This window comes from Prionailurus bengalensis, chromosome B2, assembly GCF_016509475.1.
Source record: "Prionailurus bengalensis isolate Pbe53 chromosome B2, Fcat_Pben_1.1_paternal_pri, whole genome shotgun sequence".
Lineage (NCBI taxonomy): Eukaryota > Metazoa > Chordata > Mammalia > Carnivora > Felidae > Prionailurus > Prionailurus bengalensis.
The window spans coordinates 40956338-41009015 of NC_057349.1; the positions used below are offsets into that span (position 1 = coordinate 40956338).

At 48.9% G+C, this 52678-nt stretch overlaps 2 protein-coding genes across 6 annotated transcripts; one reads left to right on the forward strand and one right to left on the reverse strand.

The window, feature by feature from the left end:
* Positions 1–15920: 15920 nt before the first annotated feature.
* ABCC10 (ATP binding cassette subfamily C member 10) lies at positions 15921–36341 on the forward strand. Of its 5 annotated transcripts, none has more exons than XM_043591481.1 (22): positions 15921–16049; positions 16412–16583; positions 19005–20223; positions 21554–21781; positions 22408–22564; positions 22848–22957; positions 24578–24657; positions 25309–25480; positions 26849–26947; positions 27343–27532; positions 28312–28389; positions 28549–28743; positions 29145–29298; positions 29484–29673; positions 31632–31975; positions 32263–32432; positions 32938–33098; positions 33429–33682; positions 34861–35006; positions 35102–35199; positions 35438–35550; positions 35854–36341. In XM_043591481.1, the coding sequence occupies exons 2-22, from the start codon at positions 16423–16425 to the stop codon at positions 36005–36007; spliced, it is 4473 nt and encodes a 1490-aa protein (XP_043447416.1). In that variant the 5' UTR covers positions 15921–16049; positions 16412–16422; the 3' UTR covers positions 36008–36341. The 5 variants fall into 5 exon arrangements, 4 of the variants coding, with proteins under 4 accessions (XP_043447416.1, XP_043447417.1, XP_043447418.1 ...); XM_043591482.1 differs by having other exon boundaries at positions 15937–16108; XM_043591483.1 differs by lacking the exon at positions 15921–16049 and adding an exon at positions 16236–16289.
* On the reverse strand, positions 36266–40891 carry DLK2 (delta like non-canonical Notch ligand 2). The gene is made up of 6 exons (XM_043591486.1): positions 40664–40891; positions 40036–40165; positions 39703–39766; positions 38585–38715; positions 37989–38133; positions 36266–37187 (listed from the first exon to the last, which is right to left on the reverse strand). Exons 2-6 carry the CDS (start codon positions 40109–40111, stop codon positions 36452–36454), a joined length of 1152 nt encoding a protein of 383 aa, XP_043447421.1. The 5' UTR covers positions 40112–40165; positions 40664–40891; the 3' UTR covers positions 36266–36451.
* Positions 40892–52678: the final 11787 nt, after the last annotated feature.

The window sequence follows — 52678 nt, forward strand, 5'->3', positions numbered from 1 at the left end:
TAAGGACAAATACAACTCAATAGCAAAAAATGATTTGATTAAAAAATGGGCAGAGAAACTAAATAGACATTTTTCCAAAGAAGACAAATAAATGGTTAACAGGAACATGAAAAGGTGCTCAGTATCACTAATCATCTGGGAAATGCAAATCAAAATTACAACAAGGGGCAGCAGGGTGCTTCAGTCAGTTAAGCATCTGACTCTTGATTTGGGGCTCAGGCCATGATCTCATGGTTTGAGAGTTTGAGCCCCAAGTCAGGCTCCACGCTGACAGTGCAAAGCCTGCTTGGGATTCTCTTTCTCTGCACCTCCCTCCCTGCACGTGGGCACAGGTGCACATGCTCTCCCTCACAAAATAAACAAATAAATAAACTTAAAAAAAATCACAATGAGATCCCACCTCACACCTATTAAAATGGCTATCATCAAAAAAGACAAGAGATCACAAGTGTTGAGAATGTGGAGAAAATGGAATTCTTGTCCGCTGTTGGTAGGAATGTAAACTAGTGCAGCTGATGGGGTTGGGAATGATGGTGGGGGTCGGAACCAAAGGCCAAGAAAGAATTCTTGAAGATGTCTTTGGTGCAGAAAGGTGATTTTATTAAAGCACAGGGACAGGACCCATGGGCAGGAAGAGCTGCACTGGGGTTGTGACAGGTAACTGATTATATACCCTCAGGTTGGGAGGGGGTGAGGGACAGTTTAAGTCCCTAAGGTATTTTGGAAGCAAGGTTTCCAGGACCTGGAGAGGCTAGCTGTTGTTAGGAAAATCACCATTTATTACCGTTTAATAAAACCTCAGTCATGAGACCCTTCAGATGTATATTAGGGGGCCATAAGCTTGGAGTATGATTGCCAGCATATATCTTGGGGCAGTTGAGATAAAGGAAGTTTCCAAAGGAATTTTTATATGTTAAACTAAACTTACAGGATCCTGGGGAGGTCAGGATGACGTTAAGTCAAGATTCCCTTTTGCCCCTAGCAAAGTGTCATCATACAGATAGCTGAGCTCCTAGAGGAGGGTCACTCTGCCTGTTTCAAGGACTCGTCAATGGGCTGTAGGCGTAAGGGAATTTAATTTTTCATTTGCCTTTGTTTCCTACATCATCATCATGGCAAGCACTTAATCCCCCTTACATCTTGATGAGGGTGATATTAGGGCTCCAGGAAATGGAGTCTATAGGTTTCTGGAGATTAGGCTATGGATAAGATTGCCTTTTTCTTGCAGTTTACTAAGTTATCTGTAAACTGAAGGAGACTCCTGTCCTGCATGCCTATGATTTCTATCAGTCAACCATTTGCTTTCTTTCCTTTCCCCTGCTCTTGAGCAGCCAGGAGTGTCGGAGGAATATCCCACATATCCCACTTGGGGGTGGGGGGAGGTGCTGTTAGCCCGTACTTTGCCCTCAGCTTGCCCCATGCTCCCTCATCACAGCCACTATGGAAAACAGCATGAAGTGTCCTCCAAAAATTAAAAATAGAACTACCATATGATCCAGCAATCTTACATCTGGGTATATATCCAAAGGAAATGAAAACAGAGTATCAAAGAGGTATCTGCACCCCCACGTTCACTGCAGCATTATTCACAGTAGCCAGGATATAGAAACCACCTAAGAGTCCATCCATGGATGAATAAAGAAGATGTGATTATGTATATATGGAATATTCAGCCATGAGAAAAAAAGGAAGTCCTGCCACTTGCAGCAATATGGATATACTGTGAGGGCATTATGCTAAGTGAAACAAACCAGAGAAAGAGAAATACTGCACAGTGTCACTTATGTGTGTGTGTGTGTGTGAGGGGGAATCAAAATTATAGAGACAGAGTAAAAAAGTGGTGGCCAGAGGCAGGGGTGGGGTGAGGAGGGTGGGGGCAGAAGATAAGGAGAGTTAGTAAAAAGGTACAAACTTCCAGTTATAAAATGAGTTAAGTTCCGAGGGTCTGATATAAAACACGGTGACTACAGTTTATAATACTATATTGTGTCATTGAAATTTGTTGGGGGGGGCCTGGTTGGCTCGGTCGGTAGAGCATGTGGCTCTCGATTTCAGGGTTGTGAGTTTGAGCCCTACGTTGGGTGGAGAGCTTACTAAAAACTAAAAATAAATAAATAATCTCCTTTTAAAAAAGGAATCTGCTGAGAGTAAAACTTGAATGTTGTCACACACACAAAAATGATAAATGTGGGAGATGATGGATGTGTTAATTACTAGATGGGGAGGATTCCTTCACAACACATACATTTATCAAAACACCACGACTTACACTTGGGATGTCTTACAATTTTTTTTGTCAATTATACCTTAGTGAAACTAAAATTTAAAAAAAGAAATAAATGCAATCAATGTACTTACAGAAGAATCATACTTATGTTTGAAAGCATAAATGTATTTCATTAAAATAAGTGTAAAATTATAATGCATTATCTTGTATTTGATTTCCTTTGTTTGCAACATGTTGACAAAAATAAATTTAAATGAAATTGTCACCAGCTTCTTCTCAAGACCTGATCTTTACTGCTCACCTGCTTGTACTCACCAACCTTTGTCCCATATTTTTTCCTTTTCTTTCCAGTTTATCTCTTAACTCGGGCAAAGGGAAAGCAAAACCACCCCTGGAGGAAGAGTGACTGCCCTGACAAGACCTCCAGCTGTTCCAGACCAGTTTGAACTTAACCCCTGACTCTTACCTGCACAGATGGACCCTGGAATGAGGGAGCCAAAGACAAACTGAGAGCAAAGCATAAGCTAACACCCCACGACAACCCCCCACCCCCAGGTGGGATCTGTGTGACATTCCTCAGGCACTCTAAACTGCCCAAGAACAAAAGAAAGGGAAAAACAAATAGTTCTGAAGGACATGAGTCTCCATCAGTTTGCAACCATCTTTAATGATATGCAAGAAAAAACACAATCTCCAGAAACCTATAGACTCAATTTCCTGGAGTCCTGATGTCACGCTCCCCTCCATAGAATAGAAAATCTTATATAATCAGTCATTCCTCAATTGCAACTCTTTCTGCCCATGGGTCCTGTCCCCGTGCTTTAATAAAACCACCTCTTTTGCACTTAAGATGTCTCAAGAATTCTTTCTTGGCCGTCAGTTCTGAACCCCAACACTTCAAACCTTATCAGAATGACCTCTAGAGTGATCAACAACTACCTTTATCTCATTATAATACTAAAATCTCTGGGGGTACCTAGGTGGTTCAGTTGGTTAAATGTCCAACTCTTAATTTTGGCTCAGGTCATGATCTTGTGGTTCGTGGGTTAGAGCCCTCCACTTTCAGTGTGGAGCCTACTTAGGATTGATGAAGTTTTGGGGTGATGGGGGGGACCAGAGCCGACAGCCAAGAATGAATTCTTGAAGACATCTTTGGTGCAAAAAGGTGACTTTATTAAAGCACAGGGACAGGACCCCTTGGCAGAAAGAGCTGCCCTGGGGTCTTGACAGGTAACTCATTATATACCCTCAGGTTGGAGGGGGTCAGGGATAGTGTAAGTCTCTAAGGCATTTTGGAAGCAAGGTTTCCAGGACCTTGAGGGGCTAGCTCTTGCTAGGGAAACACCATTTATTACCGTTTAATAAAATCTCAGTCATGAGACCCTTCAGATGGGTATCAGGGAGCCATAAGCTTGGAGTATGATTGCCAGCATATATCTTGGGGGCAGTTGAGATAACTTACAGGATCCTTGAGGCTGGGATAATGTTAAACTAAGGTTCTCTTTTGCCCCCAACAAAGTATCATCCTTGAGGCAGCTGAGTTCCTAGAGGGAGGTCACTCTACTGGTCTCAAGGATTTGTCAATGGGCTGTAGGCAGTAAGGGAATTTAATTTTTCATTTGCCTTAGCTTCCCATATTACCATGGCCAGCACTTAAACCCCTTTCCTTTCCTTTGTTCTTGGATAGCCAGGAGTGTCCAAGGAATATCACACATATTCCACCTGGGGAGGGGGTGCTGTTAGCCTGTATTTTGCCCTCAACTTGCCCCACCTCCCTCATCATATCCCCCTTGAACAGTTTTGACCCTTAAATCTTTAAGGTTGCTGAAAGTGGAAGATATCGTCTTCTGTAATTTCTTCCTGCTGAGTTGGGGTGGAGTTGTCCCTACCTATATGGGTCAATATAAATCAGGTGGGGAACACATGGAGGAGTTATGAAAAGCAGAGGCAGCTGAATCCAACATGGACAGTAGGTGGTATCTCCGTGGGTAAGGATCATTTGTCGTGGAGAAGTCATTGTAGTGATGGAGTCCTGGCACCAAGCAAAACGACGTGGGAGAAAACAGCAAAGCACAAGTAGAATAACTAAGAAGATCAGCCCAAATGAAAGTTCTTTGGTAGTTGACAAGAATCCTCCAGTCCAGGAGTTTAACCAATCATTGAAAAAGAGAGAGGAATTTTGTAAAGCCTCAATTTGGGTATTCATATCTTTTAAGAACACTGAGATGTTTTTATGATAGTCCAGGATATACACAACATTCTGTTTTAATAATAGTGCATGTGTCACCTTGGGCTACTGATAAAACATCTAGAGCCATTCTATTTTTTTTTTAATGTTTATTTATTTTTGAGAAAGAAGGCGGGGAGAGGCAGAGAGCAAGGAGACAACAGAATCTGAAGCAGGTTCCAGGCTCTGAGCTGTCAGCACAGAGCCTGACGTGGAGCTCAAACTCACAAACTGTGAGATCATTATCTGGGCCAAAGTCTGATGCTTAACCAACTGAGCCACCCAGGCGCTCCCAGCCATTCTATTTTGTAGAACCGTTTTGCACATCTGTGTGAAATCAAGTTGCCAGTCCTCTCCTAGATATGATCCACGCCTTTGGACTGGTTTTTTTTTTTTTTTTAATTTTTTTTTTTAATTTTTTTTTTCAACGTTTATTTATTTTTGGGAGAGAGAGAGAGACAGAGCATGAACGGGGGAGGGGCAGAGAGAGAGGGAGACACAGAATCGGAAACAGGCTCCAGGCTCTGAGCCATCAGCCCAGAGCCCGACGCGGGGCTCGAACTCGCGGACCGCGAGATTGTGACCTGGCTGAAGTCGGACGCTTAACCGACTGCGCCACCCAGGCGCCCCTGGACTGGTTTTAAAAGTGGTGGGAGGCTGACTGCGCCCTCTAGATTTATCTGTGCACAAATAATACGGTATTGGCAGACCTGTTTTATTGTAGCTGTTAAATTTTCTCCATCAAATACATTACTGATTAAATGTCTAAGAGCATCTTTGCCCAAATGGGTACCTTGGTGTAAACCTATATTACCTTCCATTGACTATTTTTGGGTATAAAGGTTTTTCCCTCATTATTAACAAACCAGTCCTGCGCATTTTTAGTGTAGCTTCGTTCCTGGGCAATGTGGATCTCCTGGTCTGAATAGACTGGAGTTATGTACTCCACTGGGGTTAAGACTGATATTAGACTTAGTTGCTACTTATTCTGTGCTGCCAATTTGGCTGCATGATGTGATAAATTGTTTCCATTAGATTCTAAGGTCATATCCTTTTGATGCCCTTTGAAGTGAATCACGGCTGCCTCCTTAGGTAGGTGTACAACCTCAAGAAGAGCAAGAATGTCAGGTCCGTATTTGACTGGGGAGTTATGGCTTGATAACAGTCCGCTTTCCTTCCAAATTGCTCTATGGGCTGTCCTGGTCACTTAGGTGGCTGTCCCATGCCCAAGACAGACAACTTTGTATAAGGACAGGAATAAAGAGAGGGCATCAAGTTTCTGGGTCTTAATACCATTCTGGCCAGGGTACTAACTTCCAACCAAGAAGCAGGCTTTCTCCTCCCCGTTAGAGCAGCCACAGGCTAGAGGACTGTAGCCTGAGCAATTGACATGAAAATGTTCCAATAAGACCATACTTCTCAAGAAGTCCCTGAAATGAGAGTAAAGGAGGAAAAGAGAAAGTATACTCACCAAATTTGTGCTGGGTCAGAGTCCAGATGAAAAGACTCTAAGCCCCACGTTGGGCGCCAAATGATGAAGTTTTGGGGTGATGGTGGGGGGTCCAGAGCCGACAGCCAAGAATGAATTCTTGCATCTTTGGTGCAAAAAGGTGACTTTATTAAAGCACAGGGACAGGACCCATTGGCAGAAAGAGCTGCCCTGGGGTCTTGACAGGTAACTCATTATATACCCTCAGGTTGGAGGGGGTCAGGGATAGTGTAAGTCTCTAAGGCATTTTGGAAGCAAGGTTTCCAGGACCTTGAGGGGCTAGCTCTTGCTAGGGAAACACCATTTATTACAATTTAATAAAATCTCAGTCATGAGACCCTTCAGGTGGGTATCAGGGAGCCATAAGCTTGGAGTATGATTGCCAGCATATATCTTGGGGGCAGTTGAGATAACTTACAGGATCCTTGAGGCTGGGATAATGTTAAACTAAGGTTCTCTTTTGCCCCCAACAAAGTATCATCCTTGAGGCAGCTGAGTTCCTAGAGGGAGGTCACTCTGCTGGTCTCAAGGATTTGTCAATGGGCTGTAGGCAGTAAGGGAATTTAATTTTTCATTTGCCTTAGCTTCCCATATTACCATGGCCAGCACTTAAACCCCTTTCCTTTCCTTTGTTCTTGGATAGCCAGGAGTGTCCAAGGACTATCATACATATTCCACCTGGCAGAAAGGGGTATTATTAGCCTGTATTTTGCCCTCAACTTGCCCCACAATCCCTCATCAGGGAGTCTCTCTCTCCCTCTCTCTCTGCCCCCCCACCCAGCTCTCTCAAAATAAACTTTAAAATAAGTTAATTAAATAAATAAAATCTCTGCCCAATGAGGAGCACAAGCCTCATTTACATAACATACAATGTTAGGTAAATACAATATAGTCATGTTTCCTTAAGGTGCATGCATGACCTTATGCCCACCTCTACATATCATGGCAAGGCTCCCTTATCATATATTCATCCTAACCCTAAATAAAAGAAACCCATCCACCCTTGCTCCCAGAGTCCTGGCTTTGGAAGCTATTCCCAGTGATCTCCCTATGTGCTGCAAATAAAGTTTACTTTGTGTGACAACTCAACCTGGTGGAGTTTCTGACTCACCAAGGAGTGAACTCACATTGGTTTGTACCAAAAAAAGAGAAGAAAGAAAGAAATATATATATTTAGTGTTTTGTACCAAAGAAGGAAAGAAAGACATGTATGTATTTAGTGTTTGTCCCCAGTTTCTGGCACCCAGAACTTCTAAAACCCTTGTAATCATCTTAGTGTTTAGAGTATCTTTTGTATGTTAATGAGATGACTAGTGCCTGGGAGACTGTAAATGGCTTGGGGGGAAGGGTTTGGTTGCTGGTAAGACTAAGGCTTCATTGGAGGGTTGGAACGTTCAGTCCCATCCTCCACTCCCCACCTCCAGGAAGGGGAGAGAAGCTGGAGATCGAGTTTAATTCCCAATGGTCAATGATTTAATCAATCATGCTTAAATAATGGAACCCCTAACTGATGGGGCTGGGAAAGCTTCCAGATTGGTAAACATACCAAAGTGCTGGGAGGGTAGCATGCCAAGAGGAAGTTCCATGGTCCTTCCCCCCATATCTTGTCCTATGTGTCTCTTCCATTTGGCTGACCTTGAGTTGCATCCCTTACAATAAGCCAGTAATAGTAAAGTGTTTTCTTGAGTTCTGTGAGCCATTCTAGCAAATTATTGAATCTGAGGTGGGAGTTGTGAGAACCCTCACAAGTTATAGCCAATTGGTCAGAAGTGCTGGTGGCAACCTGGAACTTTTCAGTGGATGTTTGAAGGAAGGGCAGTTTTGGGAGATTAAGTTCTTAAAGTTATGGAGTCTGACGCTTACCCCAAGTAGTTAGTGTCAGAAATTAATTGAATTGTAAGACACTCAGTTGATGCCTGCAGAAAGTTGCTTGGTATGGAAAAAAAAACTCACCCTTGATTGAAAGAGCGGACCTATGCCGGCCGACTCCATCTTGTTCTGTGTCCTCCACCTTGAGTGACTATGTCCCCGACATGCCCCCTTTCTGGGAAAATCTCAGAAACCTCAGACCATGCCTCCTCCCCTTGAGTAACCTCACCCGTTCAAACTTCCCCGATCAAAACACGCCCGGTGGCTTGCGTAACAGGACTCCGACCCTTCCCCAGCCAATCGGCTGAGGCCACAGCCATTACCTCACCAACTGCCCCAAGACCCCTATAAAACCTTTGTGCTTTTGAAACTCGCTCTCTCTCTCCCCAGCATCTCACCGCTGCCTCGGTGCAGGTAGGGGATTGAGCTCGAGAGCTAGCTCGAATAAAGGCTCTTTGCTTTTGCATTGGACTCGGCTCCCTGGTGGCCTTTGGGGATCACGAATTCTGGGCATAACATCGATGTCACAAGTATTGTGAGTAAAAAACAGATCATACAGCCCTAGCAAACTAATACAATACAGAATGTCTTCACAATCTTGGGGTAGACTGAGATTTCTTAGACATGATGTAAAAGGCATTGGTCATAAAAGAAAAAACAAAAAAGACAAATTGGACTTCATTAAAATTAAAAAACTTCTGCTGGAAAACTGAAAACAATCCAAATTTCCATCAACAGATGAAAGGATAAACAAATTATGGTATTTTTGCAGTGGAATATTACTTAGGACAAACTTATATACACAATAGCATGGACTAATCTCAAAAATGGGATGTTAAGGAAAAGAAGCCAGACACAAAAGAATCCACACTGTTCATATAAAGTGCTGGAACCAGGGGCGCCTGGGTGGCTCAGTCGGTTAAGTGCCCGACTTTGGCTCAGGTTGTGATCTCGCAGTCCGTGAGTTCGAGCCCCACGTTGGGCTCTGTGCTGACAGCTCAGAGCCTGGAGCCTGTTTCAGATTCTGTGTCTCCCTCTCTATGACCCTCCCCCATTCATGCTCTGTCTCCCTCTGTCTCAAAAATAAATAAAGGTTAAAAAATTAAAAAAAAAATAAAGTGCTGGAACCAGCAAAATTCATCCATGGTGATACAAACCAGAACTTTGGTTGCCTCTGTGGGGGCCAGGAATTGACAAGAAAGGGTTGGGAGGAACTTTCTGGAGTGATGAAAATGTTCTAGAATTTGATTAGGGTGATGATAGTATGTATTTGTTATAACTTCTCAAACTTTTTTGAGATCTGTGCATACATACGTGAATGTAAATTATAACTCAGTGAACAAAAAGGATTAAGACGTTATATGAGATACTATGTATAGCCACCAAGTTTTTGGGTTTTTTTAAATGTTTATTTATTTTTGAGAGAGAAAGAGTACACAAATGAGGGAGGGACACAGAGAGAGGGACACAGAGAATTCAAAGCAGGCTCTGAGTTGTCAGCACAAAGCCTGACATGGGGATTGAGTTCATGAATCATGAAATCATTACCTGAGCCAAAGTAGGATGCTCAACCAGCTGAGACACTCAGGCGCCCCTAGACACCAGTTTCTTTTTTTTTTTTTTTCAAAGTTTATTTTTATTTTTGGGACAGAAAGAGACAGAGCATGAACGGGGGAGGGGCAGAGAGAGAGGGAGACACAGAATCAGAAACAGGCTCCAGGCTCTGAGCCATCAGCCCAGAGCCCGACGCGGGGCTCGAACTCACGGACCGCGAGATCGTGACCTGGCTGAAGTCGGACGCTTAACCGACTGCGCCACCCAGGCGCCCCTAGCCACCAGTTTCTTAAAAATTATTAAGTCTCATAATGCCAGGTGTCAGAAAATATATATGAAATTCTCATCCACTCCTAATGGGAGTGTAATTTGGTTCAACTACTTGGCAAAACAACTTATAACACCATCTTGTGAATTTGAACACTTGTGAACCAATGACCTAGCAATTCCACTCAAGAAACACTTGCACTTGTGTTAACTGACAGGCCATGAGGAATAAAGAAGATTCAGATAAAATAATAAAAATACTGGAGGAAAGTCATGGCAAACATTTGTATAACTTTACGATAAGGGCAACCTTCTGAAGCAAAAAAGGAAAAGACACACTTAACATAAGGTTTAAAATTGAATAGCAAAGGACACTATAAAGGAACCACAAAGACAATAAACTGAGAATAAATATTTGCAACATGTAGGACAGGTACAGGCTCACACCTGTAATCAATGAAAAGCACCTGCAATTCCTTGGGGAAAAAAACACCTCTATAGAAAAATAAGCAAAATATATGAATGGGCGGGCAATTCACAAAAGAGGAATACAAGTGTCCAAAGAACAACAACAACAACAAAACACTGAAAGATGATCATCTTCATGAGTAATCAAAACACACTGTGCTTTTGCGATGATTAACAGAGGGAAACATTATCAATATTTTTGATACTAGATTCCTCCTCATCTTTATCCTCATTTTCTCTCCAATTCTCTATAATTGGATTTGACCTCAACATTCGACTGAAATTGCCCTTGGTGAGGTCTTCCAAACACAAAGAGCACTCCTAGCCTTTCTAGAATTCTCCAAGGCACTCGGAGAATCATTCCCACCATCCTAGACCACTTCTCGATCTCTTGACAGACCATTCCCTTTCCTTCTGCCCTCTAGGTTTGGCCAACTGTAGGTGGACATTTCTTTTTTGAGGGGTGTGGGTGGAGGCTACCTAGCATCTGAGAATTTCCCACCTTATGAATCTTTTATGCAGACCCCACTTGTCACTTTAGAAGCTGCAAATATCAGGTATTTGCTTTCCCAGCCCCGTTTTGCAGCTGGTGCTGGCACTGACATAGGCTGGGCTGATCAGATGCAAGTATCTTAGACTTTGACTCTGGAATTAACTGGTGGAAAGAAGCAGAATCAATGGAAGAGTGTTCCTGGCAGCACCAACTTCCAGTTTCCTTGGCAGTCAGTGGAGCTCAGTTCTCAGCCTGATGATGTAGGTGGTGTGAGGAGTGACATCTAGTGGACAGCGGTGTTCTCACCAGACACTGATTATGGAGTGATTTTGGCTGTGATTTTAGCTGTTAAGCCTCTGAGCCTGGTTCTCCAGCTTTCTCAGTGATTCTGTGAGCCGTTTATAGCTTAACTTAAAAAATCAGAATCTATTTCCATTGCTTGTTCCTGAGAATTCTAAGACAGCTGTCCTCAGTTCTGTTTCTCTATGCCACCCAAAAGCACACTTACCTCTCCACCTTCTAAACTTCTATTATATTATTAAAGAATCCATGAAACTTAGCACATTATCATTTGCTACCACATACTTTAATTTTTCATTTTCTCTCTCTCTTTTTTTTAAGCAGGCTCCACACTGGGCATGGAGCCCAACGCAGGGCTTGAACTCACAACCCTGAGATCAAGACCTGAGCTGAGATCAAGACCTGAGCTGAGCTCAAGAGTTGGATACTTAACTGACTGAGCCACTTAGGTGCCCCTAATTTTTCATTTTGATATGTTTATTCACAGGCCCTGTTGTGCCTATAAATTATGTCTCTCCAACAAAACCATGGACCATGAGAACAATTGCAGTGGAAGATCACATGGCTTTATATATTTGCTGATGGAGATGATGGGAACAGGACAAACAGAGGGCTAGCTACATGGCTGGCAGGTGTGGTGTCCCTGAATAGTTGAGAAGAGAAGAGATCCAATACCCAAGTCAAGGAGTTGGCCTTGGGAGCAGAGACAGTATAGCCATAGCAGGAGGAGAGCAGAGTGTCAGTGGTAGGCGTGGTGGCAAGTGCCTTAATTTTCTCCTTGGATTAGTAAGCAGTGTCAAACAAACAAATGAAACAACCCAAATTTCCATCAACAAGTGAAAGGATAAAAGGAACTTTCACCTACTAACTTCCCCTCTTCTGCTCTTTGGCTAGTGTCAAAGCTCCTCCTGAGGAAGGGTCCTGTGAGAACAAAGCAAAGAGAATGTAGGTAAGAAATACAGCAGATAGGAGTTCCTGGGGGACTCAGTCAGTCGGGTGTCTGACTTTGGCTCATGTCATGATCTCACCGTTCCTGTGTTTGAGCTCTGCATTGGGCTCTCTGTTGTCAGCACAGAGACCGCTTCAGATCCTCGTTCTCCCTTCTCTCTGCCCCTCCCCCGCTCTCTCTCTCTCTCAAAAATAAATAAACATTAAAAAAAAAGTACAGCAGATAAGGTCACTTTATTTCCTTCAAAGATAAATTCATGGCAAGATGCCATATCTTCTTAGTCTATTTAGCATAAACTTCAGAGTGAGATATTGTTGTTATTACAGGGTCATTCTTAACCTGTTTATTTCAATTGGAAGATGACGTATTTGAGGACAGACTTTGTCAGTACATTTATATGGCAGACATTTTCCATACATTTAATGAGTTAAAAATATACAGCTCAGAGATTTTGACAAAAAAAATATTTAAAATATGTTATAAGATAAACATGTTGTATTGTAAATACTTAAAATTTTTTCTGTATGACATTTTAACATGTTAAAAAACCTTTCTGGCTGGGGAGAGACTGCCTCTCCCAGGCTAGCCTATAAGCATGCCTTTCACATGCAAACCAACCCATCCAGAGTTTATACTCCCAAATACCTTCTGATCTAACTCTCACACACTAAGCCAATATAGTTGACCCTTGAACTACATGGGTTTGAACTGAAAGTCTACTTATACCTGGATTTTTTTCAATGAATATACAATATTACATATTCAATTTATATATTCAATGAATATATAAATGTACAATCTCTGCCTTATATTTTTCTTAATGACATTTTCTTTTCTCTAGCTTACTTTATTATACGAATACAGTATGTAAAATACATAACATACAAAATATGTGTTAATTGACTATTCACATTAGCAGTAAGGCTTCCAGGCATCAGTGGACCATTAGTAAAGTTTTGGGGGAGTCAAAAGTTATGTGCAGAGTTTTGACTATGCACAGGGTGGGGGATAGGGTGTGTCAGTGACTCTAACCCACACATTGCTCAAGGGTAAACTGTATTTCCCTCACCCTAAATCATGCCAGTTCCCAGTACCAGGTTACTGGGACCAGCTTACAGCTGACCAAAATTATTTCAAACTAGCCAATCCTAAACTGTTCCTTCTGCCTTGCCTTGCCTTTTCCGTGGAAAGCCCAATAAAGGCCATGAACTGTGCTCTGCCTCCTGACCAATGCTGGTGCTTGCTCTGTGGCCCTGCATAGTGTATGGTGACCTCTCTAGGATATGTGAGTATTAAGGTTTGTTTATTTGTCTGTTTATTTTAAGTGTAAATTTGGCCATCCTTCCACTCTACAGATTGTGAATTAACTAGTGACCACTGAGTTCCTCCTCTCCCTCTCCACCTCATATTTGCACCTGGCTGTCACTCCACTTACTAACAACTCCCCCAAAGTGGAAGGAAGCAGACAGACTTGTACCCTTGGCCTCGTTTTTTAGAAACTATGGGATAAAATTTCTCTGGGAATCTAGGTGAAACTATAGGGCCAAATTATACGGACTGGAGAAATAATTTGTTTCAAATCATTTTTCCTCCTCTGTGTTCTGGGGAAAATGTAAATTATTTGGTTGTTTGTGACAGTCAGAAATTATCCTGCTAGAGCGGTGACTCCTTTGCCCAGCTTTCAATGGAAAATTAGGGCACTGGAGTGTTATGAAAGTGAGGGAGCCACATCCTGCACCACCTTCTTCAGATGGTCAGTGGAAACTTGGGCCCCTGCAGTGTGCCTGAGCACCTAGTTGACCATGGATTAGAGTGGAAGATGGCAAAGGAAGAGTAATCTTTAACAGAAGCATTAACTACCCCTCTTACCCTCTTTTCAGAAGTGGCCTTTCTAAAGAGTCCTCTTGGTGTGCCTGGGTGACTCAGTTGGTGAAGCATCCACCTTGATCTCGGCTCAGGTCATGATCTCATGGTTCGTGAGTTGGCAGTGCAGTCTGCTTGGAATCCTCTCTCCCTGTCTCTCTCTGCTCCTCCCCCACTCATTCTCTCTCAAAATAAACATTTTTTTTAATTAAAAAAAAAAGAGTCCTCTTGTCTTCTGGCTCTTAGATCCCCACACTTAACTTCACCCCATCCTGCTTTGTACACAGGCAATGAAATACACTTTAGCTCAGGCGTCTGTATAGAATGATGTATTTATTTACAGTGGCTAACATAAACTTGTGAACATCTGCCTACTTGCAGATACCTCTGTTGTGCTGCTTAACTGTCTTCTATATTTCCTGCCAGTAGATAATCAGATGTAGTGACTTGATCAGATTCGAGTTAGATTTTTTGACAAGAATATTTTATTTTTCATAAGGAAGCATACAATGTCTGGTTGTCCCTCTTTTTGTGGGTTAGCAGCCATTGGTGATCATTGCCTAAATGATTCATTAATTATTAGTGGTTGTGAAATGCAAATCTACATTTCTTAACTTGCAAAAATAGGAACACTAATTTCCGACATTAGAGATATGAGGCATCTTACTGAGATTAAATGGGGTAATCATAGTTATTTGTTGAGCTATTTTTTAACTTTATTTACTTACTTAAAAGTTTATTAAAAATTTTTAAATGTTTATTTTTTTTTAATGTTTATTTTTGAGAGAGAGAGCACATGTTAGTGGAAGAGGGGCAGAGAAAGAGAGACAGAGGATCCAAAGTGGGCTCCAAGCTGACAGCAGAGAGCCCAATGTGGGGCTGGAACTCACAAACCACAAGATCATGACCTGAGCTGAAGTTCACTGCCCAACCGACTGAGCCACCCAGGCGCCCCAGAAGCTTATTTATTTATTTTGAGAGAGAGTGTGAGTGAGCGGGGGAGGCGAAGAAGTACAGAGAGAGAATCCTAAGCAGACTCTAAGCTGTCGGTGTAGAGCCCTATGTGGGGCTAGATTTCATCAACCATGAGATCACGACCTGAGCCGAAATCAAGAGCTGGACACTTAACTGACTGAGCCACCCAGGTGTCCCTGCTGTGTGGGGTACCAGTGTCCCTTTTGTAAGGTTCCAGTACCATGCCCAATAAACAGATATAAAACTAATATGAAGCAATAACTTGTCCAAGGCAGACAGCCTTTCCTTTGCTGTCCTGCTTGCCACTCCCTTGCAGTGTATTCAACAAACTTCTATCTCCCTAAAAAAAAAAGGAAAAGGAAAAAGAAAAAAGAAGTAACTTGCCTGAGATCACACTACTAAATATTGGTGGAGTCAGGATTTAAATCCAGGTCCATCTAACTACAAAGTTTATGTTCTTCCCACTGCTTTTCTTTTTTTTTTTTTTAATTTTTTTATGTTTATTTATTTTTGAGAGAGAGGAAGAGAGAGAGTGAGCAGGGGAGGGGCAGAGAGAGAGGGAGACACAGAATCGGAAACAGGCTCCAGGCTCTGAGCTGTCAGCACAGAGCCCGACGCGGTGCTCGAACTCACAAACCGCGAGATCATGCCCTGAGCCGAAGTGGGACGCTCAACCGTCTGAGCCACCCAGGCGCCCCCCCCCCCCCACTGCTTTTCTAAAATGTATTTATTTATTGTGGGACTACTCTCAGCAAGGCACTTGCCCTAAACACTTTATTCAACTCTCTCAGCAGTACCTTGGCATTGGTATTGTTGCCCACTTTGTACAGGCAAAAATAAATAAAAAACAAAACAAAAAAACCCTTAAGTTCAAAGAGGTCAGTAACTTCCTCAAGGTTATGCAGCCTTGGAGTAAAGAAGTAAATGGCCTAAGAGTCCCTAAGTGGCATTATACGTCCGTGTACCTCGCACGTTGGGCTTCTCAGTTCTGTAAGCTTTAAGAATTAGTGCAATGCACGTGCCTGCTAGTAAACAGGAGACAGATGGGAGCTAGTACTCTACCTGAGCGTGAATAAATGACGTCGCAGTAGAGCTGACATCAGTTCCTATGCAAATAAGGTAGCGTAAACCCGCGGCAGGGTGGGACTGCCGCGCCAGCACGCCGGCTCAATGACACCTTCGGCGGCAGAGAGAAGTGCGCACGCGCGCAAAAGCCTGGCAAATGGGCGGGGCAAACGGTGCCAGAGAGGTCATCCCGCCTATAGGGGGTGCCAAGCGAGCCAGGCTAGCACCCTAACCCAGCAGCAGACTCTTTTGCATTCACCAGTGCTCGGGATCTTGGAATCCGGTGGCAAGTAGCTTCTCCAGGTCAGAAGTTCCGGATCTCTGGGGGCAGAGACACAAGAGAGGGGGAAAAGCGAGGTCGGGTATGTAACCAGCCCAGAAATCCGCCCGCTCGGGGAGCCGGACTATTTCCCTTTGAGGTAACGCGAGAATGGGCGGGGTCTGGCCTCCGCGCCAAAGCGAGGGGAGGTCCCGGTTCGGGGGCGGGGTTAGAGGCTGGCAGACCCGGCTGTCAGAGCCCTCTGACACCACTCCGGCTTCTTGGTTAGCGCCCCCACTACGTCTCCCAGGGTGTCGGCTCCCTGCCTGGACTTCGCCGTTGGGAACACGGATTCCCCTCTGTCTGGGAGGAACCTTTCCTCCCTCCACCTCGGCTTTCTCCACAGGTGAAGCCTCCATGGAGCGGCTCCTGGCCCAGCTGTGCGAGACCAGCGTGTTGCAGCCGCTCCCGGTGTGGGAGGGGGACACCACGGGCCACTGCTTCACCCAGCTGGTGCTCAGCGCCCTGCCCCACGCGCTCCTCGCCGTGCTGAGTGCCTGCCACTGGGGCACCCCGAGGTGGGTAGAAACAGGTGCAAGACATCTGTCCGTGTGTGCCTGCAGACCTCACCTGAAACCCGCATATCCGAGGCAGTTTAACCAGAATAGTGAGGTCTCCGGAGTCGGGCAAAAATAGAATAGGATCTGGGCATTAGCACTTTGCAGCAGTGTGGCTCTTTTGGGTCAAGTTACCGGTCTTCTCTGGGCCTTATAGCATTATTGGGAGCAAAATCAGATAATGCTTTTAAGCATATAGCGCCGTGCCTGGTACATTTTTAAAGGCCAGATGCTTGGTAGAAAGCATCACTTCTGTAGATTTTTAGATGCACAAACCCAACTGCCATGAATTGGAGGCATAATTGAGTGAACAATGTTTTTAGACGGAAAGGATAACTTGTGTTGAAGTTGTAGGATCAGTTTATCACCACCACTTCCATGTATGAAAACTGTGTTCCTTGGGGCTCCTGGGTGGCTCAGTCAGTTAAACCTCCCACTCGATTTCGGCTCGGGTCATGTTCTCATGGTTATTGAGGTCAAGTCCTACATCGGGCTTTGTGCTGACAGTGCAGAGCCTGCTTGGGATTCTCTCTCTCTCTCTCTCTCTCTCTCTCTCTCTTTCTTTCTCTCCCCCCTCCCCCGCTCCTCCCCTGCTCACACTGTCTCTGTCTCTGAAAAATAAGTGAACTTAAAAAAAATTTTTTTTTTTAATAAAAAAGAAAACTGTGTTCCTAGACTAAGAGAGGCATATGTAACCAGCTGGAGAGGAAGCAGTTAGTAGAAGAGAAGAACAAAATCAAAACTTTAGTCTTTCTGGGTTTGGGTCTCTAAGGTGCAAGTGCCAAACCCACTTTGATTTTGTATTTATTTCCTGTATGACTAGATATGTCTAAAGTTACTGTTACTCTGGCTACTGACAAGGCAGGAGAGAAATCTAGTCTCTGCCATTGAGAGTCCCTAGTCTGATAGAGGGAATGTGTCCCTATCCAAGATCAGTCAGGGCTTATGAATCTCTCCCTTCAGGAGGAGAAACTTGGGATCTGCTTGGTCGGGGGGGGGGTGGGGGTGGGGGGGGGAACTCTTGATTTGTATTTTACACAGAATGAGACAGAAGTCTAGAGAGGGTTAGTCAGCAGACATCCAAAGCCTGCTCAGAGGTGTATCTATTAAACACAGTTCTTTGGGAACTCACAGTCTAAGGAGCAGGCAAGAAAGACCATCATATAATCAATAGAAACCATGGTTATCTCATTTCACTTACCAGACACTTTGTACATTGCTGAAAAGGTTTAGAGAGATCCAGAATCTCAGACAAGAAAAGACATTAGAGGGCTTTGAGTCCAGACTCCTTACTGCTCACTGTAGAAATGAAGAAAATGAGATGCAGAGAGAGAAGGAGACTTGCCCAAGGTCATAAGACTGGCTGATGGCCAGCTTGGGACCTCCAAGGGCCCAATGTTCTGTCCCCACATCTTAGAAAATAAAATTCTTAAAGGTTGACTTATATTCCGATATAAAGCACTCCACATAGCTGTGGTTAGCTGGACTTTTTAGAGGCAATCCAAAGCATGCTAATCTACAGTTAAACTTTTTCAGTAATCCAGCCTTGCTAACAAAGGGAATAATAGATTTAACCTCACTGTGTGAACCTTCAAGGCATTCTAATATTCACTGCCACAGGTGTGTTATCCTGTACTTGGTTTTCAGTGTAGACAGATCACCCTTTTGTTCACTAAAACTGTTTTTTGCATGCCAAGAAGATAGAGACAAAACTAAAAAGAGGTTTTTCTTCAGCAAATGGAGTCACGGAATATGATCTATACCACCTTCTACAACCACTGGAAAGACAGAGAGTAGAATATTCTGAGGCTTCATAAAATTTAGGCTATAGTATAAGAGTGTAGAAGCCATATATAAGTTCATCTAATAGTGCTTCAGGTGAATTTAAGGGTTATTTTAGGTAGATAATTTTATAAAAATAAATACTCATTCCTTAGTTGTTATCTGTGTGAAAATTTAGGATTTTAAAACCTTTTTATTTTCATTTAAGTAATCTCTGTACCCTACATGGGTCTCAAACTCACAACCCCAAGATCAAGAGTTGCATGCTCTTCTGACTGAGACAGCCAGGTGCTCCTGGGATTTTTTTTTTTCTTTTTTCTAATTAGTCTTCATGTTCCACACAACCTTAACTAAAAATTGTTAGTTTCTGTGGCAAAATAATGGTCAGAAATTATATGGGTAGATTGGAAAATGGGTTAGGTTGTGACAGGGAGACTTCCTGGAGGAAAAGCCCTGAATTTCAGAGTAAAATGGGATAGAAATAAGGTGTACAAGGCAGGAAAGGGAACTGACTACCTCTAGGTAAGTGAGTTATTATTTAATGTCTGGGTCTCAGTCGGCCATTATGTGCCTCCTTTTCTTTTGCCCCCTTGTCTCTAGGAATCCAGATTACATCCTGCACTGCAGTCCTGGCTGGCGGCTCCGACTTGCAGCTTCCTTCCTGCTCTCCGTCTTTCCACTGCTAGACCTCCTTCCAGTTGCTTTGCCACCAGGGGCAGGCCCAGGGCCAATAGGGCTGGAAGTGCTGGCAGGGGGCGTGGCAGCTGTGGCCTGGACCAGCCACTGCCTGGCCTTGTGGGTGTTGGTTCATTCCCCTCATGGCCACTCCCGGGGACCCTTGGCCTTGGCTCTGGCTGCCTTCCTGCCAGCCCCAGCCCTAGTGCTCACCCTGTTATGGCATTGCCAACGAGACACACTTCTGCCTCCACTTCTCCCAGGACCCCTATCCCGCCTATGCCTTCTCATCCTGCAGCTGGCTGCACTCTTGGCCTATGGACTGGGCTGGGCAGTCCCCGGGGGGCCACGGGAGCCCTGGGCCCAGGAGCCCCTCCTGTCCCAGGAACAGGAACCTGAGATAGCTGAAGATGGGGAGAGTTGGCTGTCACGCTTTTCCTATGCCTGGCTGACACCCTTGCTGTCCCGAGGAGCCCGTGGAGAGCTACGGCAGCCCCAGGACACTTGCCGCCTTCCACACAGGCTGCACCCCACCTACCTGGCTCGAGTCTTCCAAGCATGCTGGCAGGAAGGGGCCCAGCTGTGGAGGGCCCTGTATGGGGCCTTTGGGCAGCGCTACCTGGCACTTGGACTGCTAAAACTGGTGGGGACCATGCTGGGATTCTCGGGGCCCTTGCTGCTTTCCCTACTGGTGGGCTTCCTAGAGGAGGGGCAGGAGCCACTAAGCAATGGCCTGCTCTATGCCCTGGCACTAGCTGGGGGGGCTGTCCTGGGTGCTGTGCTGCAGAATCAGTATGGATACGAGATACGGAAGGTGACACTTCAGGCACGGGGGGCTGTGCTGAATATTCTGTACCGAAAGGCTTTACAGCTGGGGCCCAGACGCCCTCCTGCTGGGGAGGCCCTGAACCTGCTAGGTACCGACTCTGAGCGGCTACTCAACTTTGCTGGGAGCTTCCATGAGGCCTGGGGCCTGCCCCTGCAGCTGGCCATCACCCTCTACCTGCTGCACCACCAGGTGGGCGTGGCCTTCGTGGGTGGTCTGATCGTGGCACTGCTACTGGTCCCTGTCAACAAAGTGATTGCCACCCGCATCATGGCCAGCAACCAGGAGATGCTACAGCACAAGGATGCGCGGGTTAAGGTGAGGGGCTACTTGGGGTCCCTCAGCAATCCGGAGACCCCGCCCAGCATCCTGCTCCCCAGGTCCTCCCATGCACAGTGCCTGAGGGCGTTAAGATCTCAGACTGCTAAGAGCTAGAAGTTAAGAGCTCAGACTAGAGAAAGACAGACATGGGTTCAAATCCCAAATCTACCACTTACTAGTTTCATCATCCCAGACAAGTCACTTAACCTCTTTGGGCCTCTGTTTCCTCATCTAAGAAATGACCATAATTATATTAGGTAACACTGGGTACAGGGCAAGTCACAAAGTAAGCACTAAATGAACAGGGCCCATTAGTAATACTATAGTATTAGCTTATACGGCAATCCTAGGAGGTAGGAAGTAGCCTGTCTGGACCAAATAGGTTTTTAGTATTAGTGCTAGGACCCGAGCCTCCTGCCTCCTCATCTAAGGGCACAGACCATCCCGTAGCCATAGTACAGAGGCCTGGGAGAACCCCATCTACATCTAAGGGGTGGGTTGTGGGGGAGGGAGTAGGTCAGTCTTCGGTCTAGACCAATGCTAGGTGAGGAGGGGTCTGGCTAAGTCAATTCTGGGTTCTGCAGTGACTGAGGGATGGCAGGCCTGGAGCTCCACGCAGCATAGTTATCAGCTTCTTCTGGGAGTAGCTCAGAGTGCTAACAGGGAGGAGGACTCTCATAGTTGGTTATGGCCCAGGGCCTCTTCCCCTACCCATGACAGCTACAGACTAGATCTCCAGCACCATCTGGGAAGACTCCCAGTGCCAACCTGGCTTGCAGGCTGGGGATGTGTGAGTGTTGGGATCCAAAGAGTTTATCTGGCCCTTGCCCATCTTGCCTGGGCTCGTTGGCCTGTCTGACCCTGGGTTTTGTTGTGGCCTCTTACACCTGTATACTCTAGCCATGGGCCATACTGGTGACTAGCTCCTGAAACCATCTTCTTCTGGCTTTGGGAAGTAGTCTTAGTCCCTCACCTCATGGAAGGAGTGCTTTTACCCCAGTGTGGTAACACCCCTGTAGTTTCTATCACTTCATCTCCTAGGAAGGTGGGGGGGTTTCCAACTCTGACTTGTTCCCTGCTGGAACACACGTGGAGGAGAAGTAAAAGACTGGCAGGGGAAGCAACTCGGGGCTGAAAGAGATTTGAAGGCAGGGCTTCAAGTTAGGGCTGAGGTGGGAAGAAAACCAGGGCTAGGAAGTACAGAGTATCTGGGAGCTTGGAGTACTTGGCCTCCTCTGTTAGGAGCTTGGGGAAGACTGGGTAGAGGAGAATGGACACACATGAGCAGTATTTCCACTTCACACTGCCCTCTGGTCTCTATCCCTAGCTCATGACAGAGCTGCTGAGTGGCATTCGAGTCATCAAGTTCTTCAGGTGGGAGCAGGCCCTAGGGGCCCGAGTAGAGGCCTGTCGAGCTAGAGAACTGGGGCGACTCAGGGTCATCAAATACCTGGATGCAGCCTGTGTGTACCTGTGGGCTGCCCTGCCGGTTGTCATCTCCATCGTCATCTTCATCACCTATGTTCTCATGGGGCACCAGCTCACTGCCACCAAGGTGAGGGCCAGGAGAGGAGGGGATGGCTGTAGCAAAGCGTAGAGAGAGGCAGCAGCCAGAGACTGCGATGGAGTTGGGAGGTGGGCTCAGACCCTCGGGACTACTGGGAAGGAGGATCCCTGGGTGCCTTACCCTTTCCTAACCAAGCGGGAATTCTCTGAAGTTTCTGGGGTCTCAGATCTATAACCCTTTCTCCTCTGTGAAGGCATTCCTTTTTTTTCCCTCTCTTCCTTCTTCTCTGACTTCAGGCCCAGTCTCCATGTTAGGTCCCCTGATCCCCATTCTGATAGCCTTGGGCAAAAAAGGTCCATGATGTAGTGCTGGCTCTGGCCAGGGCCAGATGATGTCTGTCCTTAGAAATTCTGAGAGGATCTCAGAATGCGCCAGGCCTCTGTGCTTATTGAGGTGCAACCTGGATCCCTGGAGGAACATCTGGGATTTCTAGGATTCTGAAGTGACTACCTTTGCCATCTCTGACCCAAGGATTTTCCAGCCAACCCCTCAGTTCTGCTGCTGCTGCCCTGTTCTTCCCTCCACACACCTGTCCACAAGGCCACCCATAGAGCAGGCCTTCAGATAGCTCCAGGGCTTCAGGTGATGCTTCATCCCCTTTCTATCCTACTTAGGTGTTCACGGCATTGGCACTGGTGCGCATGCTCATTCTTCCCCTCAACAGCTTCCCTTGGGTGATTAATGGCCTCCTGGAGGCCAAAGTGTCCTTGGACCGGATTCAGCGTTTCCTTGACCTTCCCAACCAGAACCCCCAAGCCTACTATAGCTCAGGTAATGGGAAGCTAAAGGGAAGAACCTGGCACAGGGTGAGTAGGGAACTGTAGCCCCGAGGATGCTGTACATAGGTGCTGGCAAGAAGAGCCAGAGGCAGCAGAACCCAGGCAGAGCAAGTGGCCATTTCCTGGGGGAGAATCCTCAGACCAAGATAGGCTGAATTAGCACTGGGCAGGTAGATACAAGACAAGCAAGCCAATGACACACTCCTGGTTTACCCTCCCCAAGTAGGTAGATTGTGCATTAGAATCCCAAGTTGAGTGCCTTTTTCCCTGTTTAGATCCCCCCACAGCGCCATCTACGGTGTTGGAGCTGCATGAAGCCCTGTTCTCCTGGGACCCAGTTGGAACGAGCCAGGAGACCTTCATCAGTCACCTCGAAGTGAAGAAGGTTTGTTGGTTAGACAACCTAGGGGAGTCCCCAGATGAATGAGAGAGATGCGGACTCAGTGACAGATAAGCAAGGATGGTGCCAATCGTAGCTAGGTGGCCTACGTCTCTAATCACTGAGGGAAAGACTGGAGGGGCTGTGGTGAGCAGGTCTACACTTATCTCTGACCACCCTCCCATTAACACAGCTTTCTCAGAGTTGTCCACTCTCTCCCTGGTCTTTAGACAGGTATATCCTCCTAGTGCAGGCCAACAAGTATGTCTGTCTCCATTGTCCCTCAGAGGCCAGCAAGTTGAGAACAGACCCCAGAGCTTATTCAGCATCTGCCCCAGGCTGGGACCAGGGGAGAGGCCCAGGAGTCTCTTCTGAGAAGGATTTTACAAAGAGGGTAGCTAATCCTCTATTTAGCCTGGTGAAAAGGAATCACACCTTGTGACTCACACCATAGCATACACCCTCAGACAAACACTTGAAAGAATATTCCTGGCAGGACAGTGACTTCTGTTTACCCAGCTTCTGAGTTTTCACTCTTTTCTGACCCCTATCCAACCCTTTGCCCCACAGCTCAACCCAGCATTCTCTAGTCTGTACCACATTTGGCTCACATTTCTGGCATGGGCTGTATATTTTGTTTTTCTTAGTTCAGGCAAGACAAGGCTGGAATTTTTCAAAGGAATTTTACTAATGTGTCGGTTGGGGCTTTTTGGATATAAGTCATAGAAACAGGAGCTAGCTTAAGCAAACGGGAATTTATAATGAGGATATAAAGATGAATTGCAGAATCCAAGGGCATGCATGCAGCTGGATCTCAGCAGCAACCCAGAACCAGGACTCAACTCCTAGAACTTTCCTTCTGTCTACTTCTCTCATCTGCCTCCTGCTTCTCTCAGTGGACTTGCTCTCCACTGAGCAGAAGATGTGACTGCAGACAGCCCTCCCACTTACAGGCTAAGCCAGAAAGAGGGAGAATTCCCAGGGGAGGGTCTCAGCTTGGTCTGGTGGCCACTCAGAGACGGGTCAATACTGGCTGACAGATTGGGGGCATTATAGAGCTTCTGAGAGCTCTACTTCTTTCTTAAAAAAAAGGGATTTTTTTTTCCTTTAAGTGCAGGGAGATAGCCCCATGAATGTATGTTACCACTAAGAAATGAAGGGAGAACAGAAAATTTGAAACTGTAAATCACAGAAATGGGCATCTGTGCAAAGTACTGCCTTTTACTCTGAGATAGCAGAAGTCTAGCCACAGGTGGACATAGTTAGCCCAGCATCCAGGCCCCAAAGCCTGGAGTCCCTCCCCTCTCCTCTCCTTCTGGGCTCCCTACCTTGACCTTTCCTTGGAAATTCTGGGCAGATTTCCACCCATTCTCTCTAGCATACTCTCTGGCTTCTCTCCAGAGGCCCTTCACACAGACAGTGAAACTGATCGCTCCTCTGAGTGGGGAGTAAAGCACTGTACTTCCTAGGTGCTGCACAGTGTCTCTGAGGCATAGCTCAGCCTGAGGGCTGGAACATTCTTTCCTTACAGACTAGTGCGGGCCCAGAGAGAACCCTCTGTGGAATGTTTGGCAGCCCAGGGCCTCAGGAGGGAGACCTGATACTTACTGTCTGGCTTCCTTGCAGGGTGCCTTGGTGGGCATCGTGGGGAAGGTGGGCTGTGGGAAGAGCTCGTTGCTGGCCGCCATTGCTGGGGAGCTCCACAGGTGAGCAACCTCTAGTGTCCCGCTGTCCTCAGCTTTGACCTTCAGCAGACACTTGCCTAGCCCCTGCCATGTGGTGGACACCATTTTAGGGTCCAGAGATGCCAAGAACAAGACATTGTCCCTTTCTTGGGAGAGTTTTCAGTCTGGAAAGGGAAAGGCAGTCAAGAAAGTGAGTTATAATCATCACACCAACGTGTTGCAAGTGGTATAATAGTGAGTGAAGAAATAAATGGAAACATCCTGCGTCAGCCGCTATTTCAGAAAATGTGGTTATGCAGGGAGGGATCCAGAGAGGAGCAGAAGTATGAAAGAAGGGCTTTTGTCATGAGAACGAGTGAGTGCAGGGTGGTGGCCATGCTCTCCTCTGAGCTTCTGAGCACATCCAGATCTGACAGCTGCTTGGCTGTACCCAAAGAGCAATTTCTTCCCTTCCCAGACCAGAATGACCCCCCTCCCCCAGCCTCATTAGGACGCCTCAACCTCAGTGGCTGCCAATTCAGAGACCCATGTGACATGAAGGGGGACCTGATGTAGAAGTCTAGAGACTTCTAGACTGATGGCAGTCTAAAGAAGCTTCTGGGGAGCAGGGGCTGGGTATGGAGGGACCCAGTGGGAGCTGGCTCCCCATGCTGCTGGCCTTGCTCTATGCAGGCTGCATGGACGGGTGGCAGTGTGGGGGCTGTCCAAAGGCTTTGGCCTGGCGACCCAGGAACCGTGGATCCAGTTTGCCACCATCCGGGACAACATTCTCTTTGGGAAGACATTTGATGCCCAGCTGTACCAGAAAGTGCTAGAAGCCTGCGCCCTCAGTGATGACCTCAGTGTGAGTGCCTGGCCCTGAAACCTCCTGGCTACCTGCTTCCCCATGTCCCTGATACCTCAAGTCAGAGACTTGCTTCTCTGGGAAGGGGTTGCTTTTACTCAAGCACCATTAACCAAAGACTGGCTGTTAGGTTTGGTCCTCCCAGAGTGTCCAGCTGCGTGGTTCCCCCTTCCGTGTAGGACCCAGAGCCGTGGTAGTGATGGGGTGTTCCACACAGCCACTAAGGGAACCCTGAGGCCTCTGAGGCTAGGGGAGGCTTCCCTCTCAGGCTTCGCCCTACATAGGTTTGGTTCTGATTCAAGAGGCTCCCCCACCTCCCACTTAGAGAGAGGCTTAAGAGAGTCAAGGTTACTCCGGGCAAGTCCATTAGATCCCCTATATCCTATGTACTAAATTTAGAGGGATGAGATTCCAGATTTCTCCTGTGACTTTCCCACTCAATCCCATGTTCCCTGTAGGACTATTATCACCACTACCCTGTCCAGGTAAATGTGGAACTTCCCTGGAAAAGAGGACCTTTAACATTGACCATGGGGTATCCTATGCCCATGTATCATTTATTTCTTTTTCCCTTTTTTTTTTTTTAGTTTATTTATTTATTTTGAGGGAGGGGAGGGACAGAGAGAGAGGGTGAGCGAGAATTCCAAGCAGCCTCTACATTTTCAGCACAGAGCCCGACTCGGGGCTCAATCTCGTGAACCATAATATGGTGACCCGAGCTGAGATCAAAAGGCAGATGCTTAACACACTAAGCCACCCAGGTGCCTCATATCATTTGTTTCTACATCAAGCATTTCTCAGATGTCTGCTGGGTACTGGGAACTGTTCTAGGCACTAAGAAAAAAGATGAATTACAAAGCTGTTCCCTCAGAAGGAAAAGCTGTCTGGTAGACCACAGGTGCTTCCTCTGGTATGCGTACCTCTTAGCTAAGGAGACCACTCCTGAGGCCACAGGAAGACTTGGGGTACATTCCTTCTCATTCCTTCTGGAAAAACCTATGAAAGCTATCACACTGATTTTGCCCATCATCATCCTTGCCTGTTAAAAAGGCAAGCTAGTGAGTGGGACAGGGTGGTTAAAAATCTATATTCATGTCCTACTACATACGAGCTGTGGAACAACCTTGGGCAAGGTAGTTACTCTGAACTTTGGTCTCATCTGTGAGAGACAAAAAATACCAACTTCATGAGGTCGTGGGGATTAGATTATTGGAATTATGGGTTATCCCCTGTGGCTTGCTCACCCCAAATTCAAGTCTCCTCAAGCTCCCTGGCTCTCTTGACCCCCTCTACCTCTTCCCTGCAAAGAGATGGAGTAGAAGGTATTGGGGAGCCCACTGACCAGTGCTGGGGGGCCTTTTCTGTCAGATCCTGCCTGCTGGGGACCAGACAGAGGTGGGGGAGAAGGGTGTGACCCTCAGCGGGGGACAGCGGGCCCGGATTGCCCTTGCTCGTGCTGTCTACCAGGTAAATTAAAGATAGGGGAGTCTGCAGCCTTGGAGGGAGGGGGGGTGGAGATATTTTCATTAGCATCTGGTTTCTTTCCTCCTTACTTAATGTTCCTGAGGTGTTGGGCCCTTGGCCACCCCATCCCCCTTTTGCAGATTGAAGGCAGAATTAAAGGCCCTTTAAAAAGCATTGTGTAATTTGAATTGCTGGGACCCAGCAAAGCTGAGCACAGGCCTTGCTTGACTGGAGGGAAGTTCACCCTCAGCTCTTACCTCCTTCTCTTATGCTCTAAGGGTAACCCCTAGAGTTCCTCTCAATTGTCTTCTCTACCTCAAGATTGTGTCCTAGGAGAGGTCTGGGTTCTAACCAGAGGACCTGGACTTGGTGCCCATTGTGCCCCTACCTCTCCCTAGGAAAAGGACCTCTATCTCCTCGATGACCCTCTGGCTGCTGTGGATACAGATGTGGCCAACCACCTGCTGCATCGGTGCATCCTGGGAGTGCTGAGCCACACCACGAGGCTGCTGTGCACCCACCGCATCGAGTACCTGGAGAGGGCGGACATGGTGCTGCTGATGGAGGCCGGGCGCCTTGTACAAGCCGGTAATGTGGGCTACAAGGGTGGGAGCCCACCCAAGGAAGAGAGCCGTCTGCCCAGGTGTAACAGGGGAACATGGGCAGGTGGACTGTTACATGTAGACTCTGCCACCTCCTCCGTGTGTGGCCTGGGCCCCTGTCATCCTTCTGTCTCTGAAAGACCTTGTCCTGCCTTCACAGAACTGGTGTGAGGCAAGAGAGGAAGAGAGAAAGGAGCACGCTGGTGCAATGCCAGTGGATTTGGGACTTCGGCTATGTAACTGGGTGCATTGGGAACACAGAGGCCCAGGATCTCTGAGAACACTCTTGTCCTTTGAGAAGAGAAAGCAATCAGGTTTAGAATAGTCTTTTTATTAAAAATATAAACAAACAAAAATCAACAAAAACCCCACCTCTGATGGATTATTATCCAGTGGGACATGACTGTCTGCAAGTTCACTAGGAGAGAAACAGGAGGAAATGAGGCTCCACCAGAGTTTTAAAAATTTCATGTGACATGAGGAGAAAGCTCTGTAGTTAGGAGAGGTGACTCTGGAAGAGTGCTCATGGGTGGCTAGGACTGTCCTTCTGGGGGTGAACATTTTCTGTCTGTGCTGCTTGGACTGCAGACACAGAGAGATGGACTTGAGGGTCCTGCTCAGAGTCTGGGGGTCCAGGGCAGGACCCTGCTAGGGAGGGTCAGGGAAGGGATCCAAAGAGAACGGGAAGTGAATTGGCAGGTGCATTGAGAAGGGCAGAGTACATACCCAGGACAGCCCCATGCTGATCTCCCTGCTGCCTTTCAGGGCCTCCCTCTGAGATCTTGCCATTGGTGCAGGCTGTCCCCAAAGCCTGGGTTGAGGATGGACAAGAGTCTGACTCAGGTATGGCTCAGGGGTGAGGAAAGAGCTTGCCTGTCACCACCATACTGTAGAGCTACATTTTCCTCAAAGCTCCCCTGCCCGTCTGCAACCCTGAGGTTTAACTGTTGTCCTGCAGACATAACCCCCCATCCCCACCCCCCACCTCTCTGATCCTCACAGCCACAGCACAGTCTGGTCAGAACCTGGAGAAAACAAAGGCGGGGCTGGAAGTGGAGAGGAATATATGTGGCCGCCTGCTGCAGGAAGAAAGCAAGAAGGAGGGTGCTGTGGCCTTCCACGTGTACCAAGCATACTGGAGGGCTGTGGGCCAGGGCCTGGCCCTAGCTATCCTCCTCTCGTTGCTGCTCATGCAAGGTTGGAGTGAACCCCAGAGCCCCTCATCCCAGCACAGCCAAGGTCCCCATCACAGCCATCTCTTTGTCCGGATACTTACAAAGCCCTGAGACTCACCAGGCAGGGGCAGCAGCTGAGAGAGTCCCAAGGGCGGGAGGGGTATACTCTGAGGCCATCTTCTGATTTGTACCACACACCCCCACCCCCCAACTAGCCCTGACTCTGCAAATGCCAGATCATGCACTCCTCAGAGCTAAAGGGTGATAGGCACACTGAGGAGGACATGGGATAGTTGCAAGGTGAGGAGGGCCAGGGGGGTGAAGAAGAGTAGAAACCAGAGTCCAGGGCAGAGGAAGGGGGTGTTTGAAGGGAACAAAAGAATGGGTCTCACTTACAGCTTTTCCCTCCCAATCCTCACCCAGCCACAAGGAATGCTGCTGACTGGTGGCTCTCCCACTGGATCTCTCAGCTGAAGGCAGACAAGAATAGCTCCCAGGAGGCACCAGCCCCCAGCAGCCCGGGATCCACGGGGCTTCTCTCTGCCCAGCTGCTCCTCTTCTCCCCAGGAAGCCTCTAGTGAGTGGCTGGGGCTAGAGCAAGCCTGGCAATCTCCCTGAGGTGTTGCCAGGCAGGGCTTGAGAGGTAGGGGGCTGGTGTTCCCGGGGTGTGTCTTCTGGTGGGGAGAGCTGGCATGGGGGAGGGGAAGGGACCCCTGGGGGGCCTTACTTTTGGTTACCCACAGCCCCCTCCTCACCACCCAGCACCTCAGTGTCCCCACTGCCGAAAGCTGCCCCCAATGGCTCTTCAGACATCCGTTTCTACCTCACCGTATATGCGACCATTGCTGGCGTCAACTCCCTCTGCACCCTTCTCCGGGCAGTGCTCTTTGCAGCGGGCACCATCCGAGCGGCCGCCACCCTGCATCACCGCCTGCTTCGTCGAGTCCTTATGGTGAGGGGATGGGAGGGTGGAGGTGGCATGAGGGAGCCCTCTCAGTATCTAGGCTCCATTGGGGCCCCATCCTACCTCTTAGTCCTCAGAAAAAGATAGCCCTCACAGGAGAGTGCAGCACTTGACTCAGAAGGCCTGGAGAGCATCTACCTAGGTTCAGACCCAGTTACTTAAGCCTATAGCTTTCTCATCTGTAAAATGGGGAGAAGAGAATCTTTCTCAGAGTCACTTCTGTTCTGGACTTCAAGTGCAGAGGCCTGAGTTATTCATGGAACATAGGACACCCCTTAGATCATGAAAGATCCTTTTTTAATTTTTTTTATATGCTCCCTGTTATCTGCATACCCTATTTCCATTTCTGTCCTTTCCTTGATAAGCAACCATTCTAAGTGTGGTCAGTTAGTATGTGTCTTTGTGGGATTTGAAAAAAATTTTTTAAATGTTTATTTGTCTTGAGAGAGAGAGTGAGAGAGAGAGCACGTGCATGGGGGAGGGATAGAGACAGCAAGAGAGAATCCCAGGCAGGCTCCAAGCTGTCAGCACAGAGCCCAATGTGGGGCTGGATCTCACAAACTGGGAGATAATGACCTGAGCTGCTATCAAGAGTCAAGAATCGGATGCTTAACCGACTAAGCCACCCAGGTGCCCCAGTATATATCTTTGTGTTTGTCTTTTTGCAAATGCGTATATTTTGTGTGCCAGCATTTTTTATAAATGATGATCCATTTCTTACAGTTTTTATTTAGGACTGTTTCTAAGATTGATCCCTATTGCTATGTGTATATCTAGTCTGTTGCTGACCCTGTAGACTTACGAGGATTAAATTAGTGCATGGAAAGTGCTTAGAATAGTGCCTGACACATACTACTCAATTAGTAATTATTGTTAATGATGTTGTTCTTGTTATAAAGCCCTTTCATGTCTGTTACCTGGGTCTCATAATAACCCGGTGAAGTAGGTACTGTTATCCCCATTTTGCAGGTGAGGAAACTGAGGTTCTGAGAGTGAAGTTACCTGGGCAAACCTAGTTCTGTGAAGAGCCAGGCCGTGAACCGGGTACTACATAGGTCATCCTGTTGCCTGTCAGGGAGTAGCTGCCCACTGTTCTGCCTCTCCTCCAGGAGCAGGGCATCATCAGGCTGTGATAGAATTCCTTTCTTATAAACTGGCTTTAGGAGGTGCTTCTGAAAGTCCTTTGCCCTAGTCCCCTGCCCTAAGAGGATTGTTCCCCAAGTAAAGGCAGAGAGTTGGGGGGATGGAGAAGGTAAGGAAAGGAACCGGCTGTCTTTGAGACAGTCCCTCACAGTAGCCATCTAAACAGCTGGTGGTTGCTGAGCACTTACTCTAGGCCAGGCAGGTTGTGCTAAGCACCTGACTGCTGTATGTGGCTTTCAATCCTACCAGCAGCTTTGGGAGCTACCATTCTGTTATTATCCCTGTTTCTGAGATGAGAAACAGGGGCCTTTAAGAGATTAAGCTCCTTGCCTGGAGTCTCCCAGTTACATCTAGTAACTGGAAGGGCTGGAATCCGAATGCTTAGCCATGAGATAATAGTGACTTTGACTGCTGTCCTTATCACTCTGTCCACCCACGGGTAATCAGGATGTTCCTCCTGACATCTAACAATCTCACTCACTGGCCTGAAGTCCCCATCTTCTAGCGAAAGACTGGCTCCCTGCCCTTGAAAGGGGAGTAGGTATGTCTTGCATGGAGGTAGAGGAATGGCCAGCATGGCCTGTTAGGGTCACCACTGGCCAGGGGGATGGGATAGTATCTTTCCCACCCTGGGGTAGTCTTCCTCCAAGCTCCACGTGCCCCTCCTCTCTGCCCCCAAACTCTGGGAACATTTTCCTATTCTGTACTTTGGGCCTTTGTCCCCACCCCACCATGCCCCAGTGCTGTTCCCAACCCCTCTTCTGCCAGGCCCTGCCTTTGTGCAACCACACCCCCTCTCCCAGGCGCCAGTGACTTTCTTCGAGTCCACACCCGCGGGCCGGGTCCTAAATCGCTTCTCCTCCGACGTGGCCTGTGCAGATGACAGCCTTCCCTTCATGCTCAACATCCTGCTGGCCAACGCAGTAGGCCTGCTGGGCCTCCTGGCTGTGCTGGGCTCCGGCCTGCCCTGGCTGCTACTGCTGCTGCCACCTTTGAGCATCATCTACTACCGCGTGCAGCGCCACTACAGGGCCTCGTCCCGGGAGCTGCGGCGCCTGAGCAGCCTCACGCTGTCTCCCCTCTACACCCACCTGGCCGACACCTTGGCTGGCCTCGCAGTGCTCCGGGCCGCCGGGGCCACTCACAGGTGATGAAGTCTGCCTCTCCCAGCCACGGGGAGTGGGGGAGGGATGAGGTGCCGAAGGAGGGGAGAAGGACTCCTGAGAAGAAGGGCACGTGGGTGCGGTGCCCTAGGAGAAAAAGGAAGGAAACAGAATAAAGGGATAGTGAGGCCAAACCCTGGCCCCTCTATACCCCTGAGGAGAGGCCCGTGGGTGTGTAGATCAGCTCCAAGAAAGACGTGTTTCGGGGAAGAAGTCTGGATGGGTCAGTGCAACAATGGAGTGGCCTTGCTTCCCTCCTGGCCTTCACCAGGTTTGAAGAGGAGAACCAGAGACTCCTGGAGCTAAACCAGAGGTGCCAGTTTGCTGCCAGCGCCGCAATGCAGTGGCTGGACATTCGGCTGCAGCTCATGGGGGCCACAGTGGTCAGTGCCATCGCGGGCATCGCCCTGGTGCAGCACCAGCAGGGCCTCGCCAACCCAGGTGCCACCTCTCCCCTCAGAAACTTCACTCTCACCTCAGAAGCATGTTGTCCCCTCACTCATTTCACCCACCAACCAATGGTGTCACCCACCAACATTTCACCTCCCACCCAGGGGTCCTGGGAGGAGTGTTGTGATTCTCATTGCCTGCATTGTAGAGTTGAGGAAACTAAGTCCTAGGGAGAAACTCGCCCAGGTGGTGGTGGGTCTGGGACTAGAACTGAGTCTTCTAATCTTCACCCCTTACCTGCTCTTCCCCATCCCCAGCACTCTGTCAGGCCCGTCTTCCATGGTCTTCCCTTGCAGCCTCGCCAGGCCCATTGTGCTCCCTTGTGGCCAGCCTCCTGTGGTTCCTATCTAGGTCTTGGTGTCTTTCTGCTTCTCTGCTGGCTTCCTTTACATGCCCACAGTCCATGGTTTGAAATTCTCCCGTTCTGCCCCACCCCTGCTCCACATGCACCCCCGTGTGCAGGCATCCCTTAGTGGCTTGTGCTCCTCTCCCCTAGGACTGGTGGGCCTGTCACTATCTTACGCACTTTCCCTGACGGGCCTGCTCTCCGGCCTGGTGAGCAGCTTCACGCAGACAGAAACCATGCTGGTGAGCGTCGAGCGACTGGAGGAGTACTCCTGTGACCTACCCCAAGAGCCCCAGGGCCAGCTGCCACGGGTAGGCCTGCACCCCCACCCCAGGCCTGGGCACTGGAACCCTGGAGGACCCTCCTACCCTCCTGACATGCCCCATCTCTCCCCCACTTCCTTTCCTTTCACTCCTCACTATCTTTCTCAGCTCCTCTCACGTCCCCATGTGATCCCCCATTCTTCACGGCTTCCCTCATCTTTGTGCCCATCAATAGGGCCCCGTCTCTGTGGCATGCGCCCTTTCCTCTCACACCAACCCTTTCTCTTTATTCTTCTCTCCACTCTCCATTGCCCCTCCTCCTCCTGATTTCTTCCACCTCACCTGTCTCCCTCTCTCTCCCACCCACGGACCCACCAGCTGGGCATTGGCTGGCTGACCCAGGGGAGCGTGGAGTTCCAGGATGTGGTGTTGGTGTACCGGCCAGGGCTGCCGAATGCCTTGGATGGGGTGACCTTCCGCGTGCAGCCTGGAGAGAAGCTGGGCATCGTGGGCCGCACGGGCTCTGGCAAGTCTTCCCTGTTGTTGGTGCTCTTCCGGCTGCTGGAACCTAGTTCGGGGCGAGTGCTGCTGGACGGTGTGGACACCAGCCAGCTGGAGCTGGCCGAGCTCAGGTCTGGGGGAGAGAGAAGAAGGGAACCAGACTACTGGCACTTGGAGGAAGGTCCAGATAGGAAGGCTATATATCAATTCGGGGCGGCCAGGGCCAATCAGGGGCGGGATGGAGCATAAGACAAGGAGGTGAGGATGGTGAGCTCCCGGTGATCAGGTCCAGACTCATTCATAGCTGTGGTCTCAAGGTCTGCAGTCTGACCCAGGCCCACCTTTCCAGCTTCACCTTCTATTTCCCAGCACATAGCCTCCGGTTGAGACCCACCAGCCTGTGCCTCCTGAACCCAAGCCTACCAAGGGCAGTGCCCCATACTGATGCCCTCAGCTCTGATGCTCAGCAGGCGGTGCTTGGGACAGCTCGAGACCTGGGCCAGTTGCCCCTAGCCACAAGTGGCCTCTTCTGGGGCTAATCATCTCCTTACCCCCAACCTCCAGGTTTACCTAATATCACTTTTGCTGGGTTTCATGGTATGCACGAGGTAGGGCAGCTCTGTCTTCTAAAGTCCAATACTGATCCCAAGGCCTGGCTCTGCTCTTCCTGTCTTCTTTTTTATTTTTAAAAAATTTTTTTAAAAATGTTTATTATTTCTGAGAGAGAGGGAGACACAGAACCCAAAGCAGGCTCTAGGCTCTGAGCTGTCAGCACAGAGCCCAACATGGGGCTTGAACCCACGAACTGCAAGATCATGACCTGAGCTGAAGTCAGACACTTAACCAACTGAGCCACCCAGGCACCCCTCTTCCTATCTTCTCTTACCTGTGGTGGCCTTATCTTATAGCTCCACCATGTAGCTCCTCAGGACCCAATTCCAGGCCCACCTCCAACCTTGAAGTGTCCCCTACCCATTCACACTCTGGTTATTCCTTGCCACTGCTGCCCCAGTGGCTGCTGGAGTCAGGCCCACACAGTTTATCTCACTCCTGCTCTCCGTGTCTTATACCTCAGTGAGATGTAAGTTCCTTAAGGATAGAGTCAAGGCGTTGGATGTCTTTTTGATATTCCTCTTGGTACTGGCACAGATCTAAGTATGTGGCTGGCCAACTCGGGACCAGAGTGGGAGTTATGTTTGGGTCTTGCCCCAAACTTTCCCAGAAGGGCTAGCTAAAATCCTGTGCTAGGAACAGAAGTGGCCACATCTCTAGTCAGGACTCCATGTCCTGTCCCCACCTTATCCCCCAGATCCCAGCTGGCTGTCATCCCCCAGGAACCCTTTTTGTTCAGTGGGACTGTTCGGGAAAACCTGGACCCCCAGGGCCTGCATGAGGATAGGGCCCTGTGGCAGGCCCTGGAGCAGTGCCACCTGAGTGAGGTGATCATGTCCATTGGTGAGTACTAGGTCCTACCCTGTGGTGGCAGGAAGGAGCAAGGAGGGAGCAGGATGAGGCCCGGGACCTGGGAGTGAGGATGCTGTGCCTTGCAGGTGGTTTGGATGGTGAGCTGGGTGAGGGAGGCCGGAGCTTATCCCTGGGGCAGAGGCAGTTGCTGTGTCTGGCCAGGGCTCTCCTCACGGATGCCAAGGTAAGGCAATAGGAGGAGATAATTAAGAGGGCCCAGAAGAAGGGAGGGGACAGTCAGGGTGAGGAAGTGAGCTGGGGAGAGGTTTTGAGAGACTAAGACAGCTTTCCTTTTAGAGCTCGAGGTGGGGGATCTGTAGGCTGGGCTGGGCTGGGCCTGGCCAGGAGGGATGGTGCTTAGGTCGGAGCCAAGGCTAAGCCTCTTCCTCCCTTTCCTCCCCAACCCTCTCCACATGTTCCAGATCCTGTGTATTGATGAGGCCACGGCAAGTGTGGACCAGAAGACAGACCAACTGCTCCAGCAGACCATCTGCAAACGCTTTGCCGACAAGACAGTGCTGACCATTGCCCACAGGTGTGCCCGCATCCAGAGTGGGAATCTAATCAGGGACTATGGTGACATGAACCCAGAGCCTCCCTTCCTTTCAGGGACCCCAGGGCTCAGGGCTCTGGAGATTCCAATCCCTCGTGAATCTCAGCTCCTCGTTCTCCAGGCCCTTTATATAGTAACACATTGTCCAAGGGTATCTCCAGCCAGGAGCTAACGCCTGTGGGGCAGACCTGTGCTGTCCAGGGGACGACAGGAGGGACAAGCAGCTCAGCTTTATTCTTTAGGGCCTTGTCCTCCACTCCCCACTGACCACCTTCTCCCGTACAGGCTCAACACGATCCTGAACTCTGACCGGGTGCTGGTGCTACAAGCGGGGAGGGTCGTGGAGCTGGACTCCCCTGCCGCCCTGCGCAGCCAGCCCCACTCACTGTTCCAGCAGCTGCTACAGAGCAGCCACCAGGGATCCCGCTCCTCTCCCTGAGGGCCCTGAGCCTGACCCCCGTCCCATAGTCTTATCCTGAGCAGGTACAGAGGTGCTGGCTTGCACCTTGCTTACGTTCTCCTTTGTGGCTCTACCTCTCCCTCATTTCCCAGAGGGGAAAGGGGGACCCTGGGTTCTCCTTTGGAAACTGTGCTTTCTTGGGGAACATAGTCCTGAGGCTTCCCCAGAGCCAGGCCTCTGCTCTGGCCATCTTGCAGCTGGGATTCCAGGCAGGTTTTTCTGGCAAAGGAGCCCACGTGCACTTTCAGAGTTTTATTTGATAAAATTTCCATCTTACAGTCTATGTATTAAAAAAATAATATTTCTGGTGTGAGGCTGAGGTCCCTCAGTGTGTGTACCCCAGGAGAGGGGTGGCGAGAAAGGGCTACTCCAGTCTGAGAAGCCAAGGAGGTGAAGGTGGGGGCCGGAAAGCCCCCACCTCCATCACAGTGCTGTGGTCTTTCCAGGCTCAGGGGGCAAGTCAGGAGACAGGGAGAGCCCTGCTGGCAGCATGCTAACCTGACACTCTTGATCCTGGCGTGCTGGAGCATAGTGTGGGGCGGGGAAGCAGCAGGGTCCAGGGGGACAGACACCCCGGCGCCAGGCCCTCAGGGTCAGCAACATTGTGGACAGGACCAGAGCAGCAGTGAGGGCCCCAAATACCACCACGGCCACCAGGCTAGCTGCACCTAGCCCAGCCTCTTGCCTCCGCACCACCTCCTTCACTGAGATGCGCAGCAGACCTGCCCCCACACTGTAGGGGACAGGCCCCGTGGCAGGTACCGCCACAGCTGAGGTGGGCCCCAGGGGTATGTCCACTGTGGTGGCAGGATCTGGGACTGGTAAGATGAGCTCACAAGTCTTGCCGCCATAGCCACTGGGGCAGAGACAGTCAAAGTCATGGACACGGTCCCGACAGCGGGCCCCTCTCTGGCATGGGCGGCTGGCACAGTCATCCAGGTTGATGGTGCAGAAACGTCCAGCAAAGCCCTCAGGGCAGAGGCAGGAGAAGCGGTTTATGCCGTCCAGGCAGGTGGCGCCATTGGCACAAGGCCGCATCAGACAGTCGTCTACATTGACCTCACAGCGGGCACCCACGAAGCCGGCCAAACAGCGGCAGGTGAAGTTGAGGGCAAAGCCCTGGTCGTCCTGGCACTGCCCACCGTTCCGGCATGGAGAGCTGCAGTGGGGGTGAAAGACGCCACTGATGCCAACTTGGCACCTGCAGGGTAGCCCAGGTCAGCATCCTGACCACCGCCACCCTTCTACCCCCTTTCTAGCTATGTCCCCTTGAGCCACTGTCTCCGAGCCTTGAACGCCTCATTCTAAAAGTGAGAATAAGGGGGCTTCTGGCTGGCTCGGGTGGTAGAACATGCAGCTCTTGATCTTGGGGTTGTGAGTTCAAGTGCCACATTGGGTGCAGAGATTACTTAAAATCTTTTTTAGAAAATGAGAATAGTACCCAGCTTCCCAAACTGTGAGAGTTAAATGAGATAATCCAATGTCAAACAAAGGCCAGGCTCAAGGCAAGTGTGCTATTATTATCCTCATAAGCTCTCAGGCCTGAGGCAGAAATGAGGACAAGTCCAGCCCTGCAGCCCCATTTCTTCATTCACAGTGAGGCACAAGGCTGCTGTGTGCAACATCTTTAGGGGCTGTGTGCCAGCTTTCCCGAGGTAAAGTCCTACGTCCTCAACCTCCCCACACCCACCTTCCCCACCAGAGCAGTCACACATTGATGAGTTACACCTCCAGCTCCTACAGGTTTTTGTTGTTGGGGAAATGGTTCCGATGGTACCCGAAAAGTTGAGAAACTCTGAACTGGGGACACTTTGGCAGGCTGGGGTTTTATCCTCAGGTGCCCCCATGTGGGACTTCTCCTCAGCCCTAATACTTCACCACCACTCTCTCTACAGTCCTGCTTCTTCTCTGTCACCAGACTGTCCCTTAGCCTCCCACTCACCCCCAGGCCAGCACTCACCCTGCCTGTTCACAGGGTCCAGCCTTGCGCTCACAGTCATGCCCATGGAAGCCTGGTGGGCACACACAGTGGTACTCGCCGCCCCCATCATAGACACACTGGCCTCCATTCCGGCAGGGGGTCTGCGTGGTACAGATGTGCTCGTCTGGAGAGAGACCGGGAAGGCTCTGGGATAGCCCCTCATCTGGCACCCAGACCTGCCCAGGCCCCACCCAAAACTCTGTGGGCATGACTTGCACTACAAACCCACCCAGAGCTTGTATGGTGTGGTGTGGGGAAACAACACTGAATCGGACTCTGGAGGCTCCTAGCCCTAGCACTGTCAACCTGTCTCAAAGTGATGGGGCAAGTTGTATCTCATCCATGGGCCTCAGTTTCCTCATTTGTAAAATGTGAGTATATTTTCAGCAGCTGCCTGGCTCACCTCACAGGATTATGTTGAGGCCCCATTTAGGCAACAGGCATAAAGTCTAAAATGATAAAATACCATGTATTTGAGGGTTTGAGCCAGACACAATAGGTATTAAATCTGGATGGATTTTTTCCTAAAACACACAGGGTCCCCAGCCCAACAACTAACCTCTCTACTCCCCTACCTTTGTCACAGAATTTGCCCGCCCAGCCACTGTGACAGATGCACTGCCAGGGCTGGTGGCAGGTACCGTGCTGGCAGCCAGGCATCCTCACACAGCGCTCACAGTGCAGCCCCTCCCAGCCTGGGTCACACCTGATGGGGAGAAGCACAGGAGCAGGACTCTGGGTAGGGGAGTCTGAGGAAGTGGATGAGGGAGGACCAGATCTTCTAGAAAACAGGACCTATGAGAGCCCCTAAAGGGAAAGCTGGCCTATCCCAGGTAGGTATAGGGTTCTACAGGGTCAGAGGACATACATATAGAATCAGACCATCAGACGCCAGCATGCAAGTCCTCGTTCTGCACTTTGTCTAACCTTTTTGGGCCTCAGTGTTCTCATCTGTAAACTGGAGATATGCTTGGCAGGGATGGGTTGAGGAAGAAATTAAGATATTTGTAAATAACCCCATTGCCATTCCTAGCATGTCTGAGGTGCTCAGAAATGGTTTAAAAAGAGTGACCTTGAAAGGTCATCAGGACTATCCTCCCATCCTAATTTCAGGACAAAGGTCTGAACTATTTCAGAGTGTCCCAAACACTGCCAGCCCCTCCGGCCCCTTGCTCTGTCAGCTCATTTCCTTATGTGCACTTTTCTCCTACTACAGACTTTGCCCATCCCCCACTCCAGTGAGTCAATTACTCAAATGCATCAAGAAAGATCCTCTTTCCTGAGTGCTTCTCCACAGCAACCCTTCCGCAGCTTTTCTCAGACTAAACCCATTCTCTTTATATCATTATCTCCCCCCTTTCCTCATGGGCCCCAATCTCCAAACTCTCTCAAGCTTCAGGTCTTCCTCCTGGTATCTTGAGGAGGAACATTTCAGAATGCTTGGATGAGCCTTGGGAGGGTAAAAAAGTGGGGAGGCATAAGCGAGAAGCAGCATTAAGAGGCAAAGCAGAGGAGAACTGGGGGTAAAGGAGAGGCTGACTAGTCTGTCCTGTGGCCATGAGGGAATAGGGAGTGAACAGCAGGATTCTAAGCCCCTAGACATTCTGCCATGGGGCTTGACCTGGTTGTGGGTGTGGACCTGCTGGGAAACGGGGAACAAGGGGGTTTGGGAGCACGTGTTCGAGAGAGCTACCTGCAGGAGCCGTCAGGCGCGCAGCAGCCGTGGGCCAAGTCACAGTGGGAGCTGCAGTCATCAGCTGCAAGAGATTGACGTAGGACGGGTGAGACCGGGTTAGGGTTCGTCTCCCTGAGATGCGGGGCTTGGAGGACGAGGGGTCTCAGTAATTGGGGAGCTCCCCTTTGGGCTCAGGCAGAATAGAGACTCCTCGAATTGCAACGGGACTACCTGGGTCTCGCCAACCCCGCGGGTCGAGCGGCTGCAGTGCCGTCTCTGGCCGGCAGAGGTCAACGCGCAAGCGAGGGATGGCCGGGCAGGGCCGCGACCTGAGTCCCGGGGCGCGCTCACCTCGGGCGGGCTGAACGGGTGCCCCCAGGATGCACAACAGGCACACGAGATGTAGGCAGCGGCAGCCGCTGGGCATGGTCAGCGCCGGCCCCAGGAGGACGGACGGATGGACGGCCGGACTTGCGGACACCTGTGGGACGGCACAGGCTGGGAGGCGGCCGGACCTGGATTCCGGTTCTGAGTGATAGGAGCCGAGGGGGAAGAGGGTCGTCGGGACAGAAGGAGGTGGGGGCAGCAGGAGGGCGGAGGCGGGGAAGACTGAGCAGGCGAGGAGACTGGAGACAGGAGCCCGGGAGTGGGCTCTGTGGGAAGGAAGCGAAGGATGGGCAGCGCCGAGCGAGGTCAGGCGCTGGAGGGGCCCGGGCAGGGAACGCAGTCCGCAAGGAGGACTCCGTGGGGATGGGGACAGCGTCGAGAGATGGCCTCGGGCACGAAGGGGACGCGGGGGCCGGTTCCGGGCAGCGAGCAGTCTCCGCCCCCCACCTCAACCCCCCTCCCCCCCGCCCGCCCCGGGACTTGCTCCCACGTTCCCTTCCTATCTCCGCCGCACTCGGTTCGGCCGCGGCGCGGGGCCTGGACTCCCCAGAGCGCCCCTAGCCCTGCGCGCCCCTGCGCTCGCGGTGCTCACCTCGGGCTGGGAGGCAGCGCGCCCCGGGACGCAGAGCGGGGCCGGATCCGACGGGCTCCGCCGAGGGCCGGGGCGCTGGGCCGCCCCTAGCGGGCCTCGGAGACGGGCGCCGAGGCGGCTGCCATGCGAGCGGAGCGCTCAGGAATCTGGGGCTCAAGGCGGCCCCGAGCGGCAGCGGCTGCGGCCGCTCCTCGCGCGCGATCAGGCCGCCTGCCAGGGGCGGCGTGTGCCGGCGGAGCCCGCCTCCCCCTCCCGGAGCTGCCGCCGGCCCGCCCCCCACCCGCCCGCGTCGGGCGCCCACCCCCGGCGACGCAAGGCGCACACCTCGCCCCTGCGCTCGCCGGTTCCCTGGCGCCCCCCGCGTCCCCCGGGGCCTCCACCCTCCTCTGCCACCTAACCTCTCCGAACCTCGCTTTCTTCAAAGAAAGGAGGAAATTAGAGGGATCTAGATGGAAGCAGACTGCCAAGTGCCGGCCAAATGTGCACAGCCGTTATTCTCCCATCTTGCATCCCCGCTATCCTGACCCGCGCCCCTCACCCAGTGCCCCACCTCTGCTCTCGCCAGTCAGCTTCCCATCACGCTTCTCTTTTATATCCCTTGTACGCTTAGGGCACCCTTGCGCCTCCAGGCCCTCCTCCTGTCACCAGCCCACGCCTCCTCCGTTTGTAAATCCTACATCACCTGCTTCGTCGGTCTGCTCTTCTCCTCCACGCCCTCCGCTTCTTTCTTCATTGCCATCCGCGGCATTCCAGGATTGACCCTTGCCAATCTAAGGATCAGCCTCATCCCTCCCTCCGTCAGATCTGTCTTTTCCACCCCGTCCCTTTCTGCGACCACTACTGGGAAGACTTTCTGGACGGGAACGCCCCTGACTTCTGTAGATGTACCCCCCGCAAGTTCCCACCTCTGTACTCCAGTCATATCCATTCTTGAACTCAGGCTAATTGTCAACTGCCCAAATCCAGAGCTCATACTGAGAGAGTTAATCTGCAGGTGGGGGAAAGACTACTCCTCCAGGCTGATGGCTCAGAGACACCTGTGTAAGGCAAGGACAGGAAACAATTTCCTGTTCTCGAAGGGCAAGAGGGCAGAGGGCAGGGACGCCATTGCCCATCTTCTAGTCCTTCAGATCAAGATTTCACTATCTTTAATTTCAAAACATTGGAAGGAGGAGTCCCTAGCCCGTGTAGAGCAGCTGCCTACAGACACCCGCAACACACAAGGGTGGAGCCCCCGGACTAATTTTTCTTGCAGCCTCCATTGCACCCACCCCATCTCTCCAGCCAACTTCCCCGAAACTCTGATCATCTCTTTTCCGAAGAGCTTTCTGAATTTGAGTAATACCATGACTCAAATTATTCATTTAAGTGTTGCTGTTGTTGTTGTTGTTGTTGTTTTTAGTGAAAAATTGCAAACGACCTACGCTGTAGGCCAAATAGATTATGGCATGTAAACACTACCTGACTACTAAGAATCACCTTTTGAAGTCCAAAGATGTCCAAAGAGCTAAGAATATGTTGAGTGTGTGTGTTGGGGGAAGGGGAGCAAGAACAAAGCAGAACTTATCTCATTATTGGCAGTGATTTTTTTCTGAATGATGGAATTATGGATTTTTTTTTCTTATTGATGCTTTTCAGCATTTTCCACAATGAATGCGTACTTTTTTTTATTATTATAAAAGAAATGCAATAATATTTAAAAAACTTTTAGAATAAAGTCAAAAAGAAAAAAAATCACTCATTATCCTCCTGGCCACTGTTGTTGTTTTGAACATTTTTCCTATCCAGATGTTTTTATACAGTATCTATAATGTGGTATCCTGCTTTTTTAAAAACTTCATGTTATATATTGATTGGTAGCCTCAAAGCCATAACTTTTTATGGCGGCAGGGTATTCCATTAAATAGGTATACTGTAATTTTTATTTAATCTAGCCCTCATTATTGGATATTTAGGTTGTTTACATTTTTTGCTATGATAAGTTCATTCAACAAATATTTACTGAGCATCCATGTGCTTCTACTATATGCCAGACATCATTGCAGGCACTGGGGATATGGCTCCCAGATAAATAGTGCCACAAATTTTCATGCATACAGTTTTTTCCATGGTTTAAGTTATTTTCTTAAGATAGAGTCTAAATTGATGAGTGACTGAGTCAAAGAAGTTGTGAAAAATGAACAGTTCCTTTTCATTAATGAAATTCATTGACATTCACCAATGAAACAATACAGATATTTGAAGCTTTGAAGTTGATGGCATCAGATTACATTGCTCACTACTCCCTCATGCTTTGAAGATTTTAGCACCTGGCTTGTTGTCACTCACTTTACTCCCACTGGCATCAACTTCTCGGTGATTCTTGATGACTCAGTATCACATAGACAATTCTTCCAATAAGTGTGATAAGTTTGTTTGCAAAGATGGCCACTCCACTGTCTCCTGTCCCACATGACCCTTTGTAGTGATTTTGCTGCTCCTCCCAGCAAGAAGTGGAGTCTTTCTTTAACCCCTTGAATCTGGGCTGAGCTTCTGACTTGCTTTGATTAATGAATGGTAGCAGAAATGACATCGTGTGAGTCCCCAGAGTCTGGGCCTCAAGAGACCTTGCAGCTTGCCTCTTTGCCCTCTTAGAAAACTTCCAACAAGATGTAAAGAAGTCCAGTCTGGCCTACTGGAAGATGAGAAGCTCCATGGAGCCTTGAGGTGCTCTGGCCAATAACCACCAGACATGTGAGGTCACATTAGCCATCTCCAGTCAAGCTTCCAGATGACTGCAGCCACATGAATGAGCCCAGGCAAGACCAACAAAAGAACTACTGAACTGAGCTCATATTACCATGGGTTGTTGTTGTTGTTGTTGTTATTGTTGTTGTTTTAACATTTATTTATTATTGAGAGAGAGAGCGAGAGAAGAGCACAAGTGGGGGAGGGGCAGAGATGGGGAAGACAGAGGATCCAAAGCAGACTCCACACTGTGAGCACAGAACCCGATGTGTGGCTCGAACTCATAAACCATGAGCTCATGGTCTGAGCCAAAATCAAGAGTTGGCCACCTAACCAACTGAGCCACCCAGGTGCCCCAATGGTGGTAGTTTTAAGCCACTATATTTAGGAGTACTTTGTTAATATGGCAATAGAAAACTGATAAAACTGGCTTCCATTTCCTTGATTTCTTCTCCACCAACGGGAAGGATGCTCACCAAAGCCTTTTTACTATAAGTAGCTTCACATACTTCATAATCTCAGTTTTAAGTATCATACTTTCTTTTTAAAAATTTACTTATTTTTTTTAATTTTTTTTTTCAACGTTTATTTATTTTTGGGACAGAGAGAGACAGAGCATGAACGGGGGAGGGGCAGAGAGAGAGGGAGACACAGAATCGGAAACAGGCTCCAGGCTCTGAGCCATCAGCCCAGAGCCTGATGCGGGGCTCGAACTCCTGGACCGCGAGATCGTGACCTGGCTGAAGTCGGACGCTTAACCGACTGCGCCACCCAGGCGCCCCAGCTTATTTTTTTTTAAGAAGACTCCATGCCCAACATGGGACTTGAACTCATGACCTTGAGATTTAGAGTCACATGCTCTACTTGCTGAGCCAGCCTAGCACCCTGTATCATACTTTCTTATTATCAACTCTTCTGTTTTTAGCCCATGCCTTTAGTACCAGGACTCAAACAATTCTAGATATTTAGATTATGTTTACTTTTTTGCCATTATAAATGCATTCAACTATATTGAATTGGATCCACTGGGATGACTCCTAAGGGCCACATTACAATTTTTGTGAGTTCCAGGCACTTCGTCTTCATGGGTTCCTCTGAAAAAGAATATTAAAAATTATATTTATGATTGCACTGGTATAAAGATGAATGTAATCCTGGCTGGATTCATTATTGTGTATTTGTTTTTATTACAGTCATCTCTTCTTCTAATTGTTTTTATGTTTTTATTTTATTTTTGAGAGAGAGAGAAAGTGAGAGAGAGAGACAGAGACAGAGACAGAGAGACAGAGCATGAGCAGGGATGGGGCAGAGAGGGAGGGAGACACAGAACCTGAAGCAGGCTCCAGGCTCTGAGCTGTCAGCACAGAGCCCAATGCGGGGCTCGAACCCACGAACTGTGAGATCATGACCTGAGCTGAAGTTGGATGCTTAACCGACTGAGCCACCCAGGCACCCTATCTTTTCTTCTAATTTTAAAATGAAATTAAAACATTTTGTAGACCCCTAAAAGTATCCTGGACCTCAGGCATTGTGCCTCCTGTGGATAAACTGACCTTGTCTCTTATTCATTGATGCTATCTCCTTGTTGTTGTCCCCTACCCCCATCACATCCAGCTCTCCCTCCTTACTCTACTCTTATTCCACGATCTATCATTACCATCAATTCCTTGCACACACCAACTTCCTGGCTCCTCTCTCCCATCATATTCATCCAGCAAAACCCCACCCCTGTGGCTTCTCCAGCCTGCACCCAAGTGGCCAAAGGCGGCCGGAAAAAACACATCTCCAGGCTGACTGGGCTCACTTAAAATTCATGCCCCTCAAAGGTCCTTTGTGTTAACCACCAATGCTCCTGCATTTCCTCAGTTCTGTGCACTCTCCCACCTTCCCTGAAAGCTGTTTTTACCTTCTCCTCTCTCCTCCAACCTCCAATCACTCCTCCTTTCTCCTCACTCTGCTGGTGGTCTTGCTTCCAACTTCATGGAGAAAATAGAAGCAATCTGAAGAGAATTTCTACATGCTTCTACCGCCTACATGCAGCTGTTTCCATACACTGCCATCCCTCCTGTTACCATAGATGCACTGCCTGTGTTCTTACCGAGGTATAAGCCCCTCCACCCGGACCCTGGTTCTCATTCTTTTCACAGTGTAACTACAGGGCTCCCCAGTTCTCCCTATCTCTTCTATATCAGCAGTTTGCTATGGGATCCTCTTTCCCATCTTAAAATAAATAAATGTCCTCGCTCAGTCCCACGTTCTCTTCTAGCGACATTTTCCCTCTCCCCTTTACTGAAAACTCTTCAAAAATATTTGTCTGGGGTACCTGGGTGGCACAGTCAGTTGGGCAACCAACTCTTGATCTCGGCTCAGGTCATGGTCTCACAGTTCGTGGGTTCGAGCCTCACAGCAGGTTCTGCACTGATAGTGTGGAGCCTGCTTGGGATTCTGTCTCTCTTTCTCTCTGCCCCTCCCCTGCTTGCACTCACTCTCTCTCTCTCTCAAAATAAATAAACTTAAAAACAAATATTTGTCTGTGCTTGTTGTCTTTACCTCTTCTTCTCTCAATTTCTCTTGAACCCTCTCACCCCACCACTCCACTGGAATTACTCTTGTCAAGGTCACCAATGCCCTCACTGTTGTCAAATCCAATGATGACTTCTCAGGCTTCATTACAGTGGCTCTGTAAGCTGCGTCTGACACAGTTGTCCCCGGGCTTCTAGGATCCTTCTCATTGGCTTTTCCATCCTACCTCAATGGCTGTCCCCTCCCCACCCCCACCCCCAGTCTCCTCTGCTTTCTTCTCATCTTTCCAATTTCTTCTGCATCCCCAGGGCTCAACCTTCAGACCTCTTCTCTTTTCTGCCTTCACTCATTTCCATCATGATCACGTCCAGCCTAATGGAGTCTTAATTAAGTCCTAGCTATAAGCTAAGTTCTTATTTCCCGAGTTCATACTTCCAGCCAAGATTTCTTCTTGAAATACAGATTCATGTATCTGACTGCCTGCTTGACACCTCCACTTGGATTATCCAACAGGCAGCTCACACTTACCATGTTCAAATACAAACTCTTGACTTTCAGCCTCAAACAGGCTTCCTATGTTAGTCTATCTAGATCAGTAAGTGTCTGTTCCATCTATTCAGTGTTTTAGACCAAAATCTTTGGCATGATACTTGACTTTCCTTTTTCTTTCACATCCCACATCCTGCAAATCCTGTTGGCTCTGCCTTCAACTTCATCCAGAATCTGACCACTTTTCACTATCTGACCTCTGACATCTGGTCCAAGCCCCATCATCTCTTGTTGCCTGGACTACCACAACAACTTCTTAACGCGTCTTTTATTATCACATAGTAGCTGGGGTGATCCTGATAAAATAAGAAGCCAGCAAAATGCAATGTGGTATCCTAAATCAGATTCTGAAACAGAAAAAGATCATCAGTGGAAATACTGGTGAAGTCTGAGTAAAATTTGGAGTTTAGACTACACTAAGGTACCATTGCTGGCTTTTTCAGTTTGACAAATATACCACAGTAATGTCTAATATTAACACTAGGGGAATCTGGGTAAATGGTGTATGGGAACTGTCTATTATCTCTGCAGCTTTATTTTAAATCTAAAAATATTTGAAAATAAAGTTTATTTAAAAGGTGGAAGTTAGATGATGTCACATCTCTGCTCAAAACCTTCCAGTGGATCCCATCTGGCTTTATCTCCTATATTCTCCTTGTTTCACTCTGCTCCAGCTAAACTGGCCTCTGTGTTGATTCTTGAACACATCAAGCATGCTCCCTGCCTCAGGACCTTTGCACTAGCTGCTTCCTCTGCCTAGAATGCTCTCACCCAGATATTTTCATAGCTTACTCCCTTCTTTCATTCAGTTCTCTGCTCAAGTTTCATGGTAGTAAAGAGGCCCTTGCCGATCACCCTGTGTAATAATCCCACCCTCGCCCTGGCATATTTCCCTTGTCCTGCTTTATTTTTCTCTACAATGTTTTTCTCTACCTGGCATACACATCTATTATATATTGACTGGTTCCCTCCACTCTGTGAGGGCAAGGGCTTTGTTTTTTGGTTGCTATTTTTCTTTAAAGATTAAAAATCTTTTTTTATATTTTGTTTTATTTTTGAGAGCGAGACAGCGGGGAGGGTCAGAGAGAGGGAGACAGAGGATCTGAAGTGGGCTCCATGCTGACAGCTGAGAGTCCAAGCGAGGCTGGAACTCACGAACTATGAGATATGACCTGAGCCAAAGTTGGACAATCCAACTGATCAAGCTGTCCAGTCACCCCTAAAAATTGTTTTGGCCCCTAAAGATTTTTTTTAAAAGCTTTTATTTATTTATGTAAGTAATCTCTACACCCATGGTGGGGCTCAAACTCATGACCCCGAGATTAAGAGTGGTATGCTTTTCTGACTGAGCCAACGAGGGGCCCAGCCCTGTTTTGTTTACTTCTATAAGTAGCTCTTGATTTATCATGTCATGTCTTACACTGTTTGGCACTGAATTTGCACTCTTATTTGCCTTAGTTTTTGTCTTTATTGAGATTCGAGTCTATTTCATGGGCAGGAGGAAGGATTTAGGTTGATGGTGTGGTCCCTGCTTTCTCATAACCTGGAAGAAGAAAAAACAAAATTTCTATGGGCCGGGCCCTTCTGTTGCATCCTCCCTACAACCCTGCAAGATGGGCATTGCTATTGTTTCGACTTTGTGGATGAGGGAGGAGAAGATAACAAGGGCTTGGGTGCCTTCCCCAAGGTCGCAGAACGAGTGAGTGATGAAGCCAGGTGTCAGACACAGGCGTGCTTCTCCCGTGCCATTAATTGTTCCTAGGCAATTGTGCACGGGGGTGGCAGTTGCATTTTCTAAAGATGGCTGCCACAGATCTCCCACCCCACATGCTCTTCTTATAATGTGACTTTAAAACAAATTTTTTTTTAAGTTTATTTATTTTGAGAGAGACAGAAAGAGCAATCAGGCAGAAGGGCAAAGAGAGAGGGAGTGAGAGAATCCCAAACAGTCTCTGCACAGTCAGCACGGAACCCGATTTGGGGCTTGAACTCGTGAAACGTGAGATCATGATCTGGAGCCAAAACCAAGAGCCTGACTTAAACCAAGTGCTTAACCGACTGAGCCACCCAGGTGCCCCTTTTATAATGTGACTTTGACACTCCTCCCATTGCGAGGTAGGTTCTGTGTTCCTGTTCCTCGACTTCAGGCAGTCTTGGAACCATGATGGAAGTGAAGTTATGTGACTTCTTAGGGTAGGTCACAAAAGATGATCCAGGTTTGATGTGATTCTCTGGAGACACTTGCCTTCAGAGATCTGAGCTGCTGTGTAAAGCATGTGATTACCATGAGGTCACTGTTCCATGAGGAAGCCCAAACTAGCCCCAGTGGAGAGGCTACCAGGAGAGGACTTACGTGGAGAAAGAGAGAGGCCCAGGCAGTCCTTGAGTGCGTCTGCTGTTTTAACTCCAGCCACTAACTACAGTTGCAGGCATGAGGGACAAAGTCAGAACTGCCCAGCTGCGCCCTTCCTAAATCCCTGACCCGCAGGAATCTGAGAGAGAAAAGACTATTGTTGTCTTAAGCCACTCAGTTTTAAGGTAATTTGTTATATGCAATGGTAAACAACTGGAACAAAGGGATGACAAAATGTCAGAAGTATTCAGTGGGCAAGTCACTTCCTTCTGGGCTTAAGTTTCCCTTGTAAACAGTAGGCATTAATCCGTGGTCTCCAAGAGTGGTTCCAATGCTGACGTTTAGTGCTTATCTATGATGTTACCACATCCTCCACTATCCATTTTCACTCCCCCGTTAATACTAGATCATTATGCCCCCCATTCTATTATTTCCAGAGAGAAACGAACACCCCTGGGCACCAACGGATGTCTGTGGATCTGTTGGGGAAAAGAAGTGGGTGCCTCTGGACCCAATTTCCTTGAGATATCTTGAAATGGAGGTGTGGTGTATGGAAGTAAAATGAACAGGATTTGGAATCTGGTCACTGATTGACATTGACCGTGTGACCTCTGAGAAAGTCTCATAATCTTTTGGGGCCTCAGTTTACTCATCTGTGAAATGGGGAGGATAGTACCAGCCTTACTCTCTCTCAGGGTGGCTATAAGGATAGAATGAGATAGTGAACGTGAAAGTGCACGTATGTGAACAGGTGGCGGGAGGGTGAGGCCTGGGGGTGAGTGGTTACTGAGGCTTTGGGGGTTCCTGGTAAAGTCAGTGTCCTGCCCTGGAGTAGGGAGGGGGTTGGCAACAAGAACAAAAAAATGGGACGTTGAACTGGGCTGTTCTGAGCTGTGCTTGTCTCTTAGCAACTGCTTCTGAGGCAGTATCTCTGAGAATCCATCCACTACTAGGGATGGAGGCCCCTTGATATAAAAGGCAGCGTTTCGTCTCGGCAAAACTGCTTTTGTTTTTGAATGTTTATTTATTTTTGAGAGAGAGAGAGAGAGGGAGAGAGAGAGAGAGAAACAGCTCGTGCAAGCAGGGGAGGAGCCAAGAGAGGGAGAGAGAAGATCCAAAACGAGCTTTCTGCTATCAGAGCAGAGAGTCCCATGTGGGGCTCGAACTCATGAGCTTTGAGATCATGACCTGGGCCAAATTCAGACGCTTAACCCACTGTGCCACCCAGGTTCCCCCCCTTTTTTTCCCTGCAAAACTGCTTCTAACTTACACTCCCTCCCCCATTTAACAATGACCCAGGAAAGAGGGCTTGTCTCACTGCTTGGATTTCCAAGAACCCCCCGGGACCAATCATCAGTTTCTGGCAGAGATTCCCATTAATTTTTGGATAACTGAGGCTTAAAATCTTAAGGCCATCCCTAATTCCTCTCTTTCCCATTTTTCTGTTCTGGCTGCTCACCAAATGTCATTGGGTCTTCCTCCTGTGGTCCCGGGTTCATTCTATCCCACTGCCTCAGGCCTTATTAACACCTTCCTGGCTACACTAGACTCATGACAAGCATTTCCTAAGTGGTCTCTCAGGTCCAGGCCTGCCCCTTTCTCCCGTGCATCCATTCTGCCGGGTGTCTTGAGGATAAATGTTCTCACACCACCCTTGTCATCTCACTCCCTGGCTCAGAGCAGCCCGGGATCACTCTGATTACTCTCCAGGCTGTGCAATGTCAAGGCAAGGGTACCACAAGCTGCTGCAGATCCTAGCTCCAGCATTCGTAGCTGCGTGACCTTCAGGAGACATCCAGCTTTTCTGAGCCCCGAGGTTCTTGCTGGTAAATAGATAAGCGCTTTACACGCATGAACGCCTTTGAGCCTCACAACAACGCCGTGAGGTAGGTACTGTGCTTAACCCACTTTATAGATAGGGAAACTGAGGCACAGAGAACTTCAGTCATTTGCTTATGTTCATGCAGCTCGTTAAGTGATAGAGCCAAGTTATGAACCCAGACAGGCTGCTTCAGAGATCCTGTTCTTAAGCACTGTCCTATCCTTGGGAGAAGTGACTGGCATGGGCTATGCGGTGCTGAGAGCCCTCTGGCTGATGCGAACCAAACCTTAGCTTTAATTTTTGCTTCACAGTGCAATTTAGGGAGGACTTTAGCAGTGGATTGGGCAGGGAGCCTGATCACTTTAGGGTCCTCCTAAGCCTACCCTAATAGTGGCCTCTGTTTTGGGTAGGTGCCAATAGACATAGGAGGTTCCCTTCTGACTTTCATCCCAGACCTGGACAGTAACTACTGCTCTAGAACACCCCATTCTCCCAAACCTGTGGGATTCTCCACTTCCCTAGCATTTCTTTCCTGAGTACCTGTCAATAAACCCCTCCTCCAGGGCCCCCAGCTACATGGGTTCATCTTTCTTGGCCTCTCTGCTGCTCACTTGAGGGGTGGGTTCCCAAGTTACCCTCTTTTCTCCCTAGCCTCCTTTCCAAACAAGTTTTGGGTACTACCAACACCAAATAGGGGTACAGAGAGAAGAAAATGGGGCGCAAGGGGAGGCGGTCATTCATTCACACATTCGTTGACCCACTTACAAATATTTCTCCTCGTCCCTCTCAGAGCCTAGCATGATAGTAAGCGCTGTGGCCAGAGGTTAGGAGGGGACCCCAGAAGCTCAACAAGCGTGAGTTAAATAAGTGAATGAATTAATATGATTGAAAAGAAGTGCTGGGCCCTGACTTCAAGCAGCTTATAGCCTAGTAGGGCAGGCACACCCACTCACTGTCACACATACACTTCAGATAAAAGGGGGACCAGACACACCTGAGGGCCCTGGACCTCATGGAGACCCAGGGGCACGCAGGCCTGGCTCTAGTCCTCACCAGCTAAGGGCCAAGCACCCACCTGCTTCTTCTGTCCTACTACCATCTCTCCCAGCCAGTCTGACCAACCCAAAAAGTGGAGGCTGCAAGTGGGAGCGGAGCTGGTGCAGGGAGGATGTCAGGCATATCCAGACAGTCCACTCCCTTGATACTTTCTGCCAGAGCAGGGACCTTTAGGTCCCGAAACCAGTGTCCTCCCCCCTCGTTGTTTCCTGTCCTCCACCCCCACTCCTATCTCACAGCAGGAGTTGGAGCCGGCTGCTCAAGGGCTGAAATCCAAACCAGCCATTGTGTCCCACCTTTGGGCGGTGTGTGACGATGTGTGTGTGTGTGTGTGTGTGTGTGTGTGTGTTGGCAGGGCCCGCTGTGTGCCTCAGGGGCTGGAATGCTATGTCTCAGGCCCTGGGATGCCATGCTTGGGGTACCAGGAGATACCTGCTCACAAAAAGGGAAGAAGCTGGGCAAGGTAGATACTGACTCTGTGCTCTGGTGTTACTTGAGAAATGGCAGAGGGGAGATACTTTGCCTGCTGGTGAACCCAGTATGCAGTCATGTAGCCGGTGTCCAAAATGTCAAGAGAGGGAACATGTAGGGGTGCCTGGGTGGCTCAGTTTGTTAAGCACCTGACTTCGGCTCAGGTCATGATCTTGTGGTTCGTGACTTTGAGCCCCGCATCGGGCTCTCTACTGTCAGTGCAGAGCCAGCTTCTGATCTTCCATCTCCCTCTCTCTCTCTGTCCCTCCCCCACCTCGCAATGCTCTCTCTCTCTCTCTCTCTCAAAAATAAATAAACATTAAAAAATTTTTTTTAAATATCAAGAGAGGGAACATGTCTATTTGGAACCACCAGAGTGTGCTGACCATGAGCATAGGCCTGGAGAGGCAAGAGGTTCACCTATATCCAGAACTATGGTGTAAAGTATAACAGTAACAATTGTTCACACACACACACACACACACACACACACAAAGCCCTTGCTACCCTGGAA

Coding starts and splice junctions, on each gene's coding strand:
- ABCC10 (XM_043591481.1), top strand. CDS start 16,423: ATGGAGCGGCTCCTGGCCCAGCTGTGCGAGACCAGCGTGTTGCAGCCG. Junction 32,433..32,937: donor GCAGGGCCTCGCCAACCCAG/GTGCCACCTCTC, acceptor CCTCTCCCCTAG/GACTGGTGGGCCTGTCACTA. Junction 35,551..35,853: donor GTGCTGACCATTGCCCACAG/GTGTGCCCGCAT, acceptor TCTCCCGTACAG/GCTCAACACGATCCTGAACT.
- DLK2 (XM_043591486.1), bottom strand. CDS start 40,111: ATGCCCAGCGGCTGCCGCTGCCTACATCTCGTGTGCCTGTTGTGCATC. Junction 38,716..39,702: donor GCGCCTGACGGCTCCTGCAG/GTAGCTCTCTCG, acceptor TCTCCCCATCAG/GTGTGACCCAGGCTGGGAGG. Junction 37,188..37,988: donor GGACCCTGTGAACAGGCAGG/GTGAGTGCTGGC, acceptor CCCCCACTGCAG/CTCTCCATGCCGGAACGGTG.